The following is a 72,089-nucleotide window of genomic DNA, read 5'->3' as shown; positions in this document are numbered from 1 at the left end:
AATATGACTTTGCTATTTTCTTTATTTGTAGGTTAAATATGGTTTAAGGAGATGTATATGGGTGCCATGTTCACAAGGGATGAGCTATGATGCTTAATTTTATGTGTCAGCTTGGCTAGTCAGCAGTACCCAGGTATTCAATTAAACATTAGTCTGAGTGTTGTTGTGAAAGTATTTTTGTAGATGTAGTTAACATCTACCATCAGCTGACTTTAAGTAAAAGAACATTATCCTTTCTAATCTGGGAGGGCCTCATCTAATCAGCTGAAAGTCCTTGAACAAGATAGAGGTTTCCAAAGTTTCAACTGCAGCTTTAGACAATTTCACTTCTGGAGTGAAATAAATATCTATACTATAAATAGAACTGATTGAATTGTACCATAACTACCTATGAAAACAGTTGACCACATTATTAACAAAAATCATACTCAGCATTGCAAAGGAGTATTCTGCCCTGGGGTCCATGGGAGTCAGCGACTGAGTGCATCTCAGTTCCAAACATACAGAGCCCCACCAGAGCAGTATGGTACCCTTGAACTGGAGTGAGACTCATGCAGGATCTCAACCCTTGGGAGTGCTCAGAGTGCCCCCTTTCTTTTTCATTTTAAAACATTTTGCTATAAATGTACTATAAACATTTATTATAAATACAAGTTACAGTAGTAAACTGAAATATTGAAGGAAGACAAAGTCATTCATTTACTTCCCTGTCATAGTTAGTAATTTATTTTATCTTTTTATTATATACTCGGCATGACAGTGTACAGGAGACAAGAATCAAGACAATCTTCAAGAAAACAAAATGCAAAAAAGCAAAATGGCTGTCTGCGGAGGCCTTACAAATAGCTGTGAAAAGAAAGGAAGCCAAAAGCAAAGGAGAAAAGGAAAGATATACCCATTTGAATGCAGAGTTCCAAAGAATAGCAAGGAGAGATAAGAAAGCCTTCCTCAGGGATCGATGCAAAGAAATAGCGGAAAACACTAGAATGGGAAGGACTAGAGATCTCTTCAAGAAAATTAGAGATACCAAGGGAACATTTCGTGCAAAGATAGGCTCGATAAAGGACAGAAATGGTATGGACCTAACAGAAGCAGAAGATATTAAGAAGAGGTGGCAAGAATACACGGAAGAACTGTACAAAAAAAGATCTTTACCATCTATATAATCACGATGGTGTGATCACTCACCTAGAGCCAGACCTCCTGGAATGTGAAGTCAAGTGGGCCTTAGAAAGCATCACTATGATCAAAGCTAGTGGAGGTGATGGAATTCCAGTTGAGCTTTTTCAAATCCTGGAAGATGATGCTGTGAAAGTGCTGCACTCAATATGCCAACAAATTTGGAAAACTCAGCAGTGGCCACAGGACTGGAAAAGGTCAGTTTTCATTCCAATCCCAAAGAAAGGCAATGGCAAATAATGCTCAAACTACCGCACAATTGCACTCATCTCACACGCTAGTAAAGTAATGCTCAAAATTCTCCAAGCCAGGCTTCAGCAATACGTGAACCATGAACCATTCCAGATGTTCAAGCTGGATTCAGAAAAGGCAGAGGAACCAGAGATCAAATTGCCAACATCCCCTGGATCATCGAAAAAGCAAGGAAGTTCCAGAAAAACATCTATTTCTGCTTTATTGACTATGCCAAAGCCTTTGACTGTGTGGATCACAATAAACTGTGGAAAATTCTGAAAGAGATGGGAATACCAGACCACGTGACCTGCCTCTTGAGAAACCTGTATGCAGGTCAGGAAGCAACAGTTAGAACTGGACATGGAACTACAGACTTGTTCCAAATAGGGAAAGAAGTACATCAAGGCTGTATATTGTCACCCTGCTTATTTAACTTCTATGCAGAGTACATCATGAGAAACACTGAGCTGGAGGAAGCACAAGTTGGAATCAAGATTGCCAGGAGAAATACCAATAACCTCAGATATGCAGATGACACCACCCTTATGGAAGAAAGTGAAGAAGAACTAAAGAGCCTCTTGATGAAAGTGAAAGAAGAGAGTGAAAAAGTTGGCTTAAAGCTCAACATTCAGAAAACAAAGATCATGGCATCTGGTCCCATCACTTCATGGCAAATAGATGGGGAAACAGTGGAAACACTGTCAGACTTTATTTTTCTGGGCTCCAACACTGCAGATGGTGACTGCAGCCATGAAATTAAAGGACGGATACTCCTTGGAAGGAAAGTTATGACCAACCTAGACAGCATATTAAAAGGCAGAGAGATTACTTTGCCAACAAAGATCCGTCTCGTCAAGGCTATGGTTTTTCCAGTGGTCATGTATGGATGTGAGAGTTGTACTATAAAGAGCTGAGTGCCAAACAGTTGATGCTTTTGAACTGTGGTGTCGGAGAAGACTCTTGAGAGTCCCTTGGACTGCAAGGAGATAAGTCCTGGGTGTTCATTGGTAGGATTGATGTTGAAGCTGAAACTCCAATACTGGCCACCTAAGAAGAGCTGACTCAGACCCTGATGCTGGGAAAGATTAGAAGATGACCATCTCAATGGAAAGGAGATGGACAGGAACTGCAGTTGTTCGGACATGACTTGAACTGAACTGAACTGGCATGAGCTGTGATCAAAACATTCAGTGCAGAATTTTCCAGTGTATTGTGAGACCTGGAAATGATCCAGTGGATGTTGGATTTTGAAAGTGAAACCAGCTTGAAATTGCTGAAGCCTGGCTGAGAGAGTGCGAGGCAGGGATTGATGACTGGTCCTTGGAGCTGACTGGCATATTGAGTGAGCATCATCTTCCAGGATTTGAAAGAGCTCAACTGGACTAGCTTTGTTCATAGTGATGTAAGGGACATTCCAGGATTCTAGGTGAGTGGAGATGGTAAAGATTGTACATGTTGGCTTCTGTTAACCATTCCTGTCCAGTTGCACGGGGTCTAGCTTGAAAGAGTCCCTGGCATCGATCCCTGAGGAAGGAGCTTTGGAACTGCATTCAGATGAACAGCTAGGGAGATGATCTTGAGATGTGGTTCATCAGGCTATCTATCAGATCTAGACTCAACTGAGGGTGTCTAATGGGGTCTGAATTTGGCAATGAGTTCATGAACTTTACAGACTGTATAGAGCATCTTTGGCTGCTCGATCTGATTTCAGTGTTCATGTCCAAGAGTCGCATCAGTGAGTTGGACTGCTTCATTCTGAGCGCCTGTTACTCCAGTGCAAGTGGACATGTTAGTTCGTCTTGGACATTACTTAGAAACTAACAGAGATCATTCTGTCTTTGAGATTTCATCCAAGTACTGGTCATGATGGTAATCAGTCATCTGATAAGTTGTCACTGGCAGGATTATTTTTACTATGCCAGTGTGAGTGCCTGAATGCTATAGAGTGGCATCTCCTGGTACTAGGCACAGGCAGGGAATTCCATGGACTGTAGACCATGGGGTCGCAAAGAGTCAGACACCACTGAGCAACTTTCACTTTCAAGGTAGATGCCCATCCAGGTGTCCTCAGGAGCTAATGCCATCTAGGCGAAGATGCAGCCTCCATACCAGGGCAGGCAGCTCGGGACAGGCTCTGAATTGCAGAATCCCCTGGCCCGGCCGAGCAGTGCGCCGCTGGTACTTCATCGGCCAGCGTCGGCAGGATGCAGGGCCTCCAGTGTCTAGGGTCTGACTTCCTGTTGCCCGATCTCAGGGTCAGGTTGGCTCACCTCTATTTTCTTTTTTCTTCTAGAATACTTCCCAGTATACCACGTTACATGGAGTCATAATGCCTCCCAAGGCTGCTCTTGACTGTCACAGTTGGTCTATTTCATTTTAAGGATGCCCATTTCACCCATGTCCTCATCTGTTCTAGACTGCTTCCCTTTTTCCTACCCCTTTTGCCCACTTGTATTTTTTTTCTCTACTTGTAGTTTATGCCTACTCCCTGAACACATAATTTGTTTCATACTTACTGTTTTAAAGGCATTATCTTCCTTTAAGATTTTTAAAAATCTTAAGAATGGCAGGGTGTTCTCCAAAATGTCAAAGGTTATAGCTAAAAAAGATGACGATTCTGTGGTCACAGTAGATAGCTAGCATTTTTAGGATTTTGCTAAATTCAGATTCATTTCATTCTTCCATCCTAGCTTCTGCAAATTATAGACAGTGTGTTGTGGTTGGGGGAACTTAGATAGGCAAGTTTTAGTTTTGAGGTTAACCAGACCAGGGTTTGAATTCCAGAGCTATTTGGATCATGGCCAAGTTCATTTAACCTGATATTCTAGTTCTTTTATCTGTAAAGCAGCTGTAGGGAATGCAGAACTTCACGTCTACTCTTATGTGGTCCCTGACTGGGCTCAAGAATTAAGTTGACACAAAACAGATTAAAAAGAGAAAAGTATTTCACTTTACTTGATGATTTTACATATGGGATTCTTCACAGGAAAATGGAGACTCCAAAAGCAGTACATCATTTTTTATGGCTTAATTTTCTGTGCTGACCACTTACCTTCTAACATATCTTCTAATATGACACCTGATTATGACCAAAATATAGGGATAAATAATCATTTCCCAGGATAACTTGAAAATTAAGAAACTGGACAAATGATCTACATATTCCCCATAGATGCCTCAATGATGAAAATGCCATGATAGCAAGATGTTTGTCCACTTCGCTCATCTGGCACCTAGAATTGTGTCAATTATATAGAAAGAGGTTCAGTAAATATTTTAACAAGTATTAAATGAATGTATATAAGTATATGTGTGTGTGAGAGAGAGAGAGAGAGAGGGAGATAATGGAGAATTAAAGATCAGAGGGGGAAGTAATGAGTTATTTAATAAATGCTGCTAGAAAAGATTGATAAAACTTATATAAAAGTTGAGAACTGCTATTCAAAGATTTCCTGAAGTGGAGAGAAAAGCCATAAAGCTACAGAAAATGCATGTAACAGAAAATGACAAATTTTGGGTATCTATAACACAGAGTTTCCATAAATCATAATCAGTAAAGCTCTGTCCACCTTGAAAGGCTTTCTTCTCAGGGGTCCCGGGACCCAATCCTTTTCTGAGATTCCTTCTGTGTCGATGATGCACATTCCAGGTTTTCTTTGATTCTTACTTCTCCTCTCTCCCTCTCCCTGACTGGGGACCTACTGTGTATCTCAAAGCTACATCTTCTAGTCTAAACTCAATCTGTCAGAAAATCTGCTTTCCTTTCTTCAAAATATACCCCCAAATCTTCAACTTCTGAGCACCATCACCTCTAAACTAGAAACATCTCCTGGTGTCTGGTTCTCATCTTCCCATCCCATGGTCTATTTCCAACCGAGCAGAGTAGTTCTTCTAAAATGTAAATTACACAATATCATGCCATGACTGAAACCTTGACAGTGGCTTTCAATATCTTACAGAGGAAAAGCCAGAGATTTTGCAAACTTCTAAAGGATTTGGCCCCTTGCTCCATTTCTTATGTCTTAACACGTCCCCTCTCATTTACCTCCATCCCTTCTGCTTGGCTTGCTTTTCAGTAAATGAACCTAGCATGGTTGCAATTTCAGCCTTTGCACTTGCTGTTTGCTGTGCCTAGAAATTTATATTTCCATATAAAAGCAAGAGTCTCTTTTCTTTTTTTCCTTCTTTTTTTTTTTTTTTTAAATTTGGTCATGCCCCATGGCTTGCAGGATCTCAGTTCCCTGACAGGGGATTGAACTTGGGCCCAGCAGTGCAACTGCTGAGTTCTAACTCTTAGACTGCCAGGGAATTCCCAAGACTTATTTTCCAAAAGTATTTTTTAAATTGAAATATAGTTGATTTACACTGCTGTGTTTCTGTTGTACAGCAAGTTCAGTTCAGTTCAGTCATTCAGTCGTGTCCAATTCTTTGTGACCCAATGAACCGCAGTATGCCAGGCCTTCCTGTCCATCACCAACTGCTGGAGTCCACACAAACCCACGTCCTTTGAGTCGGTGATGCCATTCAACCATCTCATCCTCTGTCATCCCCTTCTCCTCCTGCCCCCAATCCCTCCCCAGCATCAGGGTCTTTTCAAATGAGTCAGCTCTTCACATCAGGTGGCCAAAGTATTGGAGTTTTAGCTTCAGCATCAGTCCTTCCAATGAACACCCAGGACTGATCTCCTTTAGGCTGGACTGGTTGAATCTCCTTGCAGTCCAAGGGACTCTCAAGAGTCTTCTCTAACACCACAGTTCAAAAGCATCAAAAGCATCAACTCTTCGGCACTCTTCTTCACAGTCCAACTCTCACATCCATACATGACCACTGGAAAAACCATAACCTTGACTAGACGGACCTTTGTTGGCAAAGTAATGTTTCTGGTTTTTAATATGCTGTCTAGGTTGGTCATAACTTTCCTTCCAAGGAGTAAGCGTCTTTGAATTTCATGGCTGCAATGACCATCTGCAGTGATTTTGGAACCCCAAAAATAAAGTCAGCCACTGTTTCCACTGTTTCCCCATCTATTTACCATGAAGTGATGGGACCAGATGCCACGATCTTTTTTCTGAATGTTGAGCTTTAAGCCAACTTTTCACTCTCCTCTTCCACTTTCATCAAGAGGCTCTTTAGTTTTTCTTCACTTTCTTCCGTAAGGGTGGTGTCATCTGCACATCTGAGGTTACTGATATTTCTCCTGGCAATCTTGATTCCAGCTTGTGCTTCCTCCAGCCCAGCAGCAAAATGATTCAGTTATACATGTGTGTGTATATATATGTATAGCTGAATCATATAGCTATATAGCTGAATATGTTTATATATATATATAGTTTTTCATACTCTTTTCTACTATGGTTTATTATAGGTGACCGAATATAACCTGTAATACTGAATATAATGTAGTTCCTTGTGCTCTACAGTAGGATCTTCTCGTTTATTCATTTCATTTCTAGTGGTTTGCATCTGCTAATTCCAAGCTCCTTTTATCCCTCTCCCATCCTCTTTACCATTTGGTAACTATATAAGTTTGTTTTCTATCAGATAATTTTTCTCACCTTCCTCCAGTTTTTCTCTAAATATATTTGTTGACAAAGCAGTGTCCAGAAGTAAGATTTAAATCTGTACCTGAGAAAACTATTAGAATTTGTGATTTAGAGCTTGAGCGTTCATGGAAGGTTCTGGGAAATTTTGTTTGAACTTGTGATCAAGTAAAATTTAAAACACAGAGCATTTCTACCAGAGAGATGAAATTACAAATTTAGGCTTAGACATTTAGGAACTGGTACTTGTTGATGAAATCACATTTTTTATTTTTAATTCAAAAGTTTAATTGTTTTCATTTGGACTGGGTCTTCAATGCTGCTGGCAGGCTTTCCCTGGGTTTGGAGGGCAGGGCTACTCTCTAGTTGCGCCTGGGCTTCTTACTGCGGTGGCCTCTCTTGTTGCAGGGCACAGCTCCAGGCCCACAGACTTCAGTGGTTGCAGCACGCAGGCTCAGTAGTTGCGGTGTACTGGCTCTAAGGTGGGCAGGCTTCAGTCCTTGTGGTGCCCGGGCTCAGCAGTTGCAACTGTCAGGCTCTAGAGCCCTGGCTCAGTAGTTGCGGCTCACCGGCTTAGTTGCTCCTTGGCATGTGGAATCCTTCCAGACCAGCGATGGACCCTTTTCCCCTGCATTGGCAGGTGGGTTCTTATCCACTGCACATCAAGAAAGTCCTCACATTCTTTCCTAACAGTTCAGTTTCCTCATTTTGTCTAAAATGACAATCAATGAGGTAATATTAAGGATTTGTACATAAATATCCATAAATAATATATACAAATTCCATAACAACCAGTGCCATTAAAAGTGTTGATGTTTTTATCTTTATCTTCCTTCCCATCACATGAGCTTTTTCCAAACAACAGAGAGGAAAGAGGAGCACCAAATGTATTCAACATCTAAGAAACAAAGAAAAGACGAAATCATTCAGTCTAGTAAAAATCTAATGGCTGCCATTCTGTGTCTGGTACTATGATTACATGAACAATGGTGGCATGACCACAGGTGTATTTATCTGTGTCGAGGGGACTGAAAAATAGGACAGAAAGTTGATGGGATATTCAACAACTGTGGGAACACAGTGTGTCTCCAGAGGTCAATGTATTTTTTCCATTTTATGTTCTACATGTCAAACATCCTTACCTCTTCTGTTTTTATATTCCCTCCAGTGTATTTCTTTTTTGTATGTCTTCCTCTTTTTATAAAACCATTGGTTTATCTGCAAAAAAAAAAAAAAAATTGTTGAGAGGCGATTCATCCAAAAATAAGGATAATGGTTTATATGGGTAAGAGTTGTATACCAGGGACTTTGTCAGTAAACAAATATGTCATCATACCTGAGTCTGCATCATGCCAAATTCAAACGCAAGTGATGAAATATCCTGAAATGTGGGAATTTTTTTTAATTTAAACATTGCCCAGAGAGTGTCCATAAGGGGTCTGCTGACAAAGTTTTTCTTCTGGTATCGTTTCTTATTTTTCTTTTCTTTCTTGTCCTCCTCATCCTGTTCCTTTTCCAAGTTTTCTTCCATGACTTCTTCCTTTTCTCCTCCTCCTTCTCTCTTTCTCTTCGTCTTCCTTTCAACTTCAAGATGATTTTGATCACAGGGCATCGCTGGTTGTTTCTGTGCATCAAAATCTATGGAATAAAATCAAGTTGCAGCTAAACTGGACATCCAGATCATAGTATTCTTCAGTGTGAGAATATATCTGACTTTCATAACATAGCAGTGTCAGACCTTGTTGGGAAGCAGAGGAAAGGAAAAGTCAAATTGTCTAAACCAGTGAAGATTTTCATGAAAAGAATGGTCTGAAAAAATTTTTCTTTTGAATGTTAAGTAGTGATAAATAAATACTTCCTAAGGAAAGGCTATTTATTGAAGTTGAAACATCTGTTTGTGATGTTAAGTACTCAAAAATAGGTGAACTTGAAAAGAAATTAGCTGATTGATCTTCCTTAAAGGACTATGCATGCTAAATCACTTCAATTGTGTCTGACTCTTTTAGATCCTATGGACCATAGATCTCCAGGCTCCTCTGTCCATAGAATTCTCCAGGCAAGAATACTGGGATTAAAAAAAAAAAAAGACAAACCAGAGTGGGCTGCATTCTCTTCAGGGGATCTTCCTGACCCAGGGATCAAAGCTGCCTCTTTTAGTTCTGCTGCATCAGCAGGCAGGTTAAGGACTATACAGGCTTTCTATTTCTATTTCAGAAAATTGTGCAAATTTTTAGAAATTTGTCCTTATATTTCACTTTTCCCAGCATCCTCCTGGCTTATGTTCATGTCCTGCATAATTACTAATATCACTACTTTTACCTTAAAGTACTCTGGCTTAAACTATATATTATGTGATTCCATCACTTACACTATTTAAGAAACCAAATCAGGAATTTAAAAGTAACCAAGACACATCAGAAGAGTTTAATTAGGAACATAATAAATAGCAATAGTTATTGAAACAGAAAAGAATGATTATACAAATGGACAAGTTCACCCCTGAAAAGGAAAGGGGGGCTAAAATTAGACCCTAGTAGATAACAAAAAATTATTGTATGATAGTGGAGAATTTCTGATCAGTGGGGGGAAGTAATGAACTATTTAATCAGTGCTGCTAGATAAAACTGACCAAATTTATATAAAAATTGACAACTGCTGTTCACCAAAGATTTCATGAATAAAGTGGAGAGAAAAGCCATAAATTGGCAGAAAATATATGTAACAGAAAACTGACAAGTTTTTGGTATCTAGAGCAAAGAGTTCCCATAAGTCTATAAGGAAAAAAAAAATCCAAGAGAGAAAACAAAAGCTGTGTGTGCGAGGGCTGGGAGTCAGAAGTAGATCTGAATGGCTAATATTTGGAAAAGAATAATCAAGATGAAGATAAGAATGAGCTGCCTTTTTATAGTTACTTGATAGACAGAAATGAAGAAATCAAGTAATACCAAATATGAAACAGTGGTAGGTTGTCAAGAACTTGCAGGTATTTTTGTTAGAAGTGTGAGTTGATTGAACACCTTTGGGAAACAATTTTGCACTGTTTTGTAAAATTATAGATTCTCTTATCCTTGATTTAACCCTAGAGACTTACTTGTATATGTTGAAGAGGAGACACAAATAAAAATCTGGTAGCGTTCATGATCTAAAACATCAGAAGAGGAAATAACTCAATGTCTATAGTCAGAATGACAGTATTTTGGCCACCTGATGGGAAGAGCTGACTCATTGGAAAAGACCCTAATGCTGGGAAAGACTGAGGGCAGGAGGAGAAGGGGACGACAGAGGTTGAGATGGTTGGATGGCATCACCGACTTGATGGACATGAGTTTGAGCAAACTCTGAGAGATAGTGAAGGACAGGGAAGCCTGGTGTGTTGCAGTCCATGGGGGTCTCAAAGAGTCGGACACAACTTAATAACTGAACAGCATTATCAGAATGAAGTTAATGATTAAAGGTAATCTGAGAATTTGGTGAACTTTAGAATTATAATTCTGAGTAAAAAGAACAAGTCGCATATCCTCCAATTAAAAATAAACCAAAAAAGAATAATTCTCCAAAGTAAATAGTATTCAAAAGCCAAATAATATTATTGAAGCATACATATGTATGTGATAAAAAATATAAAACTAAGTAAATGATAAAGGAGTTTCAGAAGATGGTTGGAAGTACACAGTAGGATAGAAGAGGCTTACAGAAAAGCTGATGAAATGCATTAATAATATTATACCTAGATCAGTAATGTTATACAACATCTGTAATGTATGTTGTACTTAGGACTGTCCAGTTATTCTGTGACCTAGATGCATCCAGGTGGCCTGAAAATTAAGAGCCTGTTAGGAATGAGATTCTGTGATTCGGTTATTGGTGTCACAACAACTAGACTTCCCAGGTGACACAGTGGTAAAAACCCTATCTGTCATTGCAGAAGACATAAGAGACTCCGGTTCAACCCCTGGATCAGGAAGATCCCCTAGAGGAGGGAATGGCAACCCACTTCAGTATTCTTACCTGGACAATCGCATGGACAGAGGAACCTGTGGGCTGCAGTCCACGGGGTCAGACATGACTGAAGCGATTTAGCATGCAGGCACACCACAACAGTTACGAATGGAGTGAAAGACAAGAGGCTGTGCATTTGCTTATTATTTGATTTCCACTGAATTCCTACTTACTCCAGCTTTCTGATTTTGTGAAGTTGTCACCCATTTCCAGCCCTTGTTGACATAGGTCCATGATTGGGACCTTCCTTTGGGTCTTCTGTACTAGATGTTGTCCTTGACTTTCAGAAATCAAATAGTCAGATTGACCTAAGAAAAATCCAGAGAAAGAGTTTGTTATAGAAACACATTCAAAAGCTCTTATGGGGGCTTCCCTGGTGGCTCATTTGTACAGAATCTGCCTGCCAGTGCAGGGGACATAGGTTCAGTCCCTGATCCAGGAAGATCCCACATGCTTTGGAGCAACAAAGCCCATACCACAAATATTGAGCCTCTGCTCTAGAGCCCAGGAGCTGCAGCTACTGAGCCCACGTGCCACAGCTAATGAAGCCCAGGTGTCCTAGAGCCTGTGCTGTGAAACAAGAAAAGTCACCACAGTGGGAACCCACTTGCTGCAGTGACGTGTAGCCCCTGCTTGCCACAACTACAGAAAAAGCTGGCCCAGCAACCAAGACCCAGCACAGCCAAAAGTAAATAAAATTATTATTATTTTTTAAAAGCTCTTATGGGACTTCCCTGGTGGTCCAGCGGTTAAGAATCTGCCTGCCAATGGAAGGGGCATGGGTTTGATTCCTGCTCTGAGAAGAATACATATGCCATCGGGGCAACTAAGCCCATGCGCATCAACTACTATACCCATGCCCTAGAGCCCCAAAATCTCTATTGCAACTGTGTGTTTATTTTCTTGTACAAGAAAACTGCTTTTAAAGAGTCCTATTTGTGTTTGCATGTCAGTGATATATTTCCTGGTCATTGTCTCTTGAATTGACTCCAGTCAGTCTTTTACATCCAACTCCACAGACATTTCTCTTGTCAAAGCCACCAATCAATGATCTTAGCACTGCAAAAATCCAGTGATCAATTCCCAGCCCTCTCTTACTTGGAGTATTTGGAGCTCTGTCCATCTTGAAAGGCTTTTCTCTCAGAGCTCTCAGAATCCTCAATCCTCTCAATCCTCTCCTGAGATTCTGTGTATGTTAGTGATGCTCCTTTCAGGTTTCTTTACTTTTTCCTTTTTCTTTCCTTGTCTTCCAGACTGCAGACCTACTGTGACTCTCAAGTCTATGTCTCTAGAGCTCTGAGTTCCTATATATACTGTCCAAGCACGGAAATCTAATCATAATGATATTGTTACCATCCAGATGGTGATTAGGTTAGGATTTGAATCTCCAGGCTTGTATATCCAAAAATCCAGCTCCGTATCTCTGCTTGGATGTCTCATTAGTCATAAGTCAAACTTAAAACTCCCAACCTCAACCTCAAAGCCCCGAATTGACCCCTAACCCTCTCTCAGGCGTCCCTGTTTAAGTGAAGGCAGTTCCATTGATCCAGTTGATTGAGTCAAGAACCTCAGCTTCTGCAATTGCTGTCTTTTCTCTTGGGCCAAAATCAATCTTTAAAAAAAAAAAAAAAATTCGGCTTGGTCCCTTGCTAGGTTTCTGACTTCTGTTAACCCTTTCTTGTATTTCCCTGGTGGCCTAGTGGTTAAGGATCTGCCTGCTAATGAAGACATGGGTTCACTCCCTGGTCCAGAGGATTTCTCTTGCCTCGGGGGAACTGCCTCTGTGTGCCACAACTACTGAAGCCCAGGTATTGTAGAGCCCGTCCTCCACAAGAGAAGCCCCTGCAATGAAAACCCACTCATTGCAACTGGAGAGTAGCCCCTGATCGACAAAATTAGAGAAAGCTAGCGTGCAAGAAAGAACTGCAAGTTCTTGGAAAAAAAGAAAAAGCACTTTCCTGCACTCACTTTGCTCCATCCCTCAGTTGCCTTGCTTTTAGGTTAACAAGCCAGTGTGGGGCCCAACTGAAGCCTCTGCACTTGCTGTTCGTTCTGCCTACAAAGTTTTATCTCCAGAGAAATGCAAGACTTGTTCTCTTACTCTCTTCTGATTTCAAGTACTTTTATTGACAAGGCAGTGACCAGAAATGAGACTGTAGTAGGCAGTGCATGGAGATGACAGTTAAGGATTTGGGATTAGAATGTGAGCGTTAATAGACTCTTTCAGGAAGTTTGAACTTGGGCTGTGATCAAGAAAAATTTAAATTAGAGAACTGATGAGAACTCTTCAAAGCTGGAGACCAGCCAGGAACCTGAAGATGTTCCAATTCAGGCTAAGGATTTTGTGAAAAGAAAGAAAGTGAAAGTGGCATGTGACTCTTTGCCACCGCATGGACTATACAGTCCATGGAATTCTCCAGGCCAAAATACTGGAGTGGGTAGACTTTCCCTTCTCCAGGGGATCTTCCCAACCCAGGGATCGAACTCAGGTCTCCCAAATTGCAGACAGATTCTTTACCAGCTGAACCATAAGGGAAGCCTGAGAATACTGGAGTGGATAGCCTATCCCTTCTCCAGGGGATCTTCCTGATCCTGGAATCAAATCGGGGTCTCTTGCATTGCAGGCAGATTCTTTACCAACCGAGCTAAATGTTTAAGGCTATTGGGCATCCCTGATGGTTTGTAAATGATGAGGTAAACTGTGGTGAAGACGGATTGGATGAAGCAGATTAAGGGACCAAATTCTCCAAGTCAGGCTTCAGCAATACGTGAACTGTGAACTTCCAGATGTTCAAGCTGGTTTTAGAAAAGGCACAGGAACCAGAGATCAAATTGCCAACATCCACTGGATCATCGAAAAAGCAAGAGAGTTCCAGAAAAACATTTATTTCTGCTTTATTGACTATGCCAAAGCCTTTGACGGTGTGGATCACAATAAACTGTGGAAAAATGCTGAAAGAGATGGGAATACCAGACCATGTGACCTGCCTCTTGAGAAACCTATATACAGGTCAGGAAGTAAAAGTTAGAACTGAACATGGAACAACAGACCAGTTCCAAATAGGAAAAGGAGCACGTCAAGACTGTATATTGTCACCCTGCTTATTTAACTTCTATGCAGAGTACATCATGAGAAACGCTGGACTGGAAGAAGCACAGCTGGAATCAAGATTGCCAGGAGAAAAATCAATAACCTCAGATATGCAGATGACACCACCCTCATGGCAGAAAGTGAAGGGAACTAAAAAGCCTCTTGATGAAAGTGAAAGTGGAGAGTGAAAAAGTTGGCTTAAAGCTCAGCATTCAGAAAACGAAGATCATGGCATCTGGTCCCATTACTTCATGGCAATAGATGGGGAAACAGTGGAAACAGTGTCAGACTTTATCTTTTTGGGCTCCAAAATCACTGCACATGGTGATGGCAGCCATGAAATTAAAAGATGCTTACTCCTTGGAAGAAAAGTTATGACCAACCTAGATAGCATATTCAAAAGCAGAGACATTATTTTGCCAACAAAGGTCCGTCTAGTCAAGGCTATGGTTCTTCCAGTGGTCATGTATGAATGTGAGAGTTGGAATGTGAAGAAAGCTGAGCGTCGAAGAATTGATGCTTTTGAACTGTGGTGTTGGAGAAGACTCTTGAGGGTCCCTTGGATTGCAAGGAGATTCAACCAGTCCATTCTAAAAGAGATCAACCCTGGGTATTCTTTGGAAGGAATGATGCTAAAGCTGAAACTCTAATACTTTGGCCACCTCATGCGAAGAGTTGACTCATTGGAAAAGACTCTGATGCTGGGAGGGATTGGGGGCAAGAGGAAAAGGGGATGACAGAGGATGAGATGGCTGGATGGCATCACCAACTTGATGGACGTGAGTTTGAGTGAACTCCGGGAGATGGTGATGGACAGGGAGGCCTGGCATGCTGCGATTCATGGGGTCGCAGAGAGTTGGACACGACTGAGCGACTGAACTGAACTGAACTGAATTTGCTTGTTGCAAAGGTTGCAGAGATGACGGTGCCTAGAACTAAGGTAGCTGTGTTTCCTGTCTTGGATATCAGTGGACCACAAGAATGAGCCCCAGTGGTAAAGTGGGTAAAGTGTATAAACAACAACAAAAAAACCCCAAAACAATACATTTCCATCAGGCATATGAAACATATTTAATTTAATGAAGATGCAGAGAAACAAAACCTTAAATAAGGAGATATACAAAAAATTATTTCTATTATGATACAGTATTTACAAAAATTTATAATCCATAAGTATGTCTACAAACAGACCCAAGTGTATAATCTAATCTTAATGTATGATAATGGAGAATTACAGACCAGTGTGGCAAGTAATGAGTTATATAATAAATGCTGCTGGAAAAGATTCATCAATTTTATATAAAAATTGAAAACTGGTATTCATCAAAGATCCCAGGAATGACGTGGAAAGAAAAGTCATGAATCTGCAGAAAATATATTGACAAATTTGTAGTATCTGAAACAAGATTCCCAGAAATCAATAAGGAAAACAATCCTTATTAAAGATGTGTAAAAGATGTGTGTGTGAGGCCTAGGAGTCAGAAGAATACCTGAATGGCTAATATTTTGAAAAGTATTCCAACCTTAGTAAAAATCAAGATGAAGACAAGAAGGAGCTGCCATGTTATACCCACTTGATAGGCAGAAATGAAGAAGTCAAACAGTGCTGCCCGTTAGAGAGTTGTAGATTGACAAGAACTCTCGTGTGTTTTTGGTGGGAGTGTAAATTGATTCAACTTGTTTGGCAAACAATTTTTTTTTTAAACAATTGTCTCCTGTGCTTCACATTAATTAAAGGAGAGAGTTATTTTTCTTTAAAATAAATTTTTTTTTTTACTTGGTTGTAGCAGGTCCTTGGGCTTCCCAGGTGGCACTAGTGGTAAAGAGTCCCCTCTCCACTCCCTGAAAAATGCAGGAGATGTAGGAGACGCAGGTTCGACCCCTGGGTTGGGAAGATCCCCTGGAGGAGGAAATGGCCACCCACTCCAATCTTCTTGCCTGGAGAATCCCATGGACAGAGGAGCCTGGCGGGCTACGGTCCATGAGGTCACGTGGAGTTGGACGTGACTGAAGTGACTTAGCACCCACGCATGCAGTGGGTCTTTAGCTGTGGCACGGGTGATCTGGTTCCCTGACCAGGGATCAAACTCAGGCCCCCTGCACTAGGAGTGCAGGTATTAATATTGGGCCATCAAGAAAATCCTTTGTCAAACAAGTTTTCACTGTCTTTTAAAATTATACATTCTCTTATCCTTCATATACACATGGAGACCTTCTTCCATACGTGTATCAGGAGACATGAGGAAGAATATGGTAGCATTCATGGTCTGCAACATCAGAAGGGGGAATAATATAGTCAAAAAGAAGTTAATGATTTAAAGTTAATTCGGATCCTTGGTTGGGGCTTCCCTGGTAGCTCAGCTGGTAAAGCTGAGCAGCAGTACAGGAGACCCCAGTTCAACCCCTGAATCAGGAAGATCCCCCGGAGAGGGGAACAGCTACCCACTCCAGTATTCTTGCCTGGAGAAGCCCCATGGACAGAGGAGCCTGGCATGGGGTCACAAAGAGTTGGATATGACTGAGCGACTCTCACTTTCAAGGACTCGGTTGATTTTAGAAGCATCATTTTGGGTAAAAAGAGCAAGTCTTGAAATACATAATCTTCAAAAATCAAATAATATTATTGAAGGGTGCATAAATATGTGATTTAAAAAGCTATAAAACTGAGGGAAGGATAAAGGAAATTCAGGAAGATGGTTGGAGAAACAGACTAAGATAAAGGAGACATACAGATGAGCTGATGAAATGTGTAGGTAACAGTATGTGTTGGTAATGTTATACGACTTCTGCTTTAGACTCACCTCTTTTTTTTTTTTTTTACTGACATGTAATTCTCTATAAGCTGCACATTTTTTGTAGGCTCAGTAGTTGGAGTACACGGACTTAGTGGCTCCACAGCATGTGGTAGTCTCCTGGGGATAGAACGTGTTCCCTGCATTGGCAGATTCTTATCCTTATTCACTGTGCCACCAGGGAAGTCCCCTCATTTTACTTTGATTAGATTTAATATATTCATAAAAATTACTTGAAAACATAAATCTTTTGAGATGGCATGTTTTTAAAATTGTGTGCTAAGTTGCCCCAGCAGTGTCTGACTCTGTGTGACCCTATGGACTGTAGCTTGCCAGGCTCCTCTGTCCATGGGATTCTCCAGGCAAGAATACTGGAGTGGGTTGGCATTTCCTTCTCCAGGGGATCTTCCCAACCGAGGGATCAAACCCACGTCTCTTATGTCTCCTGCATTACCACTAGTGCCATCTTAAGTAATTTATTCTCCTGTCTGCACCAAGTGACTTGCTGAATCTTAGTTCTCTGACCAGAGATTGGACCTGTGGCCTTGCCAGTAAGAGAAGGGAGTCCTAACCACTGGGCTCCCAAGGAATTCCTGAGGCCACACCTCTTATACCTTGTTTGTGAGAGTCCAAGCTACTTATAGGTGTAGAAACACATTCAAATTCTCTTATAATACTGAATTTTCCATTTCTTAGAATGTCTCTAAGTTGAAAAAAAAGTTAGTGAATTTGTAACTTGAACTTCACTGTTCTGATTTTGTTCAAAATATAGAGAATAAAATAAGTACTACTTATGATATACATGTTGCCAAGTAATAATGCTTATGACAAAAATCAACAGGTAAAGAATGTAAAGTACAAAGAATTTGTATTACTAAAGTTTTGATGATCACTATCCCAGCACAGGACTGGTCAAAATGAATCTAATTTCCATGTCTTTGAAAGCATTGTTTTCCCACATTATCTTTCCAGTTATCAAATAGAGTCATAATTGTCTTCTGATAATTCACAATAGAGACAGTAAATGCTTCCTTGAAAATCTTTGTTTACCTGCCTGGAGACTTGAGCGGGTGCATTAGTGGGTTCAATGGCATGTGCTCAGTTTTACATGTAGAGTTTCTGATGCTGGTGGTGGACTTACATTTAATCCTGCCTCTTGAATCTGGGGTGACAGTATTTCTTGAAAACTTGAAAAGTCGTTTGACTTTTTGTTATTGATTTTTTGGACCCAAGTGTTTTATTTACACAGTAGAAAGCCAACACCAGAATGTATACTTTCCAACTGTACAAAGACTTTTATTTGTTCTTGGAAAATTAAAGCAATTACAATAATATGAAGTAAACAATCAAGTCTTGTGAAAAAAGCTAAGTTAACTTTGTTAAGATTGCTAACATTCCTTTTTTTTAAAACAAAAGTTCTCTACCTCCTACTACTAGAACCCATTTCCAAGGTGTTGACTGGGCCTCTCTTCACCAGTAGCTTCTGCAAAAGGATTCTCCACAGTGGGTCTGCTGGAATGTTCTGCTGTGGGTTTGGGGTTGCTCTGACTCAGTCCAGCAGCATGAAGTTAGACTGGCAGTGAGCTATGAACTCCATCACAGGGTCATGTTCACCCGCCCTTTTCAGGGTGCTAGCAATGCTGTCGTTTTCCAGGATGGGCAGGAAAAGCCTCACAAAGTCAGATGTGTAAGGAGGGATGATCATATCCAGCACCTCGGTCACAAAGTAGCGGATGAGAGACAGGTCGGTGTCCAGCTTCTCCAGACACCTGCGGATGTAGGCAACCACGGGGAGCACATGGCCGCAACTCAGCAGGTGCACCATCCTGTCCAGGAGGGTCTTCTTCACCTCGAGCTGCTTCATGGCATCTAGCTCGGGGTACTTGGTCTCCAAGAGCTTGATCAGCAGTTGCAAGATGTGGGGGTGCAGGAGGGGATGGTAGGTGCTGACCTCGTCCAGCAGGGCCAGGGGCACCAGTGTGGAGTGGGTGTGCTGTTCGAAGAACGTGGGCTTCGACACGGTCCAGTCCACCCACGTCAGCACACCCACTGCCACTACTGGAAATCTGATGCACCTATAGAGGGTGCCCAGCTCGGCCAGGAGCTCGCTTGCCCCTATGTTCTCAGCACAGCACAAACTGTGAACAGTTTCGATAGCCTTCGCCGTTGCCTTCAGCTCATCTTGATTGATGCTCAGGCGTTTGTTCTTCTTCCAGATCTCCACCACACTGGCCGCGTAGGCCAAGAGATGGATATACTTGTGCTTGTGGTCTGGGTTAATCCTGGCCCCGGGTTTAAAGAGCGATTGCATGAACAGGTCCAGGAAGGCGGGTACCCGGATGAGCTCGACAGGAGGCGGGTCCTTGCTGGTAACAAATAGGTTGTAGAGAACGGTGATGTCGGCTGGATTCAGGGCCCCCTTGGACAGCATGGCCCCCAGGGCCTGGCACAGCCTGGGGTAGGAGGCAGCTCTGCCCAGGGCAAGCGGGATGCGACTGGCATCGTGGCCGCTCTCCTGGGCAAAGCGCTGGACCTCCTGTGCGACCCTGCGCACTGCCCCACCCCGCTGGCCTTCCTGGGCCAGCACGGCCATCAGGACCTGAGCCAGCAGGTACGTGTGCTCCCCGTGGCACACCATCTTAGAAAACTGAGGCAGATTTTCTGCAAGGTGGGCTTCTCCTCCATCCAAAATGGTAGCTAGAGAGCTCCCGAGAACTCTAGAGAACACTTCCAGCTGCTGGCAGGCTGCCACCACGCCAGTGATCTCGCCTTGGTATCCTGCATCAGAAATGAGCTTGACCGTGAATTTCAGCATCAGACAGTCTGGGTGCACTTCCATCAGCCGGTAAACAAGATCCCTCCAGGTGGGATGTGCAATCATTTGTTCCAGCCAGGCGGGGGTTGCCCCTTCGTTTGTAAAGATAGAATCTGCTTTGCGGGGGTCAAAGTGTTGCATCACTAAGTTCTTCAAGTGGTTTTCCACAGTTTCCTGAACCTGCACTGGTTCCTCCCCGGTCTGAATGAGCCACTGGGCCAGCAGGTTGATGGTCTGGGCCACAGCTGTGTAGTTGTCTGATAAGAGGCGGATCACCTCCTCTGGAGACCCTCCTGCCTGGAAATATCTCATCAAAGTGTTGAAGACAGAGGGTTCCATGATATAATCTGGGGTAGAAAATTTCCGCAGGCATTCTTGCTGGACCTGGGCGTCTTCTTCTCCCAGCACACCATCTTCTGGCTGCTGGTCACCCCACTCGGCAGGGCTCCCGAAGTCATCCCGGTCAGTGCCCCTGGTGGCGCCAGGCATGGCCCCCACTGGACTCTTCCGAAGCTGCCTGTTTAGGAAGGGATAACAGGATTATGGCCACCTCTCTCTTCTTTTCAAGGCTTTGGTATGTAAAACTGATGTTTCTTTTTCAAAAATGTTTATTAGTTTTTCTATTTGGCTGTACCGGGTCTTAGTTGGGGCATGCAGGACCTAGTTCCCTAACCAGGTAATGAACCCTGGTCCCCTGAGTTGGGAGCACAGAGTCTTAGCCACTGGACCATCACAGAGTCACCAAATAGATGTTTCTTGACAGGAATATGAATTTACTGATTAGATCATAGGAGGGCAAGTTTCTTCTGTCTACTCTTGGAATTGCAGTCTGATGTTCCAGAGGTCATTTCATTGGCCAGTTGAGATGCTTCTCTATGATGATCACATGTTAAATTTATACTCCGATAAAATTACTATTTTCAAAAATTTGGAAAAACTTTACTTTCTCCAGACAACTAATATATTCTGTCAAAGATTAATCACCTGTGTCTTTTAGCTCTGACACTCTAGAGAGTAATCAGTAATCCTTGATCAACTTTTGACACAAAACTAATTACTATGCTCAAATAGTTCTTATTTTTTACACTATTGCTATGCCTTTTCTTTCAATGAATCTTCCATTCAATTTGGACTTTTAAAATCTATTTTATTATTTTTGTTTTCTTCGTATTACATATTTATTCACTTCACTATAATTTGAGCACTTTTCTGTGTACCAGGCAATTGTCTGTATGTACAGTGAAAGGTTTAGGTTTTTTACTAAAAACAAAGGTAAGTTTGCATGGAGAAGTAACAGAAAATGGTTTTCTTTGAAAAAGAGTGTGCCTGTCAAGGGAGAATGGCTAGACAGGAGCCACGGGGACAAGGGGGCACCAGGTGGGCAGGTGTTCGTTAGGCTGGCAGTGGCTGTGGGCTTTAGGGAGTGGGAAGTGAGGGGGAGTAGAGGACTGAGTGAGTGTTTCATTCACTTTCTTCAACAGATTCAAAGATGAAGGTTTACATGAGGGGAGACAGAAGAAAATCAAAAACAGAAGGCTTGGTAACTTACAGGGATATGGCCTTCGGGGAACAGGAGGACCGCAGGGAGCACACAAGCTCCTCAGTTGCAGGTTGATCCACAGTCTATCCCAGCTCCTGAAAAATAAGAAAAAGAGCAGTTCAAACTCACACTGCTGGTAAGATTTGTGGTTAGGATCCACACTCAGCTCTGCCAAACTAAAGGCCCTCAGTATTATACAGTGGAATAAAATGCAGCAGTAAAAAACAAAACAAAACCTGAAACTCCAATACTTCGGCCACCTCATGCGAAGAATTGACTCACTGGAAAACACCCTAATGCTGGGAAGGATTGGGGGCAGGAGGAGAAGGGGACGACAGAGGATGAGAGGACTGGATGGCATCACCGACTCGATGGACATGTGTTTGGGTGGACTCCGGGAGTTGGTGATGAACAGGGAGGCCTGGCATGCTGTTCATGGGGTCGCAAAGAGTCGGACACAACTGAGCGACTGAACTGAACTGAACAAAAATATGTGTGAAGTAGGACAATACACACCAACATGAAATGACATCCCAGCTATATTTGAGATAAATCAGATTAACACAGTAGAATAAGTTTCTTAAATTGAAAAACAGACCCGATGATTATTCACATAATCAGAGGGCTTCCCTGGGAAATTCTACTAACATTCAAATAATAGTTAAACCTTTCACAAACTCTCCCCAAGTACAGAAGAGCAAGAAAGACTTCCAGCTCACTCTAAGAGGCCAGTATTCATTATCCTGTGTTATCAGTTAGGGTCCTACTACAGAAACCGAACCCGTAGGAGATGTGTATTATGAGATTTCTCACAAGGAATTGGCTTACACGACTGAGGGAACGGTCTAGGCAAGCCTGAGATCCTTGGGGCAGCCTCAGAAAAGGCAGACTGGCATTCTTTGGTACCAAGGATGCTATTCCCCACAGACAGAATGTATTCTCTTTAGGGAAACCTCAACTCAACTCTTAAAGCCTTCGTTAATTAGATCAGGCTAATTGATTTATCAAGGATCATCTTGCTTCTTTAAAGTCAATTGATACAGATTGTAATCACATCAAAAATTACCTGAAATATAACTATATCCTCCAAGTTTCCACAAAACCACACCTTGATGCCTGAGCCACACAGGGGAATCCCAAGAAAGCTACTAATATCCTTTATGAATACAGGGGAAAAAATCTTAAACAAAATCCCCACAATCTGAATCAGGCAAGGTAAGGATTATACACCATGACTCAGCAGAATTTGTATCAGAATTGTGAGGTTGATTAGATTTATGAAAAACAATCAATGTAACATGTCAATAGAATAAGGGACAAAAACCGTATCATCATCTCAACAGAGGCTGGAAAAACTGTTTCTAAAAGTTAAACATAGAGCTGCCATATAAGGAGCTGTGTCCGACACTTGTGACCCCATGGACTAAAGCCCATCAGGCTCCTCTGTCCATGAATTTCTCCAGGGAAGAGTACTGCCATTTCCTTCTCCAGGAGATCTTCCCCACCCAGGGATTTAACCCCAGTCTCCTATATTGCAGGCAGATTCTTTACCAACTGAGCCACCTGAGAAGCCCTATGGCTCAGCCAGTCCTTTCAGATCGCATATGCAAGAGAAATGACAACCTAGCTCCACACAAAATACTTTTCAGGTGAGCATAGCAATGTTACTCACAATGGCCACAAGGTAGAAACACCCAAATGTCCATCAACTGATGAATGGATGAACAAAGCATGGTATACAGTGGAATGTTACCTAGTCATGAAGAGGAATAAAATACTAACTCATGTTCAGCATGGATGAATCTTGAAAAGTTGCAAAGTGAAAGAATCCAGGTACAAGAGGTCATATATTATATCATCCACTTAAATGCAACAGTCAGTGCGGGCAAATTTGTAGAGACAGAAAATCAATTAGAGGGTGTCAGGAAATAGTGTGGGGTGGGATGGAAAGTGTCTGCTAATAGACTCCTTTTAGAGTGATGAAATGCTCTGGAATTAGATAGTGGGGTGGCTGTACAGCATTGTGAATATGCTAACAAACTACTGAATTTTATACTTTAAAAGAGTGAATTGTATGGTTTGGACATTGTGTCCAGTTTTTTAAAGTGCTCACACAGTCCAGCTCACACAGACCAGATTTCAACTAAATTGCTTAGGCATATGAAACAATTATTTATATTTAAGTAAGCTAACAATTATATTTTTAAAATTGCAACTTCAAATTTGTAGGATTCAAATAATTAGTTATAACTGTCATTTAATATAACTAATATGATTGGTTATATTAGTCTCCTCTGTCATTTCCATCCACCATATAGACAAACTAATTATTACCAGGTTTGGGAGGAAAAAACAAAACTCCATTGAATATCACAAGGCTCTTTTGCTATCACCCCATTTTTAACATTTCTTTTATAGGAAAACTCTTTTAAAAAGTTCTTTGTCTTTGCTGTGTGGTGATCTTTTTTTCCTGCACATTCTCTCTTTAATTTACCCCAATCAAGCCTCACTTCCAACCTACATGGACACCCAACCTGTGAAAGTCACAAATCCACGATCTTAACATTGCAAAAATCTAGTGATCATTTCCCAGCCCTCTCTTACTTGGAATATCTGGAGCTCTGTCCACCTTGAAAGGCTTTCTTCTCAGGGCTCCCAGGACCCAGTCCTCTCCTGAGATTCCCTCTTTGTCAGTGGCCGCTCCTTCCAAGTGTTCTTTGCTTCTTCTCCTTCTCTCTTCCTCTCTCCGACTGTGAACCTACTGCGTCTTGCAAGGTGACATCTCCAGAGCTCTGCAATCCTATATATACTGTCCAGGCACGAAAATCTAATCATAATGATTTTTTTTTACCACCCACACAGTGATTAGATCTGGATTTGAATCTTCAGCTTCGTATATCCAAAGTCCCAGCTCAGTATCCCTGATTGAGTGTCTCACAGGTCATAAGTCAAACTTAAAACTCCCCGCCTCAATCCTGACGTCCAGCCCTGACCCTCTCAGGCCTCACAGCTTAAGTAAAGCCGATTCCATTAGTCCAGCTGATTGAGTCAAGAGCCTTAGTATTTCTGACTCCTCTCCTTTCTCTTGGTCCAAGCTCAACTTGTGAGAAGAAAATCTAACTTGGTCCCTTGCTGTTTCTAACTTCTCTTAACACTTTCCTTCCTGCATATGACCCAACAAGCCCACTCCTGGGTATATATGTGAATAAAAACATAATTTGAAAGGATATGTGTTCCTGCATGATCATTGCTGCACTGTTCACAATAACTGGGACATGCAAGCAACCTATTCATAAATATCCATTGACAGAGGAATGAATAACGAAGATGTAGGGCATATATATGATGGAATATTGCTCAGCCATAAAAAAGAACGAAACAATGCCATTTGCAATGATATGGATGGACCTAGAAACTGTCATAATGAGTGAAATAGGTCAGACAGAGAAAGACAAATATATGATATTGCTAATACATGAAATCTAAAAGAAAAAAAAAAACAACCGTGCAGATGAACCTATTTACAAAACAGAAATTGAGTCACAGACATAGAAAAGAAATTTATGGTTACCAAAGGTGGGGGGAGGGATAAATTAGGAGATTGGGATTGACATATATACACTAATATATACAAAATAGGTAACTAATAAGAACCTGATGTATAGCACAGGGATGTCTATTCAATACTCTGTAATGATCTATATGGAAATGGAATCTAAGGAGGAGTGGGTATATGTATAACTGTCTCACTTCGGTGTAGAGCAGAAATTAACACAACATTCTAAATCAACTATACTCCAATAAAAATTTAAAACAAAACCCAAAACCACTTTCCTTCACTCACTCTGCTCCATCCTCTCTGGATGCTTTGCTGTTCAGCTAACAAGCCAGGCACTGTCCCAGTTTAGGCCTTCGCACTTGCTGTTTGCTCTGCCTAGAAAGTTATTTCTCCAGATTAAAAGCAAGACTTGTTCTCTCATCTTCTTCCGGTTTCTTTTCAAGTACTTTTAGTCACAAGGCATGTGACCAGAAATGAGACTGGAGTCAGTGGTTGGAGAAGACGATCAGGGGTTTGGGATTAGAGTGTGAGGGTTAATGGAATCTCCCAGGTTTGTCTTAAAACAAGCAAATGTCTGTTTGCCTGTGTCAGATCTTAGTTGCGGCACACAGGATTCTTGCTGTGTCATGAAGAATATTTCGTTGCAGCACCTGGACTCTTTAGCTGTGTGTGGGCTTCCATAGTGTCAGAGTGTGGGCTCCCTGTAGTAGACACAGGCTTACTTGCCCTGAGGTATGTGGAATCTTCCCGAACCCATGTCTCCTGCATTGGCAGGCAGATTCCCAACCACTGGAATTATTTCACACAATGCTTTATTTTCTACCCTCACATATCTGTAAACTCCCATTGAGAAGCCTTCCTGATCTCTCACTATTAAATAATTTATCCATTCAAAATTATTTATGGGGCAAAAAAGAATATTTTCCTCTTACTAAATATTTTTCAAAGTATTAGGATCCCCTGGTGGCTCAGACAGTAAAGAATCTGCCTGTAGTGCAGAAGACTTGGGTTCGATCCCTGGGTCAGGAAGATCCCCTAGAGAAGGGAATGGCAACCCACTCCAGTATTCTTGCCTGAAAATCCCATGGACAGAGGAGCCTGGCAGGCTACCATCCATGGGGTCACATAGAGTTGGATAAGTTTTAGTGATTACATAATAACCTATTCTGTGTCAAGGAAAACAACAGAATGGGAAAGACTAGAGATCTCTTCAAGAAAATTAGAGATACCAAGGGAATATTTCATGCAAAGATGGGCTCGATAAAGGACAGAAATGGTATGGGCCTAACAAAAGCAGAAGATATTAAGAAGAGGTGGCAAGAATACACGGAAGAACTGTACAAAAAAGATCTTCACTACTCAGATAATCATGATGGTGTGATCACTCACCTAGAGCCAGACATCCTGGAATGGAAGCCAAGTGGACCTTAGAAAGCATCGCTACGAACAAAGCTAGTGGAGGTGATGGAATTCCAGTTGAGCTATTTCAAATCCTGAAAGATGATGCTATGAAAGTGCTGCACTCAATATGCCAGCAAATATGGAAAACTCAGCAGTGCCCACAGGACTGGAAAAGGTCAGTTTTCATTCTAATCCCAAAGAAAAGCAATGCCAAAGAATGCTCAAACTACTGCACAATTGCACTCATCTCACACGCTAGTAAAGTAATACTCAAAATTCTCCAAGCCAGGCTTCAGCAGTACTTGAACCATGAACTTCCAGATGTTCAAGCTGGTTTTAGAAAAGGCAGAGGAAACCAGAGATCAAATTGCCAACATCCGCTGGATCATGGAAAAAGCAAGAGAGTTCCAGAAAAACATCTATTTCTGCTTTATTGACTATGCCAAAGCCTTTGACTGTGTGGATCACAATAAACTGTGAAAAATTCTTAAAGAGATGGGAATACCAGCCCACCTGACTTGCCTCTTGAGAAATCTGTATGCAGGTCAGGAAGCAGCAGTTAGAACTGGACATGGAACAACAGACTGGTTCCAAATAGGAAAAGGAGTAGGTCAAGGCTGTATATTGTCACCCTGCTTATTTAACTTCTATGCAGAGTGCATCATGAGAAACGCTGGGCTGGAAGAAGCACAAGCTGGAATCAAGATTGCCGGGAGAAATATCAATCACCTCAGATATACAGATGACACCACCCTTATGGCAGAAAGTGAAGAGGAACGAACAAGCCTCTTGAAAGTAAAAAAAGAGAGTGAAAAAGTTGCCTTTAAAGCTCAACATTCAGAAAACTAAGATCATGGCATCTGGTCCCATCAGTTCTTGGGAAATAGATGGGGAAACAGTGGAAACTGTGTCAGACTTTATTTTTGGGGGCTCCAAAGTCACTGCAGATGGTGACTGCAGCCATGAAATTAAGACTCCTGCTCCTTGGAAGAAAAGTTATGACCAACCTAGATAGCATATTCAAAAGCAGAGACATTACTTTGCCGACTAAGGTCCGTCTAGTCAAGGCTATGGTTTTTCCAGTGGTCATGTATGGATGTGAGAGTTGGACTGTGGAGAAAGCTGAGCGCTGAAGAATTGATGCTTTTGAAGTGTGGTGTTGGAGAAGAAGACTCTTGAGAGTCCCTTGGACTGCAAGGAGATCCAACCTGTCCATTCTAAAGGAGATCAGTCCTGGGTGTTCATTGGAAGGACTGACGCTGAAGCTGAAACTCCAGTACTTTGGCCACCTCCGGAGAAGAGCTGACTCATTGGAAAAGACTCTGATGCTGGGAGGGATTGGGGGCAGGAGGAGAAGGGGACGACAGAGGATGAGATGGCTGGATGGCATCACCGACTCGATGGACATGAGTTTGAGCAAGCTTTGGGAGTTGGTGATGGACAAAGAAACCTGGCGTGCTGCAGTCCACGGGGTCTCAGAGAGTCTGACATGACTGAGAGAGTGAACTGAACTGAACATGCTTCAAGAAGGTGGCATCCACTGGCTTATGCTCAGGATGAGAACTTTTTTCCGCCATGTTTCTGTCGTCCAGTGTCCCATTCCTGGCAGTTTCAATAGTATGAGTTATGGTGAATGGTTGCACAAGCAGTGAGAATCCTGCAGTTCATTTATAGGAAAGCCTTAACCAGTCCAGGCAGGTTAGACATGAAGACACAGTTCTGTGGTGCTGGGTGGGAAGGAGGACTTGTGCTGTAAGAGTAGGTTAAAAGCCACACGTGAGAGCTTGACAGTGTGAGATGATGTTATCCCTGGTTAGTTGTACTGAGCAAGTGCTTAGTCACTCAGTCGTATCAGACTATTGCAGTCCCATGGATTGTAGCTCGCCAGGCTCCTCTGTCTATGGGATTTCCCAGGCAAGAATAGTGGCGTGGGTTGACATTTCCTCCTTCAGGGGATCTTCCCCACCCAGGGATCAAACCCTGGTCTCCCGAGTGTCTGGCATCTCCTGCGTTAACAGGCAGTTTCTTTACAACTAGCGCCACCAGCACTTGTACTGTAATTTGATGAAAGTCATTGGGTTGGAGAAAGCGATTTCAAGGGTCTATCATTTTTTAATCTTAATCCAGGTTTCATGTTGTTTGTGGCTCTCAAAATGATTAGTGCCAACAGTTAAGGCTTAGGGTCCTAGTGACCTTGTGTTTATTAGAGGTTTTAGCTCTTTTGCTCTTTCATGTTCCTTTGTTCTTTTTGACTATGTCAGTACATTAAGTATAAAAATGACAGTGTGGGACTTCCCTGGTGGTACAGTTGTTAAGACTCCATGCTTCCACTGCAAATGGCACAGGTTTGATCCCTGATTGGGGAAGTAAGTTCCCACATGTTTCAAGGTGTGGCCCAAAATTAATAAATATGATAGTGCAAAAATGATTGTACACTAACATTACAGAGTTGTGTTACTCTGAGCTATTTTCTTCTGCCTCTGACTGTTTCTGGTATGAAAACAGACGGCCTCCAGTGAGAAATTATTAAGCTATTTCTTTTTAACTATAATTAAACCATCTTCAAAAATAGACTTTTATACATTCATGAAAGAAACACTTATTCACAAGATGATATGAATGGATCATATGGATTTTTTAATTGTATGAAATTCACTGAAAAGTGAGAAAGGACCTACAGGGTTGGCCTCACTGTCTTCACTAGCTACCTGATTTCCTACATGGTGACTTTAAGAAATAAGGCATCCTAATTTGCATAAAATTTGGGACAAGCTCAATTGATCAACCCTCCTTTACTCATATACTCAGACCACATGTATAAAATGGGGGAGTGATAATCTGAGACCCCATCAAATAATACTCTATTCATGCAAATTTTGTCATTGCACAAGTCAATTTGGGTTTTTTTTGTTGTTGTTCTTAGTTCAAGTTTGACTTGATACGTTTTTTACATCCCAAGGAAAGATATTGGGGAATATGTGGGAGGGGCAAGTTTAAACCCTGTTGCTGCGGGGCTGCTCTGCAGGCCTGCCCAGTCCCTCTCACGTGGAAAGTGAAAGTGTTAGTCTCTCAGTCCTGTCTGACTCTTTGTGACCCCGTGGACTGTAGACCAATTTCATGGACTTTGAATACCAGACTTCTCTGTCCATGGAGTTTTCCAGGCGAGAATACTGGAGTGCGTTGCCTTTCCCTTGCTCTAGGGGATCTTCCCAACCCAGGGATAAAACCTGGGCCTCCCACATTGCTGGCAAATTCTTTACCATCTGAGCCACCAGGAAAGCACATCCCTCTTCCATGCTAGGGCTCAACTCTAATGTCCTCCCTCATCCCTGCAGTGGTCTTTTCTCAGATGTGACTGGTTCTGAGCTGTGTACCACCAGGACAAGAACCGGCCCCCATCTGTCTGGGCTTGTGTGCCTGACTGTCAGCGCCCAGACTGGGCTGATCTTGTCGCCTTCCCCTCACTGTGACCAAGCACCAGACACTTAGTTGATTTTGATGGTGTTTTTCCCCATTTGATTAACACTCTCCTTTATCTTTCACTAAAAAGAGGGAGAGAGACTGGGGAGCTATTCCCTCTGTCTTTCCCAGCTTTGCAGTCACAGTCATGGTGGCAAGCCCTGATCCCAAATGGCCCTACAGCCCTTACATGCACCCTCACTTCCCCTTCCCTCATTGTGATCTGAAACCTTGTCAAAATCTAAACCAAAGACCATATTGCGGTCACAATCTGTGAAGGCCGATCTTGCTTTGTTGTTGTTCAGCCGCTCAGTGGTGTCTGACTCTTTGTGACCCCATGGACTGCAGCACACCATGCTTCCCTGTCCTTCACCATCTCCCAGAGTTTGCTCAAACTCATGTCCATTGAATCGGTAATGCCATCCAATCATCTCATCCTCTGTCGTCTCCTTCTCCTTCCCTCAGTCTTTCCCAGCATCGGGGTTTTTTCCAGTGAGTCAGCTCTTTGCATCAGGTGGCCAAAGTATTGGAGCTTCAGCATCAGCATCAGTCCTTCCAAAGAATATTCAGGGTTGATTTCCTTTAGGATTGACTGGTTTGGTCTCCCTGAAGTCCAAGAGAGTCTCCAGAGTACTCCAACACCACAGTTCAAAAGCATAAATTCTTCGGCACTCAGTCTTTTTTATGGTCCAACTCTCACATCCGTACATGACTGCTGGAAAAACTGTAGTTTGACCATGCCAACGGACCTTTGTTGGCAGAGTAATGCCTCTGCTTTTTGGTGCTCTTGTCTAGGTTTGTTTTTGCTATTCTTCCAAGGAGCAAGAATCTTTTAATTTCATGGCTGCAGTCACCATCCGCAGTGATTTTGGAGCCCAAGAAAATAAAAGTCACTGTTTCCATTGTTTCCCCATCTATTTGCCAGGCCTCTGAAACCTTGGTTTCCTGCATTGCAGGCAGATTCTTTACCATCTGAGCCACCAGGGAAGCCCTTGCTTTATATCATGTCTAAAAACAGTTGTATTATTTTGATGGCACTTATTAAACAGTGTTGGAATCGAAGAGGAAAGGAGGAGGAAGGATCAATTTAGAATTTGGGATTAGCAGATACACACTACTATATATAAAATAAACAACAATGTCCTACTGTATCAATATCTTGTAATAACCCATAGTGGGAAAGAATCTGAAAAATAATTACTTTGATGTATACCTGAAACACTATAACTCAATTATACTTCAATAAAAAAGAGTTGTATTATTTCAATGTCATTTTTATTTATTACCTTAGGTATATTTAGTATCTAGAATATACTTTTTGGTGTAAAGATTCTAAAACTTTTATGACTTTTATACACAGAAGCATACAAACACATCTGATGAAAAAATTGTGTATATATTTTGCTTAGACACAAACATCTTATTTTAAAATTTTTAATTATTTATTTACTTGACTGCACTGGATCTTCATTTCAGCACATGGGATTTTAGTTGTGGCTTGTGCAATCTAGTTTCCTGACCAGGGATAGACAAACCCAGGCCCCCTGCACTGGGGTCTCAGAGTCTTAGCCACTGGACCATCACCAAAGTCTTAATTTTGTTTATTTTATCTGACTAGGTAAAACACATAAAAACAGACTATTTCATAGCTCATATTCTTTCTAATGCAAAATTTATCAGACATACTGTATTGAAGGACCTGTCAAAGTTTCTTTACTCCTCCATGAAAACCCCATCAAGGAATTAACAGAGTGCCCACTCACCAGGACTTGGGAAATAAAGTTTATACACTTCAAGTGAAGAATTTACAGCTTCCCCAGTAAGTACAGATTGTTACTGACTGCTGCTGCTTTATTCATATAGTCATAAAAGCATCATGTTTTTATTAACCAACATGAATTATATTTAAGGTACAATGCTTTGCAGTGATCTTCCCAGAAATACCATTAAGAGAAATAATGGGTGTATCTGAGAAGCCAACTGTCAGCAGATAGATCTGTGGCTCTTGGTTAGTTCCAGGAGCCCCTGACCTGGGTGCTCGTTTTAGCAGAGAGCCTCCGACTGGAGGGTTCTAAACACAGAGGTGAGGGATCTTTTTTTTTTCAACTCAAGCAATTATCTGTGAATCTCAGCATTCCGTACAAGATACAGAGCCACGATTTGCTCATTTCTCAGTTGGAGGACCAAATTTTTTTTTTCTCCATGGTAGTCGTCTATGGGGTCGCACAGAGTCGGACACAACTGAAGTGACTTAGCAGCAGCACCAGCAGTTGTCATAAAAAATCTCTGATTTATATATATATATGTGTGTGTGTGTGTGTGTGTGTGTGTGTGTGTGTGTGTGTGTGTACACACACATATATATAGCATCAGGCTTCTCTGGTGACTCAGTGGTAAAGAATCTGCTTGCCAGTGCAGGAGAGGCAGTTTCCATTCCTGGGTCAGGAAGATCCCCTGAAGAAGGAAATGGCAACCCACTCCAGTATTCTTGTCTGGAAATCCTGTGGACAGAGGAGCCCTGAGGGCTGTGGTCCATGAGATTACAAAGAGTTGGACACGATTTAGCAAATAAATATCAACAATTTTATATTTATACACACACACACACACACACACACACACACATATAATTGAATCACATTACTATCCAGTAGAAATTAGCACAACATTGTAAATAAACTGTACTTCAGTAAAATAAAAATTTAAAAAACTTTCTGATTTTGTAATTCCCTGGATGTCCAGTGGTTAGGACTCCTCACTTTCACTGCCAAGAGTGCAGATACAGTCTTAGTTAAGGAACTAAAATCTTACTGGCAGCACAGCACGGCAAAAAATTGAAAAAGAAAAGATAACAAAGAAATAAAATAGTTCTGATTTTAATTTTCATATTGTCATTTTTAAGCTTCTCAGAACTGCTTCTTTTCCTGTGTTCAGCTTTGAGAATGCTGACCTTCCTGACAAAAAGTTGTTGGTAAAAAGAATCTTGGAAATATATAAAAGAAGGTACTCTTTCTCTCTTGAAACTACAAAAATCAGCCGATACAGTTCTGAATCATAAAACTCTCCTTGCATGACATGTCCACACTCCTCTGGAAGGCCAGGACCTCCTGTTTTGTGCTTATCTCACCCTAACTACTCCAGTCATTACTCTGGGAATTCTCATGGTTCTCGGTTGCATCACCGCTATTTCCCTCAGAACTTGTTCTTTCCCGTCAGCATGCGAACATGAGCCATCTGGGGATATCTGACTGTAGCCATTAAAATTCCTTAAGCTGTTCACTTGTTTCCCAGTTGGCTTTAAAAAGTGAGAGAATTGAAATTCTTGATGTACTTGTGCTCAAATGAGAGTCTCAGTATTGGGCCTCACCCAATGCCTCGTGAATCAGCATTTGCCTTTAAACAAGATCCCTGGGTGGGAGGGATTAAACGTAAAAGCTTTTGCACAGCAAAGGAAACTATAAGCAAGATGAAAAGACAACCTTCAGAATGGAAGAAAATAATAGCAAATGAAACAACTGCCAAAGGATTAATTTCCAAAATATATAAGCAGCTCATACAACTCGATACCAGAAAAACAAACAACCCAATCAAAAAGTGGGAAAAATACCTAAACAGACATTTCTCCAAAGAAGACATACAGATGGCTAATGAACACATGAAAAGATGCTCAACATTGCTCATTATTCAGTTCAGTTCAGTTCAGTTCAGTCGGTCAGTCGTGTCCAACTCTTTGCGACCCCATGAACTGCAGCACGCCAGGCATCCCTGTCCATCACCAACTCCCGGAGTTCACTCAGATTCATGTCCATTGAGTCAGTGATGCCATCCGCAGCCATCTCATCCTCTGTCGTCCCCTTCTCCTCTTGCCCCCAATCCCTCCCAGCATCAAAGTCTTTTCCAATGAGTCAACTCTTCGCATGAGGTGGCCAAAGTCCTGGAGTTTCAGCTTTAGCATCATTCCTTCCAAAGAAATCCCAGGGTTGATCTCCTTCAGAAGTCCAAGGGACTCTCAAGAGTCTTCTCCAACACCACAGTTCAAAAGCATCAATTCTTCGGCGCTCAGCCTTCTTCACAGTCCAGCTCTCACATCCATACATGACTACTGGAAAAACCATAGCCAAATCAAAACTACAATGAAATATCACCTCACATCCCATCAGAATGGCCATCATCAAAAAGTCTACAAACAATAAATGCTGGAGAGGGTGTGGAGAAAAGGGAATGCTCTTGCACTGTTGGTGGAAGACAGTATGCAGATTCCTTAAAAAACTAGGAATAAAACCACAGTATGACTTAGGCATGCACCCTAAGGAAATCAAAATTGAAAAAGACACATGTATCCGATTGTTTATTGCAGCACTATTTACAACAGCGAGAATATGGAAGCAACCTAGATGTTCATCTACAGATGAATGGATGAAGAAACTGTGGTACATATACAGAATGGAATATTACTCAGTCATGAAAAGGAACACATTTGAGTCTGTTCTAATAAGTTGGATGAACCTAGAACCTATTATACAGAGTGAAGTAAGTTAGAAAGAGAAAGATAAATATCATATTCTAATGCATATATACAGAATCTAGAAAAAATGGTACTGAAGAATTTATTTACAGGGCAGCAATGGAGAAACAGACATAGAGAATAGACTTACAGACATGGGAAGGGGGAGGAGAGGGTGAGATGTATGGAAAGAGTAACATGGAAACTTACATTACCATATGTAAAATAGCCAACAGGAGCTTGTTGTATGGTTCAGGAAACTCAAGCAGGGGCTCTGTACCAATCTAGAGGGATGGGATGGGGAGGGAGATAGGAGGGAGGTTCAAAATGGAGGGGATATATGTATACCTATGGCTGAATCATGCTGAGGTTTGACAGAAAACAACAAAATTCTGTAAAGCAATTATCCTTCAATTAAAAAGAAAATTTAAAAAAAATGTTGCAGGCAGATGCTATAATGGATTAATCTTAAAGCAATGTTTTTCAAACTGCAGGTTGCAATCCATTAAGTAAGTAAATAAATCATTTCAGAGGGTAAAAAAAAAAAGATCCCTGGATGATTCATAAAATTTTGAAAAACTCTTGACTGTGTTCGTGGAATCACTTGAGTAGCTTTAAGAAATCCTGATGTCTGGAGGCCAATTAAATCAGAACTTGGGGGAGTAGATCCCAGGGATCTGTGTTTTTTTAAGCTCTTGGTGATATTGGGGTTTCCCTCCCGATTGGCTCAGATGGTAAAGAATCTTCCTCCAATGCAGGAGATCCAGATTCAAACCCAAGGTTGGGAAGATCCCTGGAGAAGGAAATGAGTACCCACTCTGGTATTCTTGCCTGGAGAATTCCATGGACAACAGAGCTTGCCTTCATGGGGTTACAAAGAGACACAACTGAGCAACTAACACTACTGACACCAGTGTGTAGCCAAATGTGAGAACCACTGAACTAGACATATTTTCTTTTCCTGTGTCACTGACACTTAGTACAATCTCTCTATGGAAAGAGGATTGAAGTCACATTGAGCCCAGAAAAAAATAGAGACTCTTCCTGGTTTCTTATGTGGTATCAGCATTGGATTGGCTAAACGAGGTCTGTCCTGAATTCCAGGACTTTTTTAAAAAAAATTGAAGTATACTTGATTTACAATGTTGTCCCTATCTCTGCTGTATAGCAAAGTGACTCAGTTATACACATACATACATTCTTTTTTTAAAATATTCTTTTCTATTATGGTTTATCCCAGGAGATTGGATATAGTTCCCTGTGCATTACAGTAGAACATTGTTGTTTATTCATTCTAAATGTAATAGTTTACACCAAGGCCAAACTCCCAGCCCATCCTTCTCCCTCCTCTATTTCCCCTTGGTAACCACAAGTCTGTGAACCGTGAACTTCCAGATGTTCAAGCTGGTTTTAGAAGAGGCAGAGGAACCAGAGATCAAATTGCCAACATCTGCTGGATCATCAAAAAAGCAAGAGAGTTCCAGAAAAACATCTATTTTTACTTTCCTGACTATGCCAAAGCCTATGATTGTGTGGATCACAATAAACTGTGGAAGATTCTGCAAGGGATGGGAATATCAGACCACATGACCTGCCTCTTAAGAAACCTGTATGCAGGTCAGGAAGCAACAGTTAGAACTGGACATGGAACAACAGACTGGTTCCAAATAGGAAAAGGAGTACGTCAAGGCTGTATATTGTCACCCTGCTTATTTAACTTCTATGCAGAGTACATCATGAGAAATGCTGGGCTGGAAAAAGCACAAGCTGGAATCAAGATTGCCGGAAGAAATATCAATAACCTCAGATATGCAGATGACACCACCCTCATGGCAGAAAGTGAAGAGGAACTAAAAAGCCTCTTGATGAAAGTGAAAGAGGAGAGTGAAAAAGTTGGCTTAAAGCTCAACATTCAGAAAACTAAGATCATGGCATCTGGTCCCATCACTTCATGGGAAATAGATGGGGAAACAGTGGAAACAGTGTCAGACTTTATTTTTTGGGGGCTCCAAAATCACTACAGATGGTGACTGCAGCCATGAAATTAAAAGATGCTTACTCCTTAGAAGGAAAGTTATGACCAACCTAGACAGCATATTAAAAAGCAGAGACATATAAAATAAAATAAAATAAAAATAAAAAGCAGAGACATTACTTTGCCAACAAAGATCCGTCTAGCCAAGGCTATGGTTTTTTCAGTGGTCATGTATGGATGTGAGAGTTGGACTGTGGAGAAAGCTGAGCGCCAAAGAATTGATGTTTTTGAACTGTGGTGTTGGAGAAGACTCTTGAGAGTCCCTTGGACTGCAAGGAGATCCAACCAGTCCATCCTAAGGGAGATCAGTCCTGGGATTTCTTTGGAGGGACTGATGCTGAAGCTGAAACTCCAGTACTTTGGCCACCTGATGTGAAGAGTTGACTCATTGGAAAAGACTCTGATGCTGGGAGGGATTGGGGGCAGGAGGAGAAGGCGACGAGCGAGGATGAGATGGCTGGATGGCATCACCGACTCGATGGACATGAGTCTGAGTGAACTCTGGGAGTTGGTGATGGAACTGAACTGAACTGAAGTTACACCCATGTTGCTGCAAATGGCATTATTTAATTCTTTTCATGGCCAAGTAATATTTCTTTGTATATATGTATCACAGCTTCTTTATTCATTCTTCTGTCTATGAATGAATGTTTAGGTTCTTTCCATGTTTTGGCTGTTGTGAATAGTGCTGCTGTGAACATTTGTGTTTAGTCTCTAAGTCGTGTCCAAGTCTTTGTGACCCCATGGACTGGGTCCCTCCATGGGATTTCCCAGGCAAGAAAACTGGAGTGGGTCGCCATTTCTTTCTCTAGATGATCTTCCCAACCTAGGGATCGAACCTGCCACTCTTATTTCTCCTGCACTGGGAAGCTCTCTAAAAGAGTTTATTCCTCTGTAACTAGTCAACCCTAAGTACCACCAGCAAACCTTTCAGCTCCAGTCTCTATAACAGTTATTTATTTCACAATCAGGCTCATCATCAGGGAAAATCAGTAAGGGTATTTCCAACATGTCCAAAAACTTTCACTTTTCTGAGTAAAATATTATTGTCTCCCAGTTAGTGATCTTGGACTTCCCTTGTGGCTCAGATGGTAAAGAATCTGCCTGCAATGCAGGAGGCTCAGGTTTGATCCCCTGGTCAGGAAGGTCCCTTGGAGAAGGGAATGGCTACCCACTCCAGGATTCTTGCCTGGAAAATTCCAAAGTGAGAGGAGCTGGTGGGCTACAGTCCATGGGGTTGCAAAGAGTCAGACATGATTGAGCAACTAACACTTAGGTGATTTTAATGGACCAACCATACACACTTCTGGGAAATATCCACAAGCTATCAAAACAGTATTAGTCTCAAGATATTACTAAACACTTTTGCATGATAATGGAATATTTTTGAGGGCAAAGATCTCAGGATACATATTATCCCACATAGAAACAGTTAATGCTGGGTGATAAACACTTTAAATTTTTTATAATTGATTAATTAATTAAAATTATTTATTTTGGCTGCACTGGCCTCTCTAGTTGCAGTGTGGGCTTAGTCACAGTATGTGGGATCTTAGTTCCCTGACCAGGGCTCGAACCTAGGGCCCCTTGCATTAGGAGCATGGAGTCTCCAACCAGTGCCCCTTGCAGTGGAAATGCCTGCAGTCTATGGGGTCGCTAGGAGTCAGACACGACTGAGCGACTTCACTTTCACTTTTCACTTTCATGCATTGGAGAAGGAAATGACAAACCACTTCAGTACTCTTGCCTGGAGAATCCCAGGGACAGGGGGAGTCTGGTGGGCTGCCATCTATGGGGTCGCACAGAATTGGACACAATTGAAGCAACTTAGCAGCAGCAGCAGCAGCAACCACTGAACTGCCAGGGAAGTCCAAAATAAGACAGCTTTAAAGCAATAATTTAAACAAAATTACTTAGTTTGTGAGTAATAATATTAAAAATAGTGTTATATTTCATTAATTCTAAGATGCCCCTTTTTTCACATTTAAATAACCCAGAAATTGGATATGTTTTATAGTCTAAACGGACTTCCCTGGTGGTTCAGCTGGTAAAGCGTCTGTCTACAATGCAGGAGACCTGGGTTCGATTCCTGGGTCGGGAAGATTCCCTGGAGAAGGAAGGGGCAACCCACTCCCGTACTCTTGCCTAGAAAGTCCCATGGATGGAGGAGCTTGGTGCAGGCTACTCTCCATGGGGTCGCAAAGAGTCGGGCATGACTGAGCTACTTCACTTCATAGTCTAAACATCATAGTTTATTTTCCTTTTTATTTTCTTAGGAGTCCATTAAATGATAATCAATAACATTCAGTTCAGTTCAGTTGCTCAGTCGTATCCGACTCTCTGCGACCCCATGAATCGCAGCACGCCAGGCCTCCGTGTCCATCACCAACTCCCGGAGTTCACTCAGACTCATGTCCATCGAGTTGGTGATGCCATCCAGCCATCTCATCCTCTGTCGTCCCCTTCTCCTCTTGCCCCCAATCCCTCCCAGCATCAGGGTCTTTTCCAATGAGTCAATTCTTCGCATGAGGTGGCCAAAATATTGGAGTTTCAGCTTTAGCATCAGTCCTTCCAATGAACACCCAGGACTGATGTGCTTTAGGATGGACTGGTTGGATCTCCTTGCACTCCAAGGGACTCTCAAGAGTCTTCTCCAACACCACACTTTGAAAGCATAAATTCTTCGGCACTCAGCTTTCTCCACAGTCCAACTCTCACATCCATACATGACCACTGGAAAAACCATAGCCTCGACTAGATGGACCTTTGTGGGCAAAGTAATGTCTCTGCTTTTGAATATGCTATCTAGGTTGGTCATAACTTTTCTTCCAAGGAGTAAGAGTCTTTTAATTTCATGGCTGCAATCACCATCTGCAGTGATATTGGAGCCCCCCAGAATAAAGTCTGACACTGTTTCCACTGTTTCCCCAGCTATTTCCCATGAAGTGATGGGACCAGATGCCATGATCTTCGCTTTCTGAATATTGAGCTTTAAGCCAACTTTTTCACTCTCCACTTTCATTTTCATCAAGAGGCTTTTTAGTTCCTCTTCACTTTCTGCCATGAGGGTGGTGTCATCTGCATATCTGAGGTTATTGATATTTGTCCTGGCAATCTTGATTACAGCTTGTGCTTTTTCCACTGATAAAATTATATAGTATTAGCTAACATTATTTATTATGGACCTTGGCACTATTCTTAACACTTCTTTGTGTAGTATTCTTCAATTTTTACACTAAATTAAGAAGGGACAGGGGACTTCTCTGGTGATCCAGGGGTTAAGACTTCATCTTCCAATGCAGGGGTTACGGGTTCAATCTCCAGTTGGGGAGCTAACATCCCGCATGCCTCATGGTCAAAAGAAAAACAAAACATAGAACAGAAACAATATTGTAACAGATTCAATACAGACTTTAAAAATGGTCTATGTCAAAGTAAATCTTAAGAAAAAAGGATCAGGTTGGTGTCTTATAATCAGAATAACAGTAAAATAGATATCTGAAGAAAGGTTCTCTGAACATATTTTCTGTCCCTTTCATGTAGTCAAACTGGTCCAAAAGAAGTCAATTACTGGTCTTTCCAGGTGGTGCTAGTGGTAAAGAACCCACTTGCTGATGCAGGACACATAATGAGATGCAGTTCGATCTCTCGGGGGGGAGATCCCCTGGAGGGCAGCATGGCAACCCACTCCAGTATTCCTGCCTGGAGAATCCCATGGACAGAGGAGCCTGCCAGGCTATAGTCCACGGGGTTGAAAAATCAGCAGATGAATGGATAAGAAAGCTGTGGTACATATACACAATGGAGTATTACTCAGCCATTAAGAAGAATACATTTCAATCAGTTCTAATGAGGTGGATGAAACTGGAGCCTATTATACAGAGTGAAGTAAGCCAGAAAGAAAAATACCAATATAGTATACTAACACATGTGTTAGTATACATTTGTGTCTATACATTTGTGTCAGCAAGAGACACAGATGTATAGAATGGACTTTTGGACTCTTTGGGAGAGGGAGAGGGTGGGATGATCTGGGAGAATGGCATTGAAACATGTATACTATCATGTAAGAAACGAATCGCCAGTCTATGTTTGATACAGGATACAGGATGCTTGGGGCTGGCGCATGGGGATGATCCAGAGAGATGATATGGAGGGGAGGTGGGAGGGGGTTCAGGATTGGGAACACATGTACACCTGTGGTGGATTCATGTCAATGTATGCAAAACCAATACAGTATTGTAAAGCAAAAAAAAGTAAAAATTAAAATAAAAAAATAAAAAATTAAAAAAAAAGAGTCAGACACGACTGAAGCAATTTAGCAGGCACACACATTAAAAAAAGGAAGAAAGAAAAAAATGCACTAGAGGAGAAAAAGTGAAGATAAATAAAACTTTCATAAATAAAAAAAGAAATCAATTACTTTTTCTTTGTTAACCCCATATGTTCAAACAAGATTAGTAGTCTGCTCCTCCTGATGTGTAGAGCTATTAGGAAGATATTGTGTTCAAATGGAAAAGAATCCCCATGGACGGAGGTGCCTGGCAAGCTACAGTCCATGGGGTCGCAAAGAATTGGGCATGACTGAGTGACTAAACACACACACAAAGAAAAATATTCTTTCTGCAGAGTTCTTCTCTTGATTCAACTAGTTGTAAAAATCCTTTGATTATGTTCCTTCATTCTTCTTTTCCCATTTTAGAGACCTACAAAGAAATGTAAAGCAAAAATGCTAAAATATATTTCTTTAATATGATATGAACTTTATTCCTTTCTTCCTATGGAAACCATATTCCTTGTGTTTGTTTATCATTTAAAAGGAGGAAAAAATTTACTAAAATTTCTCCTGTAATAATAGCCTGTATTTATGATATGGGCTGTATGTAGGATGTGATTTACACACACACATAAATACCAACGGAATTGAGAAAGAAATAGAAGTAGAGCTTTTACTTGTCAAGTTTCATTTCTTGAGCGAGAAGGCTTATTTTTCCACATCTAAAAAATACACCTGAAGAGATATATACACCTAGGATCATCTCTAGGTTTGTTGGTCAGATAGAGCGCTCAGAATTCACTGTCAGTCTTGTTTCCTTCCACATAGCAGTATCTTTTGCTGAGATTTCTGTGAGAATCTTCTGTCTTCTTTCTTATGGAATCACCTCTTTCTTCTCGGATCAGCCATTCGGGTTGAAAGGATACAGTTTTATTAAGGTTGATTAAGTCACTAAGCGCGCCAGTCACTGAAGCTAGTTTAGGAAATTTCAAGTAGAAATAAAGCAGCAGAGACTGCTGAAAGAAAGCAAGCAAAGGGGAAAAAATAGTAACACTTAAGAGTGAGCTGTCCCTGTGCTAAATGCATTCCTCAGTCAATCAACAGTGGTCTCTATGGGAAATTCCACTGGAGTGGGAGATAATAGAGTCATTAAAATACTTGGCCCTTAGTTGTGGGGAGGCAGGATTAAATTTTCCAAGGATACATAGCACTGGTTGGGACATTAGTCTTGCCTTATTATCAGATTACCCAGTCCTATTTAGTTATTACCAGTCAAGGCTAGCCACCGTGCATGCAATGGAAACAGTAGATTTGACCTCTGCCTGACAACCCAGGATTCAGGATATGCCTGTGTCTCCTGGAATATAATTCTTAAACATGACTGAAAACAAGCTGATCTGCTTTCCTCTTCCAATATGCCTGTTTCCATGAACCTCCCACAAAACCTTTTGACCAGTGTACTTCTTCCCACCAGAACCATGAATACATCTGTGATCTTGTGAATCATACAAGAAATATATATATTTATCTTTGTCCCATTTCTCACTCAGAGATCCTAAAACCTTTGATACATTCTAAGAGCAACAAATATGTAATTTGTTATATTAAGGAGGTGACTTTTGGACCGCCTAAGGTTGGGAGCTGGGGAATTTCCTTGGATAGAACTCTCTACTTTAACTGCAAGGGGCATGGGTTCAGTCCCTGACTGAGGAGTTAAGATCTTGCATGCTATCATGTCAGATAAAATTTAAAAACCAAAAAATAAAATGGAGACTTATGATGGAATTGTTGAGTCTTGACTGTGATTAAATCTGAATCTACACACGTGTTAAAATTGCATATAGCTAAATACACAGAAAGACATAAACACAAGTGATACACGTAACACTGGTGAAATCCCAACAATGTCTGGATTATATCAATATAAAGAAATAACCGTTGAAAACATTTATCTTAAATATTGAAGTTTTACAGTTCTTCTTCCATTTGCCCTTGTCTTTTCTCTTTAAAAAAAAAAATTATTATTAATTTAGCTGTGCCAGACCTTAGTTTCAGCATGCAAACTTAGTTGCAGCAAGTGGGATCCATTTCCCTGACCAGGCCCACAGCATTGGGAGAGCAGAGTCCTAGCCACTGGACCACCAGGGAAGTCCTGCCCTTACCTTACTTACCCCATCCTAGTCCCTGTTTTTCCTCTGCCAACCAGATAACCAGTAGCAGCACCCCCTTCCCTCAATAACTACCAAAATTGTCTCCACACCTTGCTGAATGTCCCTGGGGGGATGTGGCCCCTAGTTGAGAACCACTGCTCTAGCTCTAATGGTATCAAATGTTACTTTCCTGGTTCACACCACGGCTGAATCTCTGAAATTCTCATTCCCTCAACAGTCTCCTCTATTCCCTTTCATCCATTTCAATCCTATCAACAAGGATTTTAGTACCATAAATTGCTTCTCTGTTTGGTCCCAGGAGTAGGAAAAGTGAATGTATTTTTCAGCTGGTGGAGGATGACTAAAGGACAAACCCTTTTAATTTCTGAGAAGGAAGGGATTTCCTGGGTGGTCCATTGGTTAAGAATCTGCCTTGCAATGCAGGGGACATGGGTCCCTGGTCAAGGCACAAAGATCCCACATGCCTCGGAGCAAGCACGCCCGCTCATCACAACTACTGAGCCTGAGTGCTGCAACTGAGACCCAGCCATTATTCATTCTTCACCAGACCCTCACCCAAAAAAAATCTTGAGAAGAGAGATTCTTGGCAGAGCCTCCCAACTGGAGGAACAGACGAGAGAAGACCTCAGGTGTGTCGGCAAGTCTCTGCTCTAGATAAGACGGTGCCTGCACACCCATCCCTTAACTTCCAAACATGTTGGCCCAGAGAATAAGTCTATATAGCGTAATTTTTAACAGTCTTATCTGGTCTTGTAACCAAAAGCGGGCTGGCTACTCACCGTTCAAAAACCAATAAAGAGCTCAGGTTGGTGGAAAGGCAAGTTTGCTTTATCTTGAATGCCAGCAACTGGGAGGTCGGGGGAGGCTATGCCTGTCCAAAGGCCAACTACTCCCACTGAGAATCAGTGGGCTAGAACTTTTATAGGCTGAGGGAGGGGGCTACAAGCAGAAACAGCACTGTCAGCTCTGACAGTCATCTTGAAATTGGTCACTGGGAGTCTAACCAGCATCATCCGGATTGTTCCAGGTATAGTTAATCTTCAGTTCCATGATCAGTTTATTCCCATTTCCTTGAGGCCAGTTCTCAGAATTGTGGCCGCTTATGTCACGGCTATGGTCTGGTCATCATGTAATTAATTTCTCCACTTGGGGTTTCAGAATCTGTAACACAGCTCACAGGATATAGCTCAGAATATTATTTATAGCCCTCAAGGCGGAACTAAAGGTTCTTGACTATGATTAATAACTAAACTTATTATTAGCTTTTCTTTGACTATTTTCCTTCATTTCTGCATTTTCTCACTACTCTGATTAACCTTACTCTTTGGCTAAAGTTTTTGCACAGACAAAGGGAGGCAGAGGATGTGGGGTGGGAAATCCTGCTCCATTTCGGTTCCAGTTTCTCCACTTTCTAGCTATGTCACTGAGGTCAAACCTTGAGTTTTTCTAAGATCGTTTCCACATCTGTATATCAGGCATCATAATATTTACTGCAGAAACTGTTACATATGAAAAGGCCATGAATTATTTTTTTTTAACTCATTCTAGACTCACTACTAGAATCTATTCTTTATCAAATGACTCATATTTTAAACAAAAACAAACACAAACAGGCAAAAAAGCAACGGATGTTTTGTTTCCAGTCAGGACCAGAGAATTAAGATTACCTCCCACGGCCATCACTTTGTACTTAGCTTTTGTCGGAAGTATGTATGTTGGTGGTCCCTATAATCAGATCACATACCACAATTCTGTTAACAATGAGTGAAGTGACAAGACGGAGGGTCATAAAGTGAAACCCGAATGACTCTTTTAGGCGCATGCTCAGTCACTCAGTCGTGTCTGATTATCTGCAACCTCATGGACTGTAGCCCACCAGGCTCCTCTGTCCATGGGATTTTCCAGGCAAGAATGATGGAGTTGGGTTGCCATTTTATTCTCCAGGGGATCTTCCCGACCCAGGGATCTTCTGGATAGAGGGGTCGAACCTGCGTCTCTTGTGTCTCCTGCATTTATACCACTACACCAAACAGGAAGCCCTATCTATATCTTGCAGTCTTACCCAATCAAACACAGGAATTTGGTCAGAGGATGGTTTTTCTTTCTCTTAAGGCAGATATTTTCATTCTCTTCTGCATAGTTTAGCACTCATCCCAAAGATAGTTTGGTGGAAAACATTTTGCCTTAATTAAAAATCATATTTTCCCTTGGTCATTTGAGCGTCTCTGCTGCCTCCTTTCCTGCCTGTGGACAGGCTTCCTGGTAAACATCTTTGTGTTTCTCTTAGAGAGAAGTCAGAGATGACTTCTAGTCACAGATATCTCAGGCATGAAGAAGTCTTCACTTTTAAGTTCTCTCTGGGTGCAAATCCTGAAACCTAAATAAAAGCCCTGCTTCTCTGCAGTAGCCACAGCTTAGCTGGCCTTTCAATTTCTGCTAGATTAGACGCAGTGGAGTCAGGATTGCCAGTTTCATTCACGAAGGTCTTTTTATTTATTTTGGCCATGCCCTAAGGCATTTGGGGATCTTGGTTCCCTGACCAAGGATAGAACCTGTGGCACCAGCATTGAACATGGGGAATCCTAACCACTGGACCACCAGAAGTCCCTACCGTCCTCTTTTCAGTTCACCATAGAAGGATCTCTAAGACTCATTTAGCTTTTTACTCTCTCAGTTCAGTCGACATTAATTCAGTTCAGTTCAATTCAGTCGCTCAGTCGCCTCTGACTCTTTACGACCCTGTGGACTGCAGCACGCTAGGCTTCCTATCCATCACCAACTCCTGGGACCTACTCAAACTCATGTCCATTGAGTCGGTGATGCCATCCAACCATCTCATCTTCTGTTGTCTCCTTATCCTCCCGCCTTCAATTTTTCCCAGCATCAGGGTCTTTTCCAATGAGTCAGTTCTTCGCATCAGGTGGCCAAAGTATTGGAGTTTCAGCTCCAGCATCAGTCCTTCCGATGAATATTCAGGACTGATCTCCTTTAGGATTGACTGGTTGGATCTCCTTGCAGTCCAAGGGACTCTAAAGAGTCTTCTCCAACACCACAGTTCAAAAGCATCAGCTCTTCGGCGCTCAGCTTTGTTTACAGTCCAACTCTCAACTTTTACGCTCTAGCCTGTGGTATATGTCCACGGGGTCGCAAAGAGTTGGACACGACTGAGCGACTTCACGTCTTTCACTTTCTGTGGTGTATGTCCCGATGGCGCCATCTGCTGCCACGAAGAGGAATAGAACTTCATCGTTCACACTTTAGAATGGCAATGCAAAGGTGATGGTGATTAAAAACTAGCTGCCTTCTGCTGCTGCTGTTTAATAAAAATCTTTCTGGACTGAAGCATTCATGAGTGGCATTGGTGGCTCAGTGTTTGTTTGCTTATATTTTAAGTCTGCAGCTGCTGTTATAGTGCATGCGTGGTCAGTCGTGTCCGACTCTTTGCGACCCCACAGACTGTGGGGTCCTCTGTCCATGGGATTTTCCCAGACAAGAACACTGGAGTGGGTTGCCATTTTCTTCTCCAATATTAATAGTACTCCAACCTATTTTCTTTTTCCCTCATGACAAGGTTTTACTTAGAATCAATTAAAAACATGTATGTAGGGACTTTCCTCCTGGTCTAGTGGTTGGGACTCTTCACTTTCACTGCTGAGGGCGAGGATTCAGTCCCTGGTCGAGGAACTAAGATCCCTGCAAGTCTAACAGCCAAAGACACACACACACAAATCAGAATAAGCAAACAAAGAAACATATATGTAGGCTAATGGGCCACAGTGGCAGCAGTGGGCAGTGGCGTTCACATGGTTGACCATTCCTCAGCGTGTCTGCCACCAGTGTCCATGTCCCCACCTCACCCGCCTCTAGGAGACTCTCCAAGACCAGCAGCTGGAGACTGAGAAAGTCAAGATTAGGATGCCGGGAGAGTCAGTGCTTGATAAGAGTTCTAGCTAGCAGTCAGCTGTCTTCTCACTCTATGGTCACATGGAGGAGCAAGGGAGCTCCCTGCAGTCTCTTTTATAACAGTACTAATCTCATGGAGAAGGAAATGGCAACCCACTCCAGTATTCTTGCTTGGAGAATCCCATGGACGGAGAAGCCTGGTGGGCTACAGTCCACGGGGTTGCAAAGAGTCGGATACAACTGAGCGACTTCACTCACTCACTCACTCACTCACTCACTCAATCTCATTCAGGAGGCTCCATCCTCATGACCTATTCACCTCCCAGAGGCCCCACTTCCAAATACTATCATTCGGGGGATTCGATTTCAGCATATGAATTTGGGGGGCACACACAATCTGCAGCAAGGAGGGTGTGTGTTTTGTTCATTTGTGTGGCCCCATTACAACACACTATGCCTGACATATGATAGATGTTCAGTTCATATTCACTGAATTTGAGGAATGAATGCATCCATGAATGAATTTGTTAATAAAGGAATAAATGGCTCTGAAACATACATATATAATTTTTCAAAAATATATTTTGCTTCAGACACCATTGGTATCTTGTGATTTCCCGGAACTCTTTCATTTTTATATGAGTTTTCAATTATATTTTTTTCTCAGCTTTTATAGAGATTGAATTGAGGTATAACATTGTGTAAGTTTAGAGTGTGATGATTCAATACATGTATATATTGCAAAATGTTTTCCATAATAAGATTAGTTCTATCCTTCACCTCCATAATTAACTTTTTTTTGGAAAGCCCGTTTATTTCTTTAAAACTTTTTGGCACAGCTTGTGGGATCTTACTTCCCCAAGCCCTTGGCAGCCAGAAAACAGAGTCCTAACCACTAGCCCACCAGGGAACTCCCTTGTTGCTGTTGTTACAATAAGAGCAGTAAACTCTCCCCGTGGAGCAGCCTTCAAGTATATAATGGAGTGTTTAACTATAGTCACCATGCTGTTCAGCAGATTCTCAAAACTTATTCATCTTATAACTTGAAGTTTGTATCCTTGACCAACATCCCATATTCCCTACCTCTCCCCACCTAGCCCCTGGCAACACTGTTCCACTCTATTAGTTTAATGTTTTAGATTTCACATGTAAGTGAGATTATTCAGTGTTTGTCTTTCTCTGACATTTCATTTCGCATAATATCCTCAAAGTTCATATTGTTGCAATGGCAGAATTTCTTTCTTCTTTCTGACTGAATAATATTCCATTGTGTATATGTGTGTGTATCATTTTTTTCTTTTTCTTTTGGCTGCACTGAGTCTTTGTTGTGGCACTTGTGTTTCTCTGGTTGTGGTGCAAGGGATCAAACCCATGTCCCCTGCGTTGGAAGGCAAGTTCTTAATCACTGGACCACGAGGGAAGTTCCAAGTATCATATCTTCTTTATCCATTCAACCATCAACGGACGTTTAGGTTGTTTCCATGTCTTAGCTATTGTGAATAGTGCTGCAATTAACATAGGGGTACAGCTAGCTCTTGGAGACACTGATTTTATTTCTTTTGAATATACCTAGAAGTGCAATTACTAGATCACATGGTAGCTCTATTTTTAATTTTTTGAGGAACTCCCAACCTGTTTTCCATACTGGCTGTACTGATTTTCATTCTTACCAGCACTGTACCGTGGTCCCTTTTCTCTATATCCTCACCAGTGTTTGTTATCTCTTTTCTTTTTGATAATAGTCATCCTATTGTGTGAGGTTCTCTTATATGTTTTAAGCTTACAAAATGAATGTAATTGTCATGTGTTTTTATTCATAAAAGCTGGATTTGTGCCTTATCTTTTAAAAAGAATATATATTTAAAGATTTTCTGGAGTTTCATCAATTTTATAAGTTCTTTTAATGAACCAATTTTTAACTCCATTGATTTTCTTTATTGGCTTGCCATTTCCTGAATTTCCTTAAAATTTTCTTTATAAAATTATGTGTTTGTGATTTTAAAAATAACATAAAATTCACCATTTTAACTATAACTAACTTTAAAGTTTGACTAACTTTAAGTGTTCAGTTCAGCAGTACTGAGTATATTCACATTATTGTGGCTCCAATCTATTTCTAACCCTAGTATCAAAGTATTCTCTTTGGGTCAGTGCAGTCTCTGCAGTGTTCCTCACTAAATCGTCAGAATCATCACAAAAGTGAAAAGTTCAAAGTTTATTCCCATGAGGATTGAGCAGCTATTTCACTGATGGGAATCAGCGAGTCCCGGGACACTGTTTCACTCCTCCTGTCCCAATCACATGGAATGTGCCAGGTTTGTTTCCATCATTTCTATTTTTATTTTTATTGTGGAGGGAACATTGCGTGGTTTTAAATATACTCTCACTCAGAAGCAAAAAAACCTGTCCCCTCCTGTGTGTAGATTTCTTAAGAGTGGTAGCATTTACATTTACCAGCTTGTAATTGATGTCTCGAGCATAAAGTTTGCATCCGCTTTTAAGTAAATGTATTTCATTTCCTTGTAGAAAGTTTGGGAAATATTTTTTAAAATGAAGAAAATATGAATAAATAAATAAATAAAATTCCAACCATGTGAAATGAGTTACCGTGAAGGTCTTTTTTCCCTCCAACCTTTTATTTTATTTCTTTATTTAGGCTGGGATGGGTCTTCCTTGCTGTGCGCAGGCTTCCCCAGTTGTAGGCTCAGTAGTTACAGTGTGTGGGATCTTAGTTCCCTGACAAGGGATTGAACCCAGGCCCCCTGCATTGGGAAAGCAGAGCCTTAACCACTGGACCACAGGGGAAGTCCCCATCCCTCTAACATTTTAAAACTTTCTCTCAAAAAAAATATTCTCTCTCACCCTGGAGACCATGAGTGATGGGAGATCAGGGTTGTTTGGGGAAAGGGAAACTGAGAAAAGGCTGTGACATTCAAGGAAGGACTGAGTGAGCAAATTACCCACTCTTTGCAGAGGGGAGGAGGTAGTATCAGAAAATACAGGACTCTTTTAGAGGTCTTGGATTCGGAAATCAGGCCATGTTAAATCCTTTCACAAGGTTCCTTTGGAAGGTAGTGAGGCAGAGGGATCGCTTCTCCCTCCTAGCCTCCATACTTTTACCAGAATGTTCTGAAGCATTTATTTGGAAAAAAAAAAGAAGACTGTTCAAAGCAGGCCTGAACCTCCTGGGTTCCGCCACTGGAATACAGTAGGACCGGGAAAACTATTTTGTTGGTTTTGGAAGTGCTGTGTGCTGTGCTTAGTCAGTCAGTCATGTCTGACTCTTTGTGACCCCATGGACTATAGCCCTCCAGGCTCCTCTGTCCATGGCGATTCTCAAGGCAAGAATACTGGAGTGGGTTGCCATGCTCTCCTGCAGGGTATCTTTCCCACCCAGGGGTGGAACCCAGGTCTTCCATGTTGCAGGTGGATTCTTTTCTGTCTGAGTCACCAGGGAAACCCTTTGGGAAGTTAGACCATGATTAAATGGTGTCCCTTTTAATGTATGTCCCTGGAGGCATTTCTCTTGCACCATTAGAGGTGAAATTGTTAGACTGGCACAAGCAAAAAAATTTCCTATTAAAAAAGTAACACACATTCCTATGGTTGATTCATGTTGATGTTTGGCAGAAACCAACCCAAGTCTGTTAAGCAACTATCTTTCAATTAAAAAAAAAAAAATTCAAAATAAAAAAATAAAAACAGTAAAGGAACAGACACTGCCTCTCAATATATGTAAATGATGCTTGCAGGACCACATGCCTTTTAGAGGCATGGGAACCTCAGAGAAACTGCAGAGACCCTGCCAAATATATCCAAAGCAGCTCCCAAGCTTCAGAGTGCATCATAGTCACCTGGAGGGCTTATTAAAATACTGACTGCTGGTGTTGGCTATAAATTGGCACTTGCTATTGGCATTTGCCATCCACTGCTACAGGATTAAATCAAGGGATGCTAAAGCTGCTGGTCATTCACCCTGAAAGGAGTTCAGGGTGGAGAGCAGAAATGAAGCTCTCTGTCCTCAAGGGTTGGCAGGAATTGGCGTGAACAGGTCTTCAGATAGATATTTTCAGGACCTGATTTTATGAGCCCAATAGATAGAAGAGTGATCTTCTATCACCTCCTATCTAGAAAAGCACTAAAATCCTTCATAGCGATGACTAATCCTGTGACTAGCAGAAAACTTCTGCAAAAAAATATGTGCTTGCTTGCATGAACTCCCCCTTCACCAAAATCATGTATATATTGGCCTTCCCCCGTCTCTTTGGAGCAGTTCCTCAGAGCAATCTGAGGTGCTGTCTCACAGGCTGTAGTCCTCATATTGCCCCAAATAAAACTTAACTTGCAGTTCTCACATTGTGGGTTTTCTTAAGTCAACACTGGGCTCCACTGACCTAGGGGTTGGTGATGGAGCACAGAGTTTGTCCCTCTGAGAAGTTTCCAAGTGACAGATGCTGCCTGTCCAATAACTTCTGCTGACCCACAGAGTTGCACCGCCCACCTCTAACTGTAAAGGATGCCTCCCAGAGTCAAGTAAGATCATGCAGTTGTATTCAGGGTTTCATATGGGTTCTGCACTCAGCCTGGTAACCCAGTGTCTTCCTATTACTAAAGCAGGACGTTTTCTCAGGAAACTAAATGAAGTACTTCTAGTAGTGAATGAAGTAGGGTTTTTCTTTTGTTTTTTTAAATCTCTCTTTTCCTCATTCAGACCTTAGACTGAAGCTACTACAAATTTTCTTTTTCCATTGGAAATAGCTCATTGTCATCAGTGGGGTCATCTCTCCATAAAATGATCTCAGTAAGTATTGTAGTAATTCCTCAAACAGAAGCTACCAGTATCTGTAACACCATGCACTTTCCACCAGCCTGTATGAAAATACATCATCAGTGTTCTGCTTGTAACTAAGGGATGGGGGCAGCTTGGAGGTGGAGAGAAGGGAGGATTTGAACCAAGCAACTGTCACCAGAATTTGAGGAGCTGACCAGGGTATTTCAGAGAACATCACCAACGTGCCAGACTTTTAAAATATTTCATTAGATTTGTCTAATTGTAACAAAGTGCTGTGTCTTTTTTGGAACTTTCAAACGTAGAAAAACCTCTGTGGGCACTAGGGGTTATAATTCTATGGCTTTCAAACCACAGACAAGCTTTCTAAGGCTCCTTTTCAGGAGCTGAAGGTCAGCTTGCCCAAATAGAATCTTCTAAATAAAGCATGACTCACCAATCAGCCCATCCATTTATACAGCTCCTATTGGGCATAGATAGTGGTCTGGGAGAGCAAGTGTATGACCAGGGGGCATGTTGTTACCCTCTTCTCCTGTTACTGTCTTCTCTAATAAAAGAAAGATAAAGGAAGAAAAAGATACTCAAAAATGCCTGTGTCTGCTCACCAACCTGACACTATTAATAAGTAGGTAGGTTCTCTGAACCACTGCCTTTCTGAGAAAATTTGGAAAATTGGGTGTTAGCCTTTGGGGAAGATTTTCCTTAGATGCTGAAGAGGTTCAGAGACAGCTTTGCTTTGTATTATTTATCAAGTTGAAGAAGAATTTGCATTCCATTCTTCCCATCCCATATGCCTAGCTAACCTCACACTCTGAACGTTGGATTTTGAGCAGAAAAGGTTTCTTACAGGACCAGGCAAGGATATGGGTGGCTTATGGTCTCAAAATCCTTGAGCAGAAGAAACAGATATTTTTAAAAGAATAATGGCTTTATTTTTCTCTGTGCTGGATCTTCATTGCTGCGAGGGTTTTTCTCTAGTTACAGAGAGCACAGTCTGTCCGTCATTACAGCGCTCAGGTTTCTCCTGTTGTGGAGCACAGAATCTAGAGCTTTCGGGCCTCAGTAATTGTGGCCTTCCCTGGTGGCTCAGATGGTAATCTGTCTACAGTGTAGAAGACCTGGGTTCGATCCCTGGGTCAGGAAAATCCCCTGGAGAAGGGAATGGTAACCCACTCCAGTATTCTTACCTGGAGAATTCCACGGACAGAGGAGCCTAAAGGGCTACAGCCCATTGAGTCCCCAAGAGTCAGACACAACTGAGCACACATTTGCACTTTTCAGTAAATGGCAGTCCAGGCTCAGTAGTTGCGGCGCACAGGCTTAGTTGCTCTGAGGCATCTGGGATCTTCCTGGACCAAGAATCAAACCTGAGTCTCCTGCACTGGCAAGCAGATTCTTTATCACTGAGCCACCAGGGGTGCCCTGAGCAGTTTTAGAACCCAGGTGAGGACCTGGGTTCAATCCTCAGTCAGGGAACTAAAATTCCATAAGCAAGGAGGTACAGTTGGGGGAAAAAAAAAATGCCGGGTAAAGGAGACGGGTCCCAGGCAGTGTTACAGGGATTAACATAATCAGGCTCCAGGGTCTCCCGGGCTCTGTGCTTGTGGTCATCCAGTAGTAACATCTTTCATTTGGTGTAAGGTTCTTTTATATCTGCAAGATAACTCAGGAAATGTGCATCAAATACTGTTGCCTCGGTACTTCAGAGAGGGACTAAATTGGAGGATGTGGTTATGGGGAAGACTCTAGAGAGGCCCTTGGACTGCAAAGACATTCAACCAGTCAATCCTAAAGGAAATCATCCCTGAGTATTCACTGAAGACTGCTGCTGAAGCCGAAGCTCCGATACTTTGGCCACCTGATGGGAGCTACTCTCTAGTTTCGGAGTGCATGCTCCTCACAGTGGTGGCCTCTCTTGTTTCAGAATGTGGGCTCTAGGGTGCAGGCTCTAGTAGCTGTGGGTCCTGGGCTCTAGAGCACGGTCCATAGTATGGCACACAGGCTTTAGTTGCTCCAGGGTATGTGGGATCTTGCCGGACCAGGAATCAAACCCGTGTACATTGTTCATCTGCATTGGCAGGTGGAGTCTTTACTACTGAGCTACCAGGGAAGCACCCCCAGTCCTTTAATATCCTTTTACAACACCAACTGGTTAACTTCTTCCAAGAGGATACTATGTGCACACATCAGTGCACCTGTTTGGTAACCTTAACTCAAATGTGTAAACTTTCTCCCCAACAGGACAGTATCACAAAATATTAGAATGCCCAATAAAGAAAAAAAAAAGAATTAGAACACCAGATATATTTACATCCTGGGAACGTGATGGGGGTAAGTAGTATTCATTTAATACATAGCTAGCAAAAACAAGTCTAAGATGAGAACAAGGATTTATCTTAAAGTTACTCAAATAAGTCTCAAGTTTTATTACGACCTTCTATAAACACATCTATTTGCTACTAAAAACTGAAACAGCACATCAAAAATTTTTTATTACTGTTTAACGCACTAATAATGGTCTGGCCAAGCCAGCCAATGTTATCTTCACATTCCTTCCCAAGTTAATTTGTTTCAAATTCTTGATATTGAGTTTCAACTTCAGGTTTAAGAAACAGGCAATACCTGAGACTTAACTAGTACTTCATGGTGTCAGATCCAAGTGGAACTAGTGTAGTGTATTCAAATCATTTCAAATCCAAGCTACATATAGATTCCTCATAAGTTAACTGTATTAAGGTAGAAAAGATATGCAAGTAAAAAAGACAAACTTACAACATACATTATCAAAATATTGGTACAATCTTTCCCAAGCTGCTTCATAATGATCCTAAAAATTACCAGCAAGAAAACAGTACAAGAAAAAGGTTTATGACTCATCCGATTCCATGGCATAATTACTGTATGTTGTATTGTAATAATTCTCATAAGTATCATCAGAAGGATTTCTCTTAAACTGGCAATAACTACAGGTACACTGGAATCTTCGCACTCTTGATCGAATCTGGAAAAAAGAATGAGATGGATTAACTGGTTAATAATTTGAAATAACTGAAGTATGGTGAAATGTTGTGCGCTGCTTAAGAGCAGACCTAGTTTGGGTGAGAGGTAAGTGGCTTCTGGATATTGCAGTTTGCCCTAATTGATCTTAGTTTTCTTTTTCACTCAAATGTTGCCACTCTTCCTCCCCTGTTAGCCAGATGCCCACCCACCTGTTTGGTAAGACTTTCTACTGACCTCAGTGTCCTCCTGCTGCTGTAGTTCTCTTTGAGAGTCAGACTTTGTGGGAAGAAAAAGACATATATTACAAGCTGTCAAGCAAAATTCAGATTACTAGTGCCACACATCTAACCTAAGAGGAGTCAGAGACTCTTAAAACTCTAAGTGTCTTTCATACCCGCGCTCCTGAGTACAGTGGAAGAGTGACAGCTGCTGTTCATCATTTATTAAGTAAATAAATAAATAAATATTTATTTTTTTGTGGCTGAACCCCAGGGCTTTGAGGTCCTTCCCAGGGATAGAACCTGTGTCTCCTACAGTAGAGTTCGAACCCCTGGGAGTCTTAACCGCTGGACCACCAGGTAATTCCACCACCACCACCGTCACCACCCTCCCGCCAATATTTACATCTTGATGCATGTGAGTGCCCAGAGTGGCTCAGTGCTGCCTAACCAGAACTCACACGAGGAACTCCTTTGGCATAGCGAAGTCTGAGAGATTCAATCAACTTTTGCATCCTGTATCTCCGCTCACTCAACAGCGTTCTTACTCCTCTCCGCCTATTGGGTGTTTTCTCACTAGGTAACTGCCCAGTCGGTTGAGATGGGTATTCTGGTAGATACGGCAACTTGATACTTGGGTTGAGAGTCAAGTTACTGAGGTTTGTTGCTAACATTTCAGAGAGTTGAGTGGAAACTGAAAGAAAAAGAAAACTAAGATCAATTAGGGCAAACTGCAATATCCAGAAGCCACTTAGCTCTCACCCAAACTAGGTCTGCTTTTAAGCAGCTCACAACAGTGGACAGTGGGAAGCTGCCCAGAGTGAAGACAGACCCTAGGTACCATGGGCAGTTAACTAGCATGTGCATGCCTTTAAGCCTGGTGGAATCCACCATAATGGGAAACACTTTCTTCTCAAAACTCATTTTCATGCTGTTACGAGTAGTCCTGAGTGTTAAATATTTTCCCATGGGGTCATATGTATGTACGCAGTTTAGGTATGTGCTCAGGCATATCTGACTCTTTGCGGCTCCGTGGACAGTAGGCCCCATGGGCTCTTCTGTCCATGGAATTTTCCAGGCAAGAACACTGGAGCTGGTTGCCATTTCCTATTTGAGAGTATCTTCCTGACCCAGGGATCAAACCTACATCTCTTGCGTCTCCTGCATTGGAGGTACCTAAGTATGATTCCAAGTGGAAAAACATGGAGCTAAAATCAGATATTGACAGTTTTCCCATTTTCATTTGTGTGGATGATTTTTAATATGACTGTAGGGACATAAAGCATTAATGCAAGTCAAAATGTTTCAGTGTGACAAGTTTCAACAATTCACCATTATAGCTGCTGCTGCTGCTGCTGCTAAGTTGCTTCAGTTGTGTCTGACTCTGTGACCCCACACCTATGCAATAGACAAAGAATCCCCAAATGTGATAATCTCTCTCCATCCTTAAGAACTAGTTAAGTCAAAGGGGCTGTTACCCATTCCATTATACCAGGCTTTATGCTGTTAAACACTCACTGTTGAGACTTCTCTGGTGGTACAGTGGCTACCAAATACCTGGCTACCAACCTTAGGGACACAGGTTTGATCCTTAGGCCAGGAAGATGCCACAGGCCACAGAGCACCTAAACCTGTGTACCACAACTACCGAAGCCAATGTAACTAGAGGCCTGTGCTCTAGGGGAGCCACTGTAATGAGAAGACCACACACCACAAGCAGAGAATAGCCCCCACTTACCACAACTAGAGAAAGCCTGAGTGCAGCAATCAAAAATAAATGTAAAATAAATTAAAGCTATATTAGAGAATCAGGATCCATTTGACTTACATGAACTTGTGCAAATGGAAATTAAGATTCCCGGTTGTAAAATTGTCAGGCACTAAGGCAAATTACTCGGAGAAGGCAATGGCACCCCACTCCAGTACACTTGCCTGGAAAATCCTCTGGACGGAGGAGCCTGGTAGGCTGCAGTCCATGGGGTTGGTAACAGTCGGACAAGACTGAGCGACTTCACTTTCACTTTTCACTTTCATGCACTGGAGAAGGAAATGGCAACCCACTCCAGTGTTCTTGCCTGGAGAATCCCAGGGATGGGGGAGCCTGGTGGGCTGCCGTCTCTGGGGTTGCACAGAGTCAGACATGACTGAAGTGACTTAGCAGCAGCAGCAAGGCAAATTACTTATATGCAGAGTACATCATTAGAAACGCTGGGCTGGAAGAAGCACAAGCTGGAATCAAGATTGCCGGAAGAAATATCAATAACCTCAGATATGCAGATGACACCACCCTTATGGCAGTAAGTGAAGAGGAACGAAAAAGCCTCTTATGAAAGTGAAAGTGGAGAGTGAAGAAGTTGGCTTAAAGCTCAACATTCAGAAAATGAAGATCATGGCATCTGGTCCCATCACTTCATGGGAAATAGATGGGGAAACAGTGGAAACAGTGTCAGACTTTATTTTTCTGGGCTCCAAAATCACTGCAGATGGTGACTGCAGCCATGAAATTAAAAGATGCTTACTCTTTGGAAGAAAAGTTATGACCAACCTAGATAGCATATTCAAAAGCAGAGACATTACTTTGCCGACTAAGGTCCGTCTAGTCAAGGCTATGGTTTTTCCAGTGGTCATGTATGGATGTGAGAGTTGGACTGTGAAGAAAGCTGAGCACCGAAGAATTGATGCTTTTGAAGTGTGGTGTTGGAGAAGACTCTTGAGAGTCGCTTGGACTGCAAGGAGATCCAACCAGTCCATTCTAAAGGAGATCAGTCATGGCTGTTCATTGGAAGGACTGATTCTAAAGCTGAAACTCCATTACTTTGGCCACCTGGTTTAAGTCCAGTACTTTGACTCCCTGGAAAAGACTCTGATGCTGGGAGGGATTGGGGGCAGGAGGAGAAGGGGTCAACAGAGGATAAGATGGTTGGATGGCATCACCAACTCGATGGACATGAGTTTGAGTGAACTCTGGGAGTTGGGGATGGACAGGGATGCCTGGTGTGCTGCAATTCATGGGGTTGGAAAGAGTTGGACACAAAAAAACAAAAGAAAACAAAACAAAAAAAACCCAAAACAAAACAAAAAAAAAGAGTTGGACATGACTGAGTGGCTGAACTGAACTGAAGGCAAATTCAAGAAAAGAGAGAGGCTGGCTATATTATATAGATATAATCTTCATTAATTTTTTTCCCCTTTGTATATACTGATTTTCAAGATGTGGGGGAGGCAGAGGGTAGAATAGATGCCAGCAGGATCCACCCAACTTCCTGGCTGCCCAGAGGGTGTTGGTTGGCTCCAAGTCATCTGGGCACCACCACCCTACACCACCCATTCCCATCCAAAGTCAGGGTAAAGTGAAAGAAAGTGAAGTCGCTCAGTCGTGTCTGACTCTTTGCGACCCTATGGACTATAGCCCACCAGACTCCTCTGTCCATGGGATTTTCCAGGCAAGAATACTGGAGCGGGTTGCTATTTCCTTCTCCAGAGGATCTTAAAACCCTAGGGATCAAACCAGGGCCTCCCATATTGCAGGCAGAGGCTTTACCCTCTGAGCCACCAGGGAAGCCGGTAAGAAGAGTTCAAATGCAGTGAGTGGGTCTGGGAGGCCAAGGCTGGGATCCTGTGAGGCTCCAAGGAGAGATTTTTAAAACTCATGATTGGAATATAATGCTGGTGAAAATACTAATCGCTGGGACATCTCTGGTGGTCCAGGTTCCACCTCTAATCAGGGAACTAGAGCCTACTTGCCACAATTAAAGACTTGGCACAGCTAAATAAAATTTTTTTAAAAATTTATTTTAAAGTACCGATCTCATAAGACGCTATTCGCCCTGGTTTAGGAGAACTCTTGACTGCATGTTCGATGTCCTTAGAAGACTGACAGATTCCTGAGCATAGAAAGCAAACAATACAGTTCCCACTTTTCTCCTGTTAATCTGGCCCTTTCTTTTCTTTTCTTTTTTTTAATGAGAGGGCCCTACACTCCCTGGCCATCCTCTCCTCCAAGATTTACTTAACTGCATTTCTCTGTAAAAGACTGAAGTCAGTAAAACACAAAGAAAGATAGGCTCTTAACCTTCCCTACCCAGCCCCCTCTCTCCCCAGCTCACCCTGCATTGCCTGGGAAGCGTCACTGATGGATGTTTTCAGAGAGTCTAGGGTCCAGGTTGGGTTATCTTCTGATGAATCCATCGGAAGTCTAGTCACAGCTCGAAGCGCCTCCTAGATCTCTGGGTGCCAGTGGAAGGCGATGCTGTAGGCTCAAACTGCTCCAGAGAAGCCTAGAAGAACTATAGAGCTAAGAAAGAGAGGGAAAAAACCCAGGCTGACACGCGGTGGTGAGAGAGTAAAAGTCTACTTCCCGTTTCCTCTTAAAAACGACAGATAAGCCAATCAGCCAGCCTATATTAATGTAAATGACTAATGAGTAAAAGGATTAGGTGAGTGGGCGTAGTCCTATTAGGGGACTAATAGGAGAGAGTAGTAATGCCCTTTGTCAAGTAGGGTAGAAATTTTATAAGGCACCTTTGTGGCTGTGTCTTCCTGAGGTTGCCTGAAAAATCAATTTCTTTCAAACTCTGCTTGTAGAGATGGCTGCTGGTTTGTGAACTGGGCTTAAAGTGCTGGAGTTCAAGGAGGAGATAAAACTCCCAATTAACAGCAGGTTTTCTTTGCCTGACTCATCTGAAACCTTTGGATGCTAGTAAGGGAAAAGAGGGGAAAAAGGGTCTGTTATAAGCAGTGTAATAGACTGATATTTTATGAATGTGTATTTTGGATCTGTAATTTTAATTTCTTTTTTAGACTATCAGTTCCATTGCCTCTTTTTGATTTCTGGAGCATCTGAAATTAAGTTTATAAATTGGTACCCTCCACCCCCCAAAATAAATTTGTATTGAATTCTGGCAAAGGGCCCTAACATTAACTGCTGACTGTGGGACAGAAGATCCCCAGCTGCCCTACTGTTTGGTTATTCATTATTCATCTCTTCAGTATTCAACCTCCCCATCCCTCTGTAGCAGGAAACTGAGAAGGAAGAAATGCCGAAAGCAGTCTTGTTTGTTTTTAGCAAAAAGCATAAGTGGACATTTGGGTCAATGGCTGCTTTTGTAGGGGATGAAGAGTAGCCACAGATGGGTGTCAGGTCACAACGCTTTATTTAAATGGTTCTCAAAGGTGTGCCCTGTAGACAGGCAACATCAGAGGCACCTGGTGACTTGTTAGTTATGATTAGAAATGGTTGAGGTCCAACCCAGGCCTACTGAATCAAAGACAGGCCGAGTGTGCATGCGTGCTAAGTTGCCTCAGTCTTGTCCAACTCTGTGCAACCCCATAGACTATAGCCCCACCAGGCTCCTCTGTCCATGGGATGCCCCAGGCAAGGATACTGGAGTGGGTTGCCATTCCCTTCTCCAGGTCTTCCTGATCCAGGGATAGAGCCAGGGTCTCTTATGTCTCCTGCATTGGCAGGAACATTCTTTACCATTAGCACCACTTGGGAAGCCTTGGGGCCCAGCAGTTCTTGTTTTAACAAGCATGCCCCTCCCCACATGATTCCATCTGTGCTGGAATGGTAGTCGATTCTTGGTGCTCCTTAAGGGCAAGTTCTACTCCTGTGGTTCTGCTCTCAGCTGTATCCCCTTTGGGACAGGTGACCCCTCCTACAGCAGTCTCATAGAGCCCTTGAAGAAGGGCAAAAATCAGATTGCAGGAGTTTTAAGATTCAGATGTGAGTTAATGAAAAAGGGCCTACATAGATGCTCACTCAAGAAATCCAAGTTTAAGAGAAGGGTGGTGGTGGTGTTCAGTCGCTAAGTTGTGTCTGATTCTTTGTGACCCCCATGGACTGCAGCACCCCAGGCTTCCCTGTCCTTCACTATCTCCCCGACTTTGCTCAAACTCATGTTCAGCTCATCCTCTGTCACCCCCTTCTCCTCCTGCCCTCAACATTTCCCAGAAAGGTGAGACATTGCTATACTTAGAAATGGATAACCAACAAGGACCTACTATATAGCACAGGGGACTCTGCCTGTGTTAGGTAGTAGCCTGGGTGGGAGGGGAGTTTTGGGAGAATGGACACATGTACATGTATGGCTAAGTCGTTCTGCTGTCCCCCTAGAACTATCACAACATTGTTAATTGACTATACTCCAACATGAAATAAAAAGTTAAAGCAAAAAAAAAAACCAAAAACCAAACATTTGCGAGAACCAGGGCTGGAGAGAAGTATGGGACATAGATGATGGTGGAGTTTTGCTTTTTAAACTTGACACAAACTGAGTCCCAAGCAACAGAAGATAAAAATACTGAGAGATAGAAGAGTTCAGAAAATGCACACTCCAAATATCCATACAAAGACTGGATAAAAATTTCTAAAAATTGTAATACCCTTTTAGCTGCCTTTTATTAGTTAACATCTTTATAGTGTGATAGATGAGATAAAAAGCCAAATGAAATGAAGCAACTAGAAAAAGACTATAAAAGAACTCATAATGAAAACTACCACTGATTTCTCCAGAGATAAAAAATCATGTAATACTTTTTTTCCCTAGGAAGACATATTTTTGAAACAAACAAGATGCTCCTTTAATAAAGGAAAATTCGAGAGAGCAAAATAAAATAACCATCTAGAATTTAGAAGTTTGATATCTGAAACATAAAGAGAAGGGTTTGAAGATAATTCAAAGCTATCCCCTTATAGTACGTAAAGCAAAACCACAAGCAGATGTAAAATGCTGATAGAAGAGAAAATGTTAAAAAGTGAGACTTTAAGATCAGGAAATATGATGGCTTCAGATTCTTCAACAACACCAGATGCTAGAAGATAATGGAACCATATCTTTCAAATTCTGAAGGATAATTATTTCCAACCTAGAATCTTGTTTTTTAGTTATTGGCTGAAATAACAAATACTTGTACACACCTGAGCAAATGTGGAACATTTTGGGCTTCCCAGTGGCTCAGCATTAAAGAATCTGCCTGCAATGCAGGAGCTGCAGAAGACCCAGGTTTGATCCCTGAATTGAGAAGATCCCCTAGAGGAGGTCATGGCAACTCACTCCAGTGCTCTTGCCTGGAGAATCCCATGGACTGAGGTGCCTGGCGGGCTACAGTTCATGGGGTCACAAAGAGTCGGACACGACTTAGTGACTGAGCACACGAACTAGTAGTTAAGATTCTGCACGCCCACTGCAGAGGCACTGGTTTGGTTCCTGGTCTAAGAACTGAGATCAGGCTTGGTGCGGCAAAAAAGAAAAGTCAGGGATGGGAGAAAGAAACAAAATACAAGTTAAATAAAATAAATACAAATACGATTTATTTATTTTACAATACCTTTTATTTATTTGTTTGGCTGCACCAAATGAATTAGGTCTTAGTTGCAGTTTGTGAATGCTTAGTGCTTAGTTGCTGCGTGTGGGATCTAGTTCCCTGACCAGGGATGGAACCCAGCACCCTGCTTTGGGAGTCTTGGCCACTGGACCACCAGGGAAGATAGAAACTGATGATAACAAAATCTTGGCTCCACTTTCTCTCTTGTCTATTGAGCCCACCTTTTTTTCTCCAGTTGAATGGTTCTCTTTTTTTTTTCCCATTCAACTGTGTAGCCTGGTTTCAGGAGTAGAGAGCCTCAGGCAAAAGAACCATTTTGCCTTCAGGGAACAGACAACAAATGGTGGATCCAAAATATAGGGTGGGGTAGAGAAAAGCATTCCAAAGGGAGGTGTGGCTTAGTAAGGGAGAGAGGAGGGTCACAGTTGGGAAAAACACTCCCAAGCAGACTTCCTGCCTGCGAAGTGGCTTCAGTCTTGGCAGACTCATTGACTATAGTCCTCTAAGCTCCTCTGTCCATGGAATTCTCCAGGCAAAAATGCTGGAGTGGGTTGCAATGCTCTCCTCCAGGGGATCTTCCCGACCCAGGGAATGAACATGTGTCTTCTGCATCTCTTGCACTGGCAAGAGATCTTTACTGTCAAGGATCTTTACCCCTCCTCAGTCGTGTCTGACTCTCCCTGTGGATTGCATCATGCCAGGCTTTTCTGTCCTTCACCATCTCCCAGAGCTTGCTCAAACTCATGTCCATTGAGTTGGTGATGACATCGAACCATCTCTTCCTCTGTCCTCCCCTTCTCCTCCTGCCTTCAATCTTTCCCATCATCAGGGTCTTTTCTAAGGAGTTATCTTTTTGCATCAGGTAGCCAAAGTATTAGAGCTTCAGCTTCAGCGTCAATCCTTCCAATGATTGACTGGTTTGATCTTGCTGTCCAGGGGACTCTCAAGAGTCTTCTCCAACACCACAGTTCAAAAGCATCAATTCTTCATTGCTCAGCCTTCTTTATAGTCCAACTCTCACATCTATACATGACTACTGGAAAAACTATAGCTTTGACTAGACAGACTTTGTCAGCAAAGTAATGTCTCTGCTTTTTAATACGCTGTCTAGGTTTGCCATAGCTTTTCTTCCAAGGAGCAAACATCTTTTACTTTCATGGCTGCAGTCACCATCTGCAGTGATTTTGGAGCCCAAGAAAATAAGTCTCTCGTTGTTTTCACTAGCGCCACCTAGTTCATAAATTACTGCACTCTCTGGTGGTACCTGGCCCCACCCCCCTCCACGGTCAGTGTTCTTCGCCCCTATTGGCCCACCTGGTTCCTATGCTCCCTGTGGGCTTTTTCTCCCTCTCCACCAGTGCTTTGTGTATCGAAGCCTGTCCCCACCAGTCTTATAAGGCATCCACCCTGGATCCAGGCTGCTGCGGCCCTGGGGTGGGGTGAGGCTCCAAGGTAGGCACCAGGTACCTACGGGAACTTGGAGGACCCCATTGACAGCAGAACCACAGTGCTGCAGCCCAGGAATGCCACTCACTTTGCCCCTGCTTGACCCCTATGCCCACATGTGCCTGCCTTTCCCTTGTTGTTGTTTAGCCACTCAGTCGTGACTGGCTCTGTGACACCATGGACTGCTGCACAGCAGGTTTCCCTGTCCTTCACCATCTCCTGGAGTTTGTGCAAACTCTTGCCTGTTGAGTCGGTGATGCCATCCAATCTCTGTAGTCCTCTTCTCCTCATGCCTTCCATCTTTCTGGGCATCAGGGTCTTTTCCAATGAGTCTGCTCTTCTCATCAACGGGAGCTTTAGCTTCAGCATCAATCCTTCCAATGAATATTCAGGGTTGAATAAGGACTGAAAGAACATAAAATAACCCAGTCTCAAAATTAATATATTATATATATGAATAGCAGCTGTTTGAAGGAAGTGTTAGTCGCTCAGTCATGTCACTCTTTTCAACCCCATGGACTGTAACCCACCAGGCTCCTTTGTCTGTGGAATTCTCCAGGCAAGAATACCGGAACGGGTTGTCATTTCCTTCTCCAGGGGATCTTCCTGACTCAGGGATGGAACCTGAGTCTCCTGCACTAAGTAGATTCTTTACCATCTGAGCCACCAGGGAAGCCCAACAGCTATCTGGTCTTGTGTAAAGTATCCATTGAGAACTGTGGGCCATGTCAAGTGGGCCTTGATAATTGATCCTGTCAAAAACATCCATGCTGCTAGTATGTGCCTGGGTTTAAATAGCCTATAACTTTTATTTATACTTTTTGGTTTTCTGGATTAATATCATGTTTTATTAGCTCAGTAATTGTGTGTGTGTGTGCGTGAAAATCACTCAGTTGTGTCCAACTCATTGCGACACCATGGACTATACAGTCCATGGAATTCTCTAGGCCAGAATACTGGAGTGGGTAGCCTTTCCCTTCTCCAGGGGATCTTCCCAACCCAGGGATGGAAGCCAGGTCTCCCACATCACAGGCTGATTCTTTACCAACTGAGCTATCAGGGAAGCCCAGTTGTTTGTAACTTATTGCAATAATAGTAACGCTTCTTGCCTTGGTAACGTAGCTGGTAGTGGCATAGGGGATAGGTGGTTGGGTAGGTGTTCAAATCTTGCAGAAGAGTGGGATTTTTAAAAAAATTTAGTTATTTATTTGTCTTTGTTGCTTTGCACAAGTTCCTCATTGCATTGGCTACTCTGGTTGCAGAGCACGGTCTCTAAGCTCATGGACTTCAGTGGCTACTGCACACAGGCTCAGGAGTTGCAGCTTGAGGGCTCGAGAGCGCAGGCTCAGTGGTTGTGGCACACAGGCTTAGTTGCTTCATGGCAGGTGGAGTCTTCCTGGATGAGGGATCAAACCCGTGTCCCCTGCATTGGCAGGAGGATTCTTATCCACTGCACTACCAGGGAAGTCTGAGAGGAGTGGGATTTATATTAATTATGAGTACCAAGGAAGAGTCCTAAATTATAGAAATGCACAGAGGATGAAAACTCAAGGATGGGATCTCAAGACGTGAGGTGCATGGCTGGGCATTTGGCTGGATGTGGGTCATTCAATAACGGCAGAATTTGAAAGTTTGATAGGAGAGTTTGGGATTGCCTGGTGACTCAGACGGTAAAGCATCTGCCCACAATGTGGGAAACCCGGATTCGATCCCTAGGTTGGGAAGATCCCTTGGAGAAGGAAATGGCAACTCACTCCAGTACTCTTGCCTAGAAAATTCCATGGATGGAGGAGCCTAGTGGGCTACAGTCCATGGGGTCGCAAAGAGTAGGACTCAATTGAGCGACTTCATTTTCTTTCTTTGAAAGGAGGAGCTTGGTCCTGCTGCTGTGTAAAACAGTGGCAAAGGCATTAATGTAGAGGTGTTACAGCACAGCTCATAAGTTTGGGAGGAATAAGAATGGGTGTGGCTCTTCTACCACAAAGAGTTAAGGTGTAATAGCTGCCATGAGGGGAATGCTGGCCATCTAATTAACTCCCCTGCAATTATCTCATTGCTCAGAGTTAATGGGCAACGTTTTCCTGAGTGGAGGTCCTCTGGAGGTAGGATGGCAGCTGACAAGTGTCTGCCACTGTGTAGAGGTTTTAGCGTGTGTGGTTCCCACACTTACCTGCCAGTAGGTGTGGAAAACAGAAGAGATGGGAGAGGGAGTTTATGTACCTTATGGATGCCTGCCTGTGTGTGCGTGCTCAGTTGCTTTAGTCGTGTCTGACTCTTTTCAAGCCTGTAGACTGTAGCCCTCCAGGCTCCTCTGTCCGTGGGATTCTCCAGGCAAGAATACTGGAGTAGGTTTCCATGCCCTCCTCCAGAGGAGCTTTCCAACCCAGGGATCAAACCCACGTCTCTTAATAGCTCCTCCATTGGCAGGCACGTTTTTTACCACTAGCATCACCTGGGAAGCCCAAAGCAAAGTTGGTGTATCATTCAGTTCAGTTCAGTCACTCAGTCCGACTCTTTGCGACCCCATGAATTGCAGCACGCCAGGCCTCCCTGTCCATCACCAGCTCCCGGAGTTCACTCAGACTCACGTCCATTGAGCCAGTGATGCCATCCAGCCATCTCATCCTCTGTCATCACCTTCTCCTCCTGCCCCCAATCCCTCCCAGCATCAGAGTCTTTTCCAATGAATCAACTCTTCGCATGAGGTGGCCAAAGTATTGGAGTTTCAGCTTTAGCATCATTCCTTCCAAAGAAATCCCAGGGCTGATCTCCTTCAGAATGGACTGGTTGGATCTCCTTGCAGTCCAAGGGACTCTCAAGAGTCTTCTCCAGCACCACAGTTCAAATGCATCATAATATCTACTTAATCATTCACTTATGTTGATGTTGTTTAGTCGGTAAGTTATGTCTGACTCTTTTGTGACTCCAAGGACTGTAGCCTGCCAGGCTGCTCTGTCCATGGGATTTCCAAGGTGAGAATATTGGAGTGGGTAGCCATTTCCTTCTCCAAGGGATCTTCCCAACCCAGCAACAGAACTGAATAGAATCTCTAGCTTTGGCATGCGGGTTCTTTAGCACTGAGCCACCTGGGAAGCTCATATATTTCATATGTGTGTGTGTTTGTGTGTGTGCTCAGTCATGTCCAACTCTTTGTGATCACATGCCAGGCTTCTCTGTCTGTGGAATTTTCCAGGCAAGAATATTGGAGTGGGTGGCCATTCTCCACTCACCCAAGTCTTGGGTCTCCTGCATTGGCAGGTGGATTCTTTGCCACTGCACCACCTGGGAAGCCCTTCATGTACTTTAAGGAGTAAAGAGTCCATCTGCAATACAGGAGACCCAGATTCAATCCCTGGAAGAAGATCCCCTGGAGAAGGGAACTGCAACTCAATCCAGTATTTTTGCCTGGAGAATTCCAAGGACAGAAAGCCTGGCAGGCTACAGTCCATGGAGTTGCATAGAGTCGAACATGATTGGGCAACTAATACTTTCGCTTCACTTTTCACCTGGGAAGCCCTTTGTATATTTCATGCTCATATATAAAAAGTCAAAATATTTAAAAAAGAATGAGTACACTAGTGTTCAAGTTTGTTTTGATTTTTATTCCTTTCCATTTCCCTTAAAACTTGTAAATACCGCCTCTAGTTGTGAAACAGCAAAGATAAACTTGGAGTTCCTAAATCCCAAAAGTGGTCAAAGAAGCTAATCCTAAGAGTAAAGGTCATGGCCAAAATCTTTTCTGTTGTCTTCTGATCCTCTAGGCAAGAATGCAAGAACTTTTAAGGATTTGTTATCTTCATTATCTAAAAATGCAAGACAGGAGAAACATTGCTATCCCAGGCAGTAAAAATGACCCCACCAGTCCTTATCAACTGCAAATTTATAGCCTTGGAAGAATAGAGAACTATTTCTTGTTTTCTTTGCTTGAGGCTCAGACATTAAAGGCAGTCTTAGATCAGACAGACAATTTAGACATTTAAGCATTAATATTTTATTTTCTTTGCCTTTGGAGAAACCAGAAAGATCCACAAATGTGTTATTCAGAATATAAATTATTCACAAACATTTATTTAAAGTTCCTAAGGCAAACCGTTCAATATCACAGTAATCCAAGTCTATGCCCCAACCAGTAACGCTGAAGAAGCTGAAGTTGAACGGTTCTATGAAGACCTACAAGACCTTTTAGAACTAACACCCAAAAAAGATGTCCTTTTCATTATAGGGGACTGGAATGCTAAAGTAGGAAGTCAAGAAACACCTGGAGTAACAGGCAAATTGGGCCTTGGAATACGGAATGAAGCAGGGCAAAGGCGAATAGAGTTTTGCCAAGAGAACACACTGGTCATAGCAATCACCCCCTTCCAACAACACAAGAGAAGACTCCACACATGGACATCACCAGATGGTCAACACCGAAATCAGATTGATTATACTCTTTGCAGCCAAAGATGGAGAAGCTCTATACAGTTAACAAAAACAAGACCAGAAGCTGACTGTGGCTCAGATCATGAGCTTCTTATTGCCAAATTCAGACTTAAATTGAAGAAAGTAGGGAAAACCACTACACCATTCAGGTATGACCTAAATCAAATCCCTTTTGATTATACAGTGGAAGTGAGAAATAGATTTAAGGGACTAGATCTGATAGATAGAGTGCCTGATGAACTATGGACTGAGGTTCGTGACATTGTACAGGAGACAGGGATCAAGACCATCCCCATGGAAAAGAAATGCAAAAAAGCAAAATGGCTGTCTGGGGAGGCCTTACAAATAGCTGTGAAAAGGAGAGGGGAAAAGCAAAAGAGAAAAGGAAAGATATAAGCATCTGAATGCAGAGTTCCAAAGAATAGCAAGGAGAGATAAGAAAGCCTTCCTCAGCGATCAATGCAAAGAAATAGAGGCAAACAACAGATGGGAAAGATTAGAGATCTCTTCAAGAAAATTAGAGATACCAAGGGAACATTTCATGCAAAGATGGGCTCAATAAAGGACAGAAATGGTATGGACCTAACAAAAGCAGAAGATATTAAGAAGAGGTGGCAAGAATACACAGAAGAACTGTACAATAAAGATCTTTACCATCTATATGATCACGATGGTGTGATCACTCACCTAGAGCTAGACATCCTGGAATGTGAAGTGGGCCTTAGGAAGCATCACTACAAACAAAGCTAGTGGAGGTGATGGAATTCCACTTGAGCTCTTTCAAATCCTGAAAGATGATGCTGTGAAAGTGCTGCACTCAATATGCCAGCACATTCGGAAAACTCAGCAGTGGCCACAGGACTGGAAAAGGTCAGTTTTCATTCCAGTGCCAAAGAAAGGCAATGTCAAAGAATGCTCAAACTACCTCACCATTGCACTTATCTCACATGCTAGTAAAGTAATACTCAAAATTCTCCAAGGCAGGCTTCAGCAGTACGTGAACCGTGAACTTCCAGATGTTCAAGCTGGTTTTAGACAAGGCAGAGGAACCAGAGATCAAATTGCCAACATCTGCTGGATCATAGAAAAAGCCAGAGAGTTCCAGAAAAACATCTATTTCTGCTTTATTGACTATGCCAAAGCCTTTGACTGTGTGGATCACAATAAACTGTGGAAAATGCTGAAACAGATGGGAATACCAGACCACCTGACCTGCCTCTTGAGAAATCTGTATGCAGGTCAGGAAGCAACAGTTAGAACTGGATATGGAACAACAGACTGGTTCCAAATTGGAAAAGGAGTATGTCAAGGCTGTATATTGTCATCCTGCTTATTTAACTTCTATGCAGAATACATCATGAGAAACGTTGGGCTGGAAGAAGCACAAGCTGGAATCAAGATTGCTGGGAGAAATATCAATCACCTCAGATATGCAGATGCCACCACCCTTATGGCAGAATGTGAAGAGGAACTAAAAAGCCTCTTGATGAAAGTGAAAGAGGAGAGTGAAAAAGTTGGCTTAAAGCTCAACATTCAGAAAATGAAGATCATGGCATCTGGTCTCATCAGTTCTTGGGAAATAGATGGGGAAACAGTGGAAACAGTGTCAGACTTTATTTTTGGGGGGCTCCAAAATCACTGCAGATGGTGATTGCAGCCATGAAATTAAAAGACGTTTACTCCTTGGAAGGAAAGTTATGACCAACCTAGATAGCATATTCAAAAGCAGAGACATTACTTTGCCAACGAATTCCGTCTGGTCAAGGGTATGGTTTTTCCAGTAGTCATGTATGGATGTGAGAGTTGGACTGTGAGGAAAGCTGAGCGCCAAAAAATTGATGCTTTTGAACTGTGGTGTTGGAGAAGACTCTTGAGAGTCCCTTGGACTGCAAGGAGATCCAACCAGTCCATTCTAAAGGAGATCAGTCCTGGCTGTTCATTGGAAGGACTGATGCTAAAGCTGAAACTCCAGTACTTTGGCCACCTCATGCGAAAAATTGACTCATTGGAAAAAATCTTTGATGGTGGGAGGGATTCGGGGCAGGAGGAGAAGGGGACGACAGAGGGATGAGATGGCTGGATGGCATCACCAACTGGATGGACTTGAGTTTGAGTGAACTCCGGGAGCTGGTGATGGACAGGGAGGCCTGGCGTGCTGCAATTCATGGGGTCGCAAATAGTTGGACATGACTCAGTGATTGAACTGAACTGAACCCTTTCATCTCAAATGCTTAAGACAGTACCTGCACAAATATTTGTTCAATAGATGAATGAAGTTATTAGTATGTTAGAAGATATATGCTATGGACAACACAGAATAGAGTAAAAGAGAGTGCAAGCGGGGGAACAAGTTAGAAATTACAAGAAAATGATAGGGGCGTCCCTGGCGGTCCAGTGGTTAAGAATCCTCCTTCCAGTGGAGGGGAATGTGCAAGCAAACAATAGGCAACAAGAGGGATTACAGTTAAAGGGTCTTTTAATTCTTCCTCAATTTAAATCTTAACAAGGTGTCTCTTTGGTGCAACTGGTTAGCACTTTTGACTGTTAACAGAAAGGTTGGTGGTTCGAGCCCACCTAGTGATGCATCTTTCCCACTTTAGGATGTAGAGGATTTTAGGTTCTCTGTGGACTTCCCTTGTGGTCCAGCTGTTAAGATGCCACACTTCCCCTACAGGTGGGGTGGGTTCCATCCCTGATCAGTCAACTAGGTTCCCATATGCCTCGAGCCCCCAAAATGAGAAAAAAAAATTAACAAATGAATAATCCAAGTGAAAAATGGACAATAATATTTCCAAAGGAAGTTCAAATAGCCAAGAAGCATATGAAAAATTGTGATTTATGTTAAAAGTTGAGTATGTTAAATAGAAACAATTAGGCATTTCTCCCTAATGGGTTAGGAACGACAAAACCAATCCTGGAGAGGCATCATCATTGTATGTGGTGAGGAAAATGGTACTTAGTGTCATCTTAGAGTGCTCTGAAATGAGTGCTGTATTATTTGAGAATATTGACATGTGTCAAATTACAAAATAAAAACAAACAGAACAGCTTATGCACGATGTAGGGGAAGGGAAAAAAGTTTTTCTTGAACCTCTTATTGTCTCTTGCTGGGTCTTAAACTGACAAAGACAGATTAACAGGAGAAAAGCACTCAAATTTATCCAAAAATTTTCATGTGAGGGACTGCCCTGGCTAGTGGTTAAAACTCTGGGTTTCCACTGCAGGGGGTATGAATTCAATCCCTAGTCAGGGAACTAAGATCTCAATCCATGCAGCAGGGTCAAAGGAAAAAAAAGAAATCTAAATGTCAGCTGATAATTGCTACCTTATTTAGTAGCTGCTGGTCCTGCAAAAATAAAACACTTCAAACTAAAAGGAATCACAATGAATGGAGAGAGTAATATACTAAGAGCAGAGCTGTCTGTCAGTAGTTCTATCAGAAACAATTTGAATGGTGTGGATACAGACTACGCTACAGCAGGGTCTTGCTGCTGATAACAAATAGTGGTGGCTGATAAAACTCAAAAGGTTGATTTTAATAATTGACACACATAGACACACAAAGCCCCTTGAAAATGGTGATGAACTTTGATAAATTCGGATAGTTTCACAACTCTTTAACTTAGGGTTACATGATGCTAACATGATATCTTCCAGTGGTATTATTATTCAACTCTTTTCCAGACAGGTAAATAGATAAATTAATATTAGATGATTTGATGGGTAGCATCTTAGTTAAAATTAATGAAAAACAACTGAGATTTTTTAAAAAATTTGTTTGTTTACATACAGGATCAAAATCACTTAATTACTTACCCTTGCACTATCTTATGTGTTATTTGGGGAAAGCAACCCTGTCTGGTGTAAAGAACCCCTTTTGCTCTCTGAAGATGGATTTGAGAATGTGACTTTGAAGGCTAAAACTAGTAACCTGAATGTGGAACACTGAATAACTACCCCCCATAGGCATCCATATCCTAACTCCCAAAGCCTGTGAATATGTTATCTTATATGCCAAAGGAAACTTATCAACATGATTAAGTCAAGGATCTTGAGATGGGAAGATAATCCTGTATTGAAGTGCTGTAATCACAAAAGTCCTTACAGGTGGTAAAGGAGATCAGAGTGAGAACAATCTGAGGGTGTTACTCTGCTGGCTTTGAAAATGGGGAAAGAGATCACTGGCCAAGGAATGTAGACATGCTCTAGAAGCTAAAGAAGGCAAAGAAAGAGATTCTTCTCTTGAGCTTCCAGAAAGAACATCAGCTCCAAGCTATCCCCCCCCCCCTTTTTTTTTTTTGGCCACTTGGCTTGTGACCCGACCAGGGGTTGAACACAAGCGCCCTGTGTTGAAACTGCGGAGTCTTAATCACTGGACCTCCAGGGA

General features: G+C 42.2%; 2 protein-coding genes across 2 annotated transcripts; both read right to left on the bottom strand.

The window, feature by feature from the left end:
- Positions 1–18,384: 18,384 nt before the first annotated feature.
- Positions 18,385–27,727, bottom strand: LOC101105491 (negative elongation factor C/D-like). The gene is made up of 2 exons (XM_042247399.1): positions 27,672–27,727; positions 18,385–20,167 (listed from the first exon to the last, which is right to left on the bottom strand). The coding sequence occupies exons 1-2, from the start codon at positions 27,725–27,727 to the stop codon at positions 18,385–18,387; spliced, it is 1,839 nt and encodes a 612-aa protein (XP_042103333.1).
- A 26,267-nt stretch (positions 27,728–53,994) lies between these two features.
- Positions 53,995–58,861, bottom strand: LOC101104982 (developmental pluripotency-associated protein 3). The gene is made up of 4 exons (XM_012175459.5): positions 58,612–58,861; positions 54,967–55,199; positions 54,522–54,563; positions 53,995–54,288 (listed from the first exon to the last, which is right to left on the bottom strand). The coding sequence occupies exons 1-4, from the start codon at positions 58,691–58,693 to the stop codon at positions 54,154–54,156; spliced, it is 492 nt and encodes a 163-aa protein (XP_012030849.1). The 5' UTR covers positions 58,694–58,861; the 3' UTR covers positions 53,995–54,153.
- Between the last annotated feature and the right edge of the window lie 13,228 nt (positions 58,862–72,089).

This window comes from Ovis aries, chromosome 3 (assembly GCF_016772045.2).
Source record: "Ovis aries strain OAR_USU_Benz2616 breed Rambouillet chromosome 3, ARS-UI_Ramb_v3.0, whole genome shotgun sequence".
In the NCBI taxonomy this organism is placed as follows: Eukaryota; Metazoa; Chordata; class Mammalia; order Artiodactyla; family Bovidae; genus Ovis; species Ovis aries.
Note: the sequence above shows the minus strand (reverse complement) of the source record. Positions and strands in the feature narration are given on the sequence as shown.

Excerpts from the sequence above, each read along its gene's own strand:
- LOC101105491 (XM_042247399.1), bottom strand. The coding sequence starts at position 27,727 with ATGGCGGAAAAAAGTTCTCATCCTGAGCATAAGCCAGTGGATGCCACC. Across the intron at positions 20,168-27,671 it reads GTGGATGCCACCTTCTTGAA|GCAGCTTCGGAAGAGTCCAG; the intron begins GCATGTTCAGTT and ends CTTCCTAAACAG.
- LOC101104982 (XM_012175459.5), bottom strand. The coding sequence starts at position 58,693 with ATGGATTCATCAGAAGATAACCCAACCTGGACCCTAGACTCTCTGAAA. Across the intron at positions 55,200-58,611 it reads CGCTTCCCAGGCAATGCAGG|TTTCCACTCAACTCTCTGAA; the intron begins GTGAGCTGGGGA and ends TTTTTCTTTCAG. Across the intron at positions 54,564-54,966 it reads ATGCCAAAGGAGTTCCTCGT|TCTGACTCTCAAAGAGAACT; the intron begins GTGAGTTCTGGT and ends CTTCCCACAAAG.